Here is a 72,089-nt window from a genome sequence, read left to right as displayed (position 1 = left end):
CAAGTCCCTCTGTGTGCTGGCGAATTGGCCCTATCGCAGAAAGGTCAATTTGGGGTGCACGCGGCATCATCATTCCTGATACCAGTCGTGCAGAGGGAAGCAGGCGCGAAGTCGACCCTGCCCACCTTCCGAGGACATAGGGCGTGGTAAGGCCACCTGGAAAGCCGGCAATGCGCTGGCACGACACCATGGTGTTCTTCTAAAAAAGCGAGTCACGATGTTCGATGCTGCAAGGACACGCAGCTAACCTCGAGGGTGCGTTATGCACTGGCCCCCCTTTGAAGCATTACTTTCTGGTTGTACCGAAGGGACGATGGGCTTGGCGGCAATGGAAACGGTTTAGCTGGTCGGGGATGCAGTCCTGCCTCCCTCATTGGAGGTGGCCCCTAACCCAGCACTTCCTGGTCAACCCAGGATGTCTGTTCAGCAGATTCCCCCTCCATTGTTAAGGAAGAAAAAAAAAATGTGTCGCTCATGTAGTGCTAGTTTACTGCTAGAATAGAATAATATTTTAATTCGTGTGTGATCAACACAGGATTTTCAGACGTTTCAGTTTTTTTAGCTGTAACCATGGTAGCAAATGAAAATTTTCTAACAAATTTGAAAATTCAATTTCAGGTGCCAAATGGGCTGAGAAACAAAGGTTCTCCTACATTTGGTCTTTTGACGGACTAGGGTTACACATGGTCCCTCTTCGTCTCCCTCTTCACTTGCGGACTAGAATTTAGTATTCTCTGCGCAACGTTACCAGGTATACGGACTGGATTACTCCCTTCGTTTTCCTGGGTTTTCTGCGGACTGGAATTCTACATTCCCTTCGCCTAGCTACCAGTTTTACGGACCAGAATGCTCTCATTCTCTTCGTTTTACTGGGTTTGATCTGCGGACTGGAATTCAGCATTCCCTGCGCACAACTACCAGGTATACGGACTAGAAAACGTCTTCTCTTCGTTATCCTGGATTTTTTTTATAATTCCACAACATAATAATCACTATTCTCTATTCCATTATTTTTTTAGTGATTCAGAATACAGACATAATTTTTAATAATCAGCTTTACCTTATCCATCGTTTTTTTTTCAATATTTTCATATATGAAAGCCAACGTTTAGACTTCACTTTATACTGTTCTTCATTTTGACTTGAAAATTGACAAGAATGAAAATTGATTTATCCTCGTCGCCAATGTAGTGGTCCGTAAATGGAACACAACCGTTGTCTTCGTCAGTACACGTCAAGTGAGTGATGTATTCCAAGTAGCCTACTTTGGTGATCTAGTCTACTACACATATGTACAAAAAAACAATCTTCCAATCCTTGAAAAAGATAAAATAAATTGCCGAAACCGTCGGATGCAGAAGTAAACTTGTTTTTGCTGCGTTATTCTGTCCGCCTGTCCGTACTTCTTCCGTCAGGCCGTCCGTACTCCTTCCGTCCGTCTGTCCGTACTCCTTTCGTCCGTCCGTCCGAACTCCTTCCGTCCGCCTGTCCGTACTCCTTCCGTCCGCCTGTTCGTACTCCTTCCGTCCGGACTCCCGCACTATTTCCGTCCGTCTGTTCGTACTTCTTCTGTTTATACCCTTTCCGTCCGCCTGTCCATACTCATTCTGTTCGTCTGTCCTTACTCTTACCGTCCGTTTGTCCGTAATCCTTCCGTCCGTTTCTCCGTACTCCTTCCGTCCGTCCGAACTCCTTCCGTCCGTCTGTCCGTACTCATTCTGTCCGTCTGTCCTTACTCCTTCCGCCTGTCCGTCCGCCTGTCCGTACTCACTCTGTCCGTCTGTCCGAACTCCTTCCGTGTCGGACTCGACCATACCGGTAATACCGACTAACCTCCCTTGGGCTCCAGCATCGTTTCCCCCAGGAACAACCTCCCAGTACTACTTCTGGGGGATGGCAGTACTAAACGTACTCGCTCATTATCGCTCACACCCGTCCCATGCGAGACTGACTTGGGTGCTCGCACACCATTCACACCATTTGAGTCTTACTTGGATGCTCTCCCGGGCGCTCCGCTGCCATGCCTCGAGGTCTCAATAGCGGTAACTGCCTGGGCCTACAGATATTACGCTACGACACTCCTGCCTCAGCACGAGCAGATCAATCACACCACTGCCGAAGCAGACCACACGCTACCCTGCCGAAGCAGGGACACTCCCCATGCACCACATGTGCACAACTGTAGGTGTGTGGGTACAACCCACTGCTACCCTGCCGCCGAAGCAGCTTTTTCAAAGACCATTCGCTCCATGTGACCCTTATTCGGGTGCTCACTCTAACACTCCACTGCCATGCCTCGAGGTGTCGATAGCGGTATGTAGGGACAAATCAACGATACTACGCTACGACACTCCTACCTTAGCATGTGCAGTCCATACTCAGACTTCTGCTGCGCTTCGAGGTGACAATAGCGGTGACGCGCTATGACACTCCTGCCTCAGCACAAACAGATCACTCACTACCTGCCGAAGCAGCTCACGCGCTACCCTACCGAAGTAGGGACACTCCCCATGCCAATTGGCACTCCCTGGGCTTGTGCTTTTGAAGCGGCACACAGTCGCTTTGATAGAGTCTGATTACGGGCACTTGTGGTTTTTGGGAGGGATTTTAGCAGAGCCCACTGCTAAATCCCACCACGCCCTAGGCAGTTCTCCCTGGCTCACAGACAGCTGGGGAGGGGGCGTCAAGACCTTGGGCATGGGCCATGCTGTCCGTGCGGTCCCTGCTGGCCCCTGTCGTACTCCTTCCGCCCGTCTGTTCGTACTCCTTCCGTCCGGCCGTCCGCACTCTTTCCGTCCGTCTGTCCGAACTCCTTCTGTCCGTACTCATTCTGTCTCTGTACTCCTTCCGTCCATCTGTCCGCACTCTTTCCATCCAGCCGCCCGTCTTTCCATCCTAATGCCGTAATTTATCAAATTGGGCCCTGACCACAAGTTCGTTATGTGCCGACTGATTGCGCTGAAAAATTCCTCATGCGAATTTTTTCCTGTTTGCTAAATTCTTCCATCCGTGTCAAAAAGTTGCCAAACAATTCAAAATGAGCGGAATGGTGGTTTAAAAGCGATGAAGCCTGAAAGCATTAGAGCTGAAGCCCCAACATTCTCCCCCGAGCAATGATTTCATGCAGACGAGTTATACTGGATTTAAAGCGGCTCCAGTTTATGTGTTGGCCGCCATCGAGTTCCAGATCGTGTATGGCGATCTAGGAATAATTCAGACGATTTGCCGTACATTGATTTGAATCATGGTAATTGCAGCCCGGGTGAATCGTATGGTGATTGAGTCAGAAGAAAATATCGGCAGTACATTCTCATTTCTAGATTCGATCCTGCGTGCAGTCTGGGGGTGAGCGATTGGATCATGTTATGAAAAAGTGAGTCGACGTTCGCTTAAGTTGTTCGGCAAATGAAAAGGGGTAAACACAGTAATCCATCGGCTTGGCAGCATATGATGTGGATCAAGTGTACGTTGCTTAAACTGAATACGAAATAAGGAAATGCATGAAACTGGGGACGTTTATAGGTGCTTATTTAGCATTCATTTCACTTCACACTGATCAAATCCAATCATAGGTGTAAGTTCTTAGCACAGTTTGAACTTATCGCCACGCAATTGTGGAGATGCACGCGGCGTGATACTTTTCAAAGTCGTATGTTTTTAATCTTATATAGAATATTGATGTGAAAGTTTTTCAAATTGGTAGTTCCTAATTAAAACGATTCAGTGAAAAGAAATAAGCTGTGGCAGATAATGTCCGAACAGGGTTTTCTGGTGAAACTGATTAGACTGATACGTGCAAAGCTGAATAGCTCGTAACCAAGTATTCGGATAGTAGACGAAGTGTCAACCTCGTTTGTGACGCTAAACGGATTGAAGCAGGGTGATGCGCTTTCAACATTGAGTATTGTTCAACATTGCACTCGAAGGCGCTATTAGGAGATCTGGCGTGCAGAGGAACGGCACTATCATCACACGGTCGCATATGCTCCTGGGCTTTGCGGACGACATCGACCTTATTTAAATCGATCGCAGAGTAGTAGTGGAGGCTTTTGTCCCACTAAAGAGGGAGACGGCGAGGATAGGCTTAACCATTAACTCTACCAATACAAAGTACATGGTGGCAGGTAGAGATAGAGGAAGTGTTCGTGTTGGTGCTGAGGTAGTGCTTGATGCGGATGTGTTTGAAGTTGTTGAAGAATTTGTTTACCTTGTGACATGTGACAATGACCTCTCCCGTGAAGTGAAAAGACGTATGCTGCTGCGAATAGGACCTTTTACGGATTAAAGAACCATTTCAGGTCCCGCATCATGCAGACGGAGTGTGGCGCAGACGCATGAATCATGAGCTGTATCAAGTATACAAAGAAGGAAATATTGTGAATTATATAAAATACGGCATAATGCATAATGCAAAAAATTGTAACTTGGCTTAGCAACCTCGCAGTTAATAACTGTGGAAGTGCTTATAGAACACTAAGCTGTGAGGTGGCTATGTCCCAGTGGAATGCCAATAAGAAGAAGAAAAAGAAGATAGTTCAGTTTTAATGTATTAATCGAAATTATTTCAATACATTTCGGAAACCGAAACCAGGTTACTTACTGACCTTACTGATCTGATCGAAGCTTAAACCACTCGCCGCGCTTCGATATTAAAAAAAATGTTTGAGCGAGTCTTCATCAGTGTTTAAAAGAAAACCTCTGTGGATCGATGTGATTATTTTTCTAGATTCTAGATTCATAAATGAGACTTGTCTTCACATTAATAAATTAGTGCTTCTGGGATTTAGCTAAGATGCAGTTGTTTTCCTTCAACATTCATCAAATTCTAAATCGCAGTATCCAAACTGCGTGATTTATTATTCCACCCACCCCAGTCAAATTGTTCAACAATACAAACTATCATCAACTGCTTCTCAAATCACAATTAATTAAGCACTAAACCCTTCATAGCTAGCAGAGATTGTCGCCCAACCCCAAAACGTATGCAGCCACATAAACTTAAGAAAGACACTCTGGAAAGATCCTCACGGGCGCGGGTGGTGTGGCTTCGCTTGTCGCTGCTGATAGCGTTTGTGTTCCATTGAATGAAAAATTAATAACACTTTTGGCACAGCTCAGCAAAATCCCGATCGCTCATCTGCCAGAATTTATGCGCATCCTTCCGAAACCACTTCTCGGTGCCACCGGGCCGTCGTCCTTGGCGATGCTGCTTTTAGTCTAATGAGTGATAATGGATTATTTTCGGCAAACCCAAGACTCGCAGTCCTACACGTGCACCTTTACGATGTGTTATGATGATGCTGACGGCAAGTGAGGAGGGAGGCGTGCACCAGTCATCATCGTCCTCGGAAGTTACTTTCTCGGTGAGCATTTGTCAGCAGCGCTGCTCACCACCCCCGAGTACGGATCGGGGATAAATAATAGTTTTTCGGGTTGAACTTGATTAATGATTGCCCGTGAGTGGGTGTAGTTTACAGCAGCGTGAAAGTGGGGGAGGAAAACCAGCTATCTGCGCTCATCCCATATGTGCGTTCGATGCCCGGCGTAAGTGACAATGTGGTGCAGGGTGAGAGGTGCTGAATAAATTCATGTATTATGATTTTAAATGAAGATATTTATAATTTTTGTACGGTCTGACATGTGTGTGAGGGGGCGGGGGAACTTGTTAGCAGTTACGGATGGCACTTTTACTTACACCGTCGTCATCGCAGTCATTCATCGCTCGTCCACCCATCGGAACCAATTTGGCTAAGTAGTTTCGTTGATATACACATATTTTCGTTCGAGATTCGAGCTGAGAATTTTAGGTGGGAGACAAATCATTAATCTTGTTCCGGTTGTCCAGCACTGACTGGAATGGCAGTCAATTTCGGAGATTGGATGTCTCAGTTATCATTTTGACAAATGGTCGGAACATTTTTATCAATCTCATACGAGTGGCATTCGTTCTGTTTTGGAACTACATATTTGCAATGTTTGATAGATTTCTGCACTATTATTTTCGGGATGGCCGTCATTTCCTAATTATAGTCCACAAATTTTCTCCGTGTTCGATATACAAAAAATGAATATAGCTTCAGTTCCATTATCTTTTGAAACTAGATTCTAAAGTAAGTCATTTTGTGATTATATTCTCTGAAAAATTTTGCGCTAAGGAATACCTTCTTCCATAAATCAGCTCCACTATCAACGACAATAAATCTGTCATAATTCCGCCTGACGACGGCAAACACGGCGGTCTGTGGTCAAACGATTGCAAATCCTTCCCACCTACCTTCACTCGACTGCGGGAAATGGTTTATCAAAATCGCATAAAGCGATACCAAAATATACAAATGAATAAAACATATTTTCCATCGCTCGAATTTCTTTTCGCACATGCCTCGTTCGTTCGTCCGTTTGCTCCGGATAATTCCCACCGGGAAAATCTATCAACCCCGTGTGTCCGAAAGCGATAAATCCTCGCACTGAATAAAATGCGGAGAGGGACACCGAACCGAGGTGATCTATTTCGTTATTTTCGGCAATTGTCCACGGCCAGGCAAGTCCGCTTTACTAATAGATCTGTAATCGCTTTTGATCCACACTGCAGTGGCCAACGAGGCCCATTGTGAAGGATTATCTGGAAAATTTCAAATTGGACAGGTCGAAGATCTATTGCTTCTTCGGGATCCCTCCCAGGAGACTCAAATTGGTTGTTCTTTCAAATAAAAGAAAACATCCATAATTCATAGCTTCTTTTCACTTGCTCAAAACAAATATCAAATTTTCGAACATTTCATCTGTCGCAGCAATTGGACTTCAGGGATTTTGATATCTTAAAGGGTACATCACTTTAAGAAAGGCTTATATTCGAGGGCACCCCTTTCTTAGACTAGAGTAAACAAAACGTGACCGAGCTCATTAATCAGCAATTATTGGTCAGCCACGAAAAATAGACCTGTGCAGCTGGGATGTGACAACCGAGTAAACAATCTCTTCGATGATGATTGTTCATATATCACGATTCACAAAGGAGGATTATAAATGATTTTGAGGTAAACTCATCTCGATTATGATAGGAGTGAGAGTTGAATTATGTGGATTGGTAGCTTGTAGTGCTAGTTTCTAAAAAAAGGAATATACTTCCTACTTGCTCATCAAACAAACCACAAAACAGTGAAGTGGTTTCATAGAAGTGTAATTTTGTTTGCTCAATCGTACATTGTCAAATGAGATAAAGTATGATCCCTGGGGTTGATTTTAGTCTAATCTAGTTGAAAGCAACATTGCAACATTAGGCGAAGCGACATTAAAGCGGGTGAACGAGTGGCATGTAAAAATATGAGCATGACTAGTGCAGTGTTTCTGTGAAATGCGATGATTGTTTCGACAAGGTGATGGTTTGTCGTGCCTGCTATTTCGGGTCAATATTATCCGAACCAAAATTTCAAATCACAACCACCGCCGATAGTTTTTGGCATCACAGCACCGTCATTTTTTTTTGTTACTGTTCAAAGTTAGTAGCTCCGCTGATGTTCAGATTCTTATATTGGTACAAACTTGTAGTCTTGTTAAAATTGCACATATTTACAGTTTCATCTTAAGGATTGCGTGAAAAGAATGATTTGAGTTTTTTGAATTTATTTTTCTAACAGTTTAGTTCTTTTTTATAAATATTTGAACCACGAGAAGGCCATGTGATAAAGAACTTTAACAATAGTACACGATTGCTGATATTCGATTAATTATTTTCATTATTAAGTCTGTTTTGGAACGAGCCTTTTTTTCGGGAAAGCCGCCGTAAGCAGGCAAAAGCTAGTATGAAAACATTTTTCGATTGGATACTCCATTTAAAATTTTGAATTCCAGAGATTTAAAGGATCTTTTTGTGGAAAATTTGAAAAAAAAACAAGAGTAGTCCACGGTGATGGTGCCTTTCACGTGTATTATAAAACAAGAAAACACATAAGAGTAACAAGAAAAGAACATAAGAGAGGTAAAATTGCACTTCAGGAAGACAGATTTAGTTATTTCCATCAATTCACATTCATTTGCGGTCATTTGAATGCATTGCAGGAGTTTTTGAAAAAAGGATCACTTCGGAACCCAATTGGGGCCAATTTTCAAAATCGAAAAATAAGGGAGGATTCCGCATAAAATGCAACCTGTTGCAAGCAAATCTGATAAGGCAGTATAAAAAAGTGTGTTTCACATTTTATTGTACACACACATTCATACATACATACAGACATCACCTCAATCTGTCGAGCTAGGTCGACTGATATATAACACTATGGATCTCCGAGCCTTCTATCAAAATTTCGGTTTTTCTAAGTATTCGCAAAAGGCAAAAATCAAAAATGGTTTTTTTTAAGGGTTAACGGTTTAACGGCGAATCCTTCGGGATTCACTCGGGAATCCTTCGGGATTCACTCGGGAATCCTTCGGGATTCACTCGGGAATCCTTCGGGATTCACTCGGGAATCCTTCGGGATTCACCCGGGAATCCTTCGGGATTCACCCGGGAATCCTTCGGGATTCACCCGGGAATCCTTCGGGATTCACCCGGGAATCCTTCGGGATTCACCCGGGAATCCTTCGGGATTCACTCGGGAATCCTTCGGGATTCACTCGGGAATCCTTCGGGATTCACTCGGGAATCCTTCGGGATTCACTCGGGAATCCTTCGGGATTCACTCGGGAATCCTTCGGGATTCACTCGGGAATCCTTCGGGATTCACTCGGGAATCCTTCGGGATTCACTGGGGAATCCTTCGGGATTCACTCGGGAATCCTTCGGGATTCACTCGGGAATCCTTCGGGATTCACTCGGGAATCCTTCGGGATTCACTCGGGAATCCTTCGGGATTCACTCGGGAATCCTTCGGGATTCACTCAGGAATCCTTCGGGATTCACTCGGGAATCCTTCGGGATTCACTCGGGAATCCTTCGGGATTCACTCGGGAATCCTTCGGGATTCACTCGGGAATCCTTCAGGATTCACTCAGGAATCCTTCGGGATTCACTCAGGAATCCTTCGGGATTCACTCAGGAATCCTTCGGGATTCACTCAGGAATCCTTCGATTCACTCGGGAATCCTTCAGGATTCACTCAGGAATCCTTCGAGTTCACTCAGGAATCCTTCGGGATTCACTCAGGAATCCTTCGGGATTCACTCAGGAATCCTTCGGGATTCACTCAGGAATCCTTCCGGGATTCACTCAGGAATCCTTCGGGATTCACTCAGGAATCCTTCAGGGATTCACTGGAATCCTTCGATTCACTCAGGGAATCCTTCGGGATTCACTCAGGAATCCTTCAGGATTCACTCAGGAATCCTTCGGGATTCACTCAGGGAATCCTTCGGGATTCACTCAGGAATCCTTCGGGATTCACTCAGGAATCCTTCAGGATTCACTCAGGAATCCTTCAGGATTCACTCAGGAATCCTTCGGGATTCACTCAGGAATCCTTCGGGATTCACTCGGGAATCCTTCGGGATTCACTCAGGAATCCTTCAGGATTCACTCAGGAATCCTTCGGGATTCACTCAGGAATCCTTCGGGATTCACTCAGGAATCCTTCGGGATTCACTCAGGAATCCTTCAGGATTCACTCAGGAATCCTTCGGGATTCACTCAGGAATCCTTCGGGATTCACTCAGGAATCCTTCGGGATTCACTCAGGAATCCTTCAGGATTCACTCAGGAATCCTTCGGGATTCACTCGGGAATCCTTCGGGATTCACTCAGGAATCCTTCAGGATTCACTCAGGAATCCTTCGGGATTCACTCAGGAATCCTTCAGGATTCACTCAGGAATCCTTCGGGATTCACTCAGGAATCCTTCGGGATTCACTCAGGAATCCTTCGGGATTCACTCAGGAATCCTTCAGGATTCACTCAGGAATCCTTCGGGATTCACTCAGGAATCCTTCGGGATTCACTCAGGAATCCTTCGGGATTCACTCAGGAATCCTTCGGGATTCACTCAGGAATCCTTCGGGATTCACTCAGGAATCCTTCGGGATTCACTCAGGAATCCTTCGGGATTCACTCGGGAATCCTTCGGGTTTCACTCAGGAATCCTTCGATTCACTCAGGAATCCTTCGGGATTCACTCAGGAATCCTTCAGGATTCACTCAGGAATCCTTCGGGATTCACTCAGGAATCCTTCGGGATTCACTCAGGAATCCTTCGGGATTCACTCAGGAATCCTTCGATTCACCCGGGAATCCTTCGGGATTCACTCGGGAATCCTTCGGGATTCACTCGGGAATCCTTCGGGATTCACTCGGGAATCCTTCGGGATTCACTCGGGAATCCTTCGGGATTCACTCGGGAATCCTTCGGGATTCACTCGGGAATCCTTCGGGATTCACTCGGGAATCCTTCAAGATTCACTCGGGAATCCTTCAAGATTCACTCAAGAAACCTTCAGGATTCACTCGGGAATCTTTCGGGATTCACTCAGGAATCCTTCGGGATTCACTCAGGAATCCTTCAGGATTCACTCAGGAATCCTTCGGGATTCACTCAGGAATCCTTCGATTCACTCAGGAATCCTTCGGGATTCACTCAGGAATCCTTCGGGATTCACTCAGGAATCCTTCGGGATTCACTCAGGAATCCTTCGGGATTCACTCAGGAATCCTTCGGGATTCACTCAGGAATCCTTCGGGATTCACTCGGGAATCCTTCAGGATTCACTCAGGAATCCTTCAGGATTCACTCAGGAATCCTTCAGGATTCACTCAGGAATCCTTCAGGATTCACTCAGGAATCCTTCGGGATTCACTCAGGGAATCCTTCAGGATTCACTCAGGAATCCTTCGGGATTCACTGAATCCTTCGAGTTCACTCAGGAATCCTTCGGGATTCACTCAGGAATCCTTCAGGATTCACTCAGGAATCCTTCAGGATTCACTCAGGGAATCCTTGGGATTCACTCAGGAATCCTTCGGGATTCACTCAGGAATCCTTCAGGATTCACTCAGGAATCCTTCGGGATTCACTCAGGAATCCTTCGGGATTCACTCAGGAATCCTTCAGGGATTCACTCAGGAATCCTTCGATTCACTCGGGAATCCTTCAGGATTCACTCAGGAATCCTTCGGGATTCACTCAGGAATCCTTCGATTCACTCAGGAATCCTTCGGGATTCACTCAGGAATCCTTCGGGATTCACTCAGGAATCCTTCGGGATTCACTCAGGAATCCTTCGGGATTCACTCAGGAATCCTTCAGGATTCACTCAGGAATCCTTCGGGATTCACTCAGGAATCCTTCGAGTTCACTCAGGGAATCCTTCGGGATTCACTCAGGAATCCTTCAGGATTCACTCGAATCCTTCGGGATTCACTCAGGAATCCTTCGGGATTCACTCAGGAATCCTTCGGGATTCACTCAGGAATCCTTCAGGATTCACTCAGGAATCCTTCGATTCACTCAGGAATCCTTCAGGATTCACTCGGGAATCCTTCGGGATTCACTCAGGAATCCTTCGGGATTCACTCAGGGAATCCTTCGGGATTCACTCAGGAATCCTTCGGGATTCACTCAGGAATCCTTCCGGATTCACTCAGGAATCCTTCGATTCACTCAGGGAATCCTTCGGGATTCACTCAGGAATCCTTCGGGATTCACTCAGGAATCCTTCGGGATTCACTCAGGAATCCTTCGGGATTCACTCAGGAATCCTTCGAGTTCACTCAGGAATCCTTCGGGATTCACTCAGGAATCCTTCGGGATTCACTCAGGAATCCTTCGGGATTCACTCAGGAATCCTTCAGGATTCACTCAGGAATCCTTCGGGATTCACTCAGGAATCCTTCGGGATTCACTCAGGAATCCTTCAGGATTCACTCAGGAATCCTTCGATTCACTCAGGAATCCTTCAGGATTCACTCAGGAATCCTTCGGGATTCACTCAGGAATCCTTCGGGATTCACTCAGGAATCCTTCGAGTTCACTCGGGAATCCTTCGATTCACTCAGGAATCCTTCGGGATTCACTCAGGAATCCTTCGATTCACTCAGGAATCCTTCGGGATTCACTCAGGGGAATCCTTCGAGTTCACTCAGGAATCCTTCGGGATTCACTCAGGGAATCCTTCGGGATTCACTCAGGAATCCTTCGGGATTCACTCAGGAATCCTTCAGGATTCACTCAGGAATCCTTCGGGATTCACTCAGGAATCCTTCGGGATTCACTCAGGAATCCTTCAGGATTCACTCGGGAATCCTTCAGGGATTCACTCAGGAATCCTTCAGGATTCACTCAGGAATCCTTCAGGATTCACTCAGGAATCCTTCGGGATTCACTCAGGAATCCTTCGGGATTCACTCAGGAATCCTTCGGGATTCACTCGGGAATCCTTCAGGATTCACTCAGGAATCCTTCGGGATTCACTCAGGAATCCTTCAGGATTCACTCAGGAATCCTTCGATTCACTCAGGAATCCTTCGGGATTCACTCAGGAATCCTTCGGGATTCACTCAGGAATCCTTCGATTCACTCAGGGAATCCTTCGATTCACTCAGGAATCCTTCGGGATTCACTCAGGAATCCTTCAGGATTCACTCAGGGAATCCTTCGGGATTCACTCAGGAATCCTTCAGGATTCACTCAGGAATCCTTCGATTCACTCAGGAATCCTTCGGGATTCACTCAGGAATCCTTCGATTCACTCAGGAATCCTTCGGGATTCACTCGGGAATCCTTCGGGATTCACTCGGGAATCCTTCGGGATTCACTCGGGAATCCTTCGGGATTCACTCAGAAATCCTTCAGCAATCAATCAGGAATCCATCGGGATTCACTCAGGAATCCTTCGGAGTTCACTCAGGAATCCTTCGGGATTCACTCAGGAATCCTTCAGGATTCACTCAGGAATCCTTCGGGATTCACTCAGGAATCCTTCGAGTTCACTCGGAAATCCTTCGGGATTCACTCGGAAATCCTTCGGGATTCACTCGGAAATCCTTCGGGATTCACTCGGGAATCCTTCGGGATTCACTCGGGAATCCTTCGGGATTCACTCGGGAATCCTTCGGGATTCACTCGGGAATCCTTCGGGATTCACTCGGGAATCCTTCGGGATTCACTCGGGAATCCTTCGGGATTCACTCGGGAATCCTTCGGGATTCACTCGGGAATCCTTCGGGATTCACTCGGGAATCCTTCGGGATTCACTCGGGAATCCTTCGGGATTCACTCGGGAATCCTTCAGGATTCACACAGGAATCCTTCGGGATTCACTCAGGAATCCTTCGGGATTCACTCAGGAATCCTTCAGGGATTCACTCAGGAATCCTTCAGGATTCACTCAGGAATCCTTCGAGTTCACTCAGGAATCCTTCGGGATTCACTCAGGAATCCTTCGGGATTCACTCAGGAATCCTTCGGGATTCACTCAGGGAATCCTTCGGGATTCACTCAGGAATCCTTCGATTCACTCAGGAATCCTTCGGGATTCACTCAGGAATCCTTCGATTCACTCGGGAATCCTTCAGGATTCACTCAGGAATCCTTCGGGATTCACTCAGGAATCCTTCGGGATTCACTCAGGAATCCTTCGGGATTCACTCGGGAATCCTTCGGGATTCACTCAGGAATCCTTCGGGATTCACTCAGGAATCCTTCAGGATTCACTCGGGAATCCTTCGGGATTCACTCAGGAATCCTTCGGGATTCACTCAGGGAATCCTTCCGGGATTCACTCAGGAATCCTTCGGGATTCACTCAGGAATCCTTCGATTCACTCAGGAATCCTTCGGGATTCACTCAGGAATCCTTCGGGATTCACTCAGGAATCCTTCGATTCACTCAGGAATCCTTCGGGATTCACTCAGGAATCCTTCGGGATTCACTCAGGAATCCTTCAGGATTCACTCAGGAATCCTTCGATTCACTCAGGAATCCTTCGATTCACTCAGGAATCCTTCGGGATTCACTCAGGAATCCTTCAGGATTCACTCAGAATCCTTCGGGATTCACTCAGGAATCCTTCAGGATTCACTCAGGAATCCTTCGGGATTCACTCAGGAATCCTTCGGGATTCACTCAGGAATCCTTCGGGATTCACTCAGGAATCCTTCAGGATTCACTCAGGAATCCTTCAGGATTCACTCAGGAATCCTTCAGGATTCACTCAGGAATCCTTCGGGATTCACTCAGGAATCCTTCGGGATTCACTCAGGGAATCCTTCGGGATTCACTCAGGAATCCTTCGGGATTCACTCGGGAATCCTTCAGGATTCACTCAGGAATCCTTCGGGATTCACTCAGGAATCCTTCAGGATTCACTCAGGAATCCTTCAGGATTCACTCAGGAATCCTTCGGGATTCACTCAGGAATCCTTCAGGATTCACTCAGGAATCCTTCGGGATTCACTCAGGAATCCTTCAGGATTCACTCAGGAATCCTTCGGGATTCACTCAGGAATCCTTCGGGATTCACTCAGGAATCCTTCGGGATTCACTCAGGAATCCTTCAGGATTCACTCAGGAATCCTTCGGGATTCACTCAGGAATCCTTCGATTCACTCAGGAATCCTTCAGGATTCACTCAGGGAATCCTTCGGGATTCACTCGGGAATCTTTCGGGATTCACTCGGGAATCCTTCGAGATTCACTCGGGAATCCTTCAAGATTCACTCGGGAATCCTTCAAGATTCACTCGGGAATCCTTCGGGATTCACTCAGGAATCCTTCGGGATTCACTCAGGAATCCTTCAGGATTCACTCAGGGAATCCTTCAGGATTCACTCAGGAATCCTTCGATTCACTCAGGAATCCTTCGGGATTCACTCAGGAATCCTTCGGGATTCACTCAGGAATCCTTCGATTCACTCAGGGAATCCTTCGGGATTCACTCAGGAATCCTTCGGGATTCACTCGGGAATCCTTCGATTCACTCAGGAATCCTTCAGGATTCACTCAGGAATCCTTCGATTCACTCAGGAATCCTTCAGGATTCACTCAGGAATCCTTCGGGATTCACTCAGGAATCCTTCGGGATTCACTCAGGGAATCCTTCAGGATTCACTCAGGAATCCTTCGGGATTCACTCGGGAATCCTTCGGGATTCACTGGGAATCCTTCGGGATTCACTCAGGAATCCTTCGGGATTCACTCAGGAATCCTTCAGGATTCACTCAGGAATCCTTCGGGATTCACTCAGGAATCCTTCGGGATTCACTCAGGAATCCTTCGGGATTCACTCAGGAATCCTTCGGATTCACTCAGGAATCCTTCGGGATTCACTCAGGAATCCTTCGGGATTCACTCCAGGAATCCTTCCGGGATTCACTCAGGAATCCTTCGGGATTCACTCAGGGAATCCTTCGGGATTCACTCAGGAATCCTTCGGGATTCACTCAGGAATCCTTCAGGATTCACTCAGGAATCCTTCGGGATTCACTCAGGAATCCTTCGGGATTCACTCGGGAATCCTTCGAGTTCACTCAGGAATCCTTCGGGATTCACTCAGGAATCCTTCGATTCACTCAGGGAATCCTTCGGGATTCACTCAGGGAATCCTTCGGGATTCACTCAGGAATCCTTCGGGATTCACTCAGGAATCCTTCAGGATTCACTCAGGAATCCTTCAGGGATTCACTCAGGAATCCTTCGATTCACTCAGGAATCCTTCAGGATTCACTCGAATCCTTCGAGTTCACTCGGGAATCCTTCGAGTTCACTCAGGAATCCTTCGGGATTCACTCGGGAATCCTTCGGGATTCACTCGGGAATCCTTCAGGATTCACTCAGGAATCCTTCGGGATTCACTCAGGAATCCTTCAGGATTCACTCAGGAATCCTTCGGGATTCACTCAGGAATCCTTCAGGATTCACTCAGGAATCCTTCGGGATTCACTCAGGAATCCTTCAGGGATTCACTCAGGAATCCTTCGGGATTCACTCGGGAATCCTTCGGGATTCACTCGGGAATCCTTCGATTCACTCAGGAATCCTTCGGGATTCACTCAGGAATCCTTCAGGATTCACTCAGGAATCCTTCGGGATTCACTGGGAATCCTTCGGGATTCACTCGGGAATCCTTCGGGATTCACTCGGGAATCCTTCGGGATTCACTCGGGAATCCTTCGGGATTCACTCGGGAATCCTTCGGGATTCACTCGGGAATCCTTCGGGATTCACTCGGGAATCCTTCGGGATTCATATCTTAAAGTAGGCACTGGCGCAGGTTGTAACAATGATGGATGTGATCCCTTCTTTGAAATAAGGCGTTTTCCGGATTGTGATCCCTTCTTTAAAAGTAGACGTTTGCTCAGTATAAGGTTATGGTGGATTTGATCCTTTCGTTGAAGGTGAGCGTTTGCCCGGAATTAGGTAAAATAGGAAAGATCCCTTCTTTAAAGTTAGACACTTTCCTGGATTAAGATAATAGCAATTAAAGCAATAGTGATTTGTCGTTTTTAAAAGTAGGAGTTTTCCCAGATTAAAGTAATGGTGGATTCGTCTTTAGGAATTAGGCGTTTGTCCGAATTGAGGCAATGGTAGATTTGATCCCTTCTTCAAAAGAAGGTATTTTTCCGGCATCAAGCAATGGGATTTGAGATTCCTTCTTTAGAAGTGGCCGTTTGCCTAGTATTAGTCAAAAATAAATGTGATCTCTTCTTCGGAAGTAGTTCTTCCGTTTCGTTTGTCCGTCTTTCGCAAAATGTCTTCCATCAGTCTAAATTTATAAGAACGTACCCTTGATCCACTTTATCTATATGGAATACTATACCGAATAAGGGTGAAGCCAGAGTAAACGCGACGGTGCCATGCGACGTGACAGGGCAATTTGACAATCCGTTGATAATACACAGCTTCAAATTATGCCAAATTTCCGTTATGCCAAATAATCCACTCCTTTGTTGCAGTTCAAAATTATGCCAAATGTTTGTCATGCCAAATGATTTTTATGCCAAATGACTTTATGGCAAAAGACCAAGATCATCTGTATCCTAATATATATTTAAATTCCCATTATGTTCATGAGTAGTTTGGTCTAAACTTTACGCACACTGGAGCCTTTATCTATAACCAAAGTCTTTGCTAAACTTTGCTTGATGCATTGATTGTCAAAAACTTATCGCCTGGAATTGCTGTTTCCAAAACCATTTCAATCCTTCACTTAATGTTAATAAACGACAAATTCGATAGTGCCCCGAGCGATACCTCGAAAGAATCGTTTTGACGAATTCAAGTGCATCCTCACCAGCATGTAACCCGCCGCACTCAGAAGTCGCCGTGTCGGTTTTGAGGTGGTGTATGGAAATGCAAACAATTTCCTCCCTCCGTTATCGTCGCCACCATAAACGAAGTCGTAGTGGGAACAAAGAAGCTTTTCCTCTACGTTGCACCATTGGCTATGCAGCGCTCGGTTGCTTTCAAGGACTTTTTGGGTTTTTGTGACCAGACCGGCTGCTTCTTACCCTGACGACGCATATGCTGATAAGGGCGCTGTTGGATAGCTGGCTGGCTGGTTTCGACATCACAAATGCATAAAAGCTGCACAAAAAGTAAGTCAGAGTGAAGCTTTTATTAGCCTTGCTTCTTGGCGCGGTAGGTGATGCAACAGCTGGCGAGCGGGTAGGGAATGCTATGAATAATGAAAGCTATTTACATAATTTTCACTGACTGACGACGACGAGGATGGAAGCACCGGGATGCGAGTTTAAGCACTGGTTGTTGTGCATGCGATGTAAAATTGAGTTTGAAAGGAACGCAGTATGGGTTTGAGCTGAGGACCAGAACCTGCTGCCGGGGATGGTTTTGATTGATGAGAATTTCAAGGTAATCCAAAGAGATTCAGTTTCATCTAATTTTTTTTTTCAATTGAATGATTCTACAGGACCAGTGAAAATAATCATTCAGAAAGATCGCCGTTGCCCGAAAACACTCATGTTCATTATCACTAGAAAGCGGCTGGGCCTGTTTTCAACCTAAAGAATGTAAGAAAGCAATGTTGCATATCTAACACAATTATTTATTAGTGTGACAGCATCCGGTCGAACAGAAACCATTTCCGAAATGACAAGCCAACAGAAAGCAAACAACATTGCAGAAATCATTACATCCGGTCAAGCGACGAAACGATTCCGCCAGCCGAGCACTTATCGTTTTTTATTGAATTAACCATCCGTGGCATGCGTGGGTCCATCACCGTCCGGCGCGTCGCTATTCAGATCCAATAGCTGGCAATGTCCACCCTCAACCACCCGGAAGATGCTACTCCTCCCGGTAATTTATGACAGTTGGTTCACCAGGAAAAAAAAGCCATTCCGTTCGTTGGCTTTTTTATTGACCGAACCATGCGTTCCCACTTCATCGAAATTCAATTACCCATTTTCGGTGGATAGTTCTGTGTGATTGCACTGACTGTGCGCTGGTGGTCACTCTTTTCCACAGCATAATAAGGAAATGTTCGTCCCTTCTTTCGATAAAATTATGAGCGGTTTGTTTTCCGTTTCTGGTACTTGAGTCGATTTTTTCGATGAGTACTTCATTCATAGTCGAAATTAATTCACCATGTGCCGGAGGGATAAGTCGTCGCCAGCGACGACCCCAGCTTCAGAACAAAGAACCAAACTGACCGGGTACTCTGTTATTCTTTTTGCTCTGCTGATGCACAATATTTTCCGGTGCCATACCTATTATATTGTTTCCCATTTCCATCCCGATCGAAGAGGTGGCTTAAAGTGGAAGAAAATCGACAAATATTTGCAGGCGACACATGCTGAAATGGTGGGTGCTGTGCACAATCGACGACACAACCGGACAACCCCTCCAGGGATGTCGATAACTTTTAGATTATACAAAGGATGATCATCGGTTCGTGCGGAAAAGTTTGGCTGGACACTGGAAACTTGTGCTTCAGAGGACAATGATATACCTAGCCATTGATTTCAGATTATGACTAAATGGAGGGTCGTGTGGAAAGCAGCGCCGCGAAGTTTGATATTGAATTGATATGCATTTCTTTAACCGATTCAATACGGATGGGTTCTTCAGAGCTTAAAATATTCATCTTCATGAAGCAACTTCGGTCCGAATTTTGACAAACATCGCATGAATATTCAAAACATAGAATGACATAGGCAGACGACTACTCCACGAACTCATCCATTCGACTGTCACTGAGTGTGTTTACTATGTGCAGAAAAGAAACATAATTAGCATTGTTTATGTTGATGTTTACCGTTGAAAGTACCTCGCGGATGAAAATCGGATTCAGTCCTGTGTGATAAATCACTTTACTCATTTGAAACGTGTTCAGATTTCAGATAATTTATCAATTTGTAAAATGTGCATAAATATTCAATGACTAATATTCAACTGAATATTGACTGTCCAGAGCCGACTATGAATGTGTCGGAAGTGAAATGACAAGTGAAGAAAATGGCCCAATATGAAAATCAGCTGTCCAAAATCAGTTTTAAGAGATAGAGCTTTGCTTTCTTCAGCAAAAATGTTGAAAATTAACTGCGCCATCTAGGAAAAATATTACACAGGTCAGGTTACGGGCACTACGATGACCTAGAGCATCCAAACTGTTCTTGAGTTGTAATTTTGATGTTCTTAGGAATCAGCACCATACTCTACCATATTCTAGTTAAATAATTGAAATTGAAATGCTTAATTATAAAATCCAGTGCCTGCCCAGTGGTATAACAGATTTTTTTCAATATCTACGATACTCCAAACTGTCCTTCAATTCAGATCTTAACGTTCAAATCGATCAACAAGAAGATCTACGATGTCCTCACTATTTTTATGAGTTGGAATAGCTCTACAGTAGACCTCTTCACGTTTTTAAAAAGTATCAGTAATTGAACCGGTCAGCCCAGAATCACAATTCTTATGCCAAAGTAAGTCTTCAGTCAAATTTTCAGCTCATTTGGATGAAATTTCAAGGTGGCTCAAGTCGATTTACTGTTTTTGAGCTATTTTTAAGCTTTGAAAAAATATAACAACAGTTATAAATGACGAAAATCATCGCAACAACTTCTAAACGACGGATTTTGGTATGCTTTACATGTTTTGTGAACATTGTGATTCATTTCGCTTTGGTTTTGGTCATGTTTGAGCTACTTTTTAACTTTTAAGTGCTCAAAAATACTGTTACGTTTCAAAGTTGCTGTTCTACAAAACTCACGATTTCATTATAAATCATAATAAATTCATTCTATAATAATAACTTGTTTTTCCCTGGTCATTTCAGTTATATAATTCCTTAAGTGCGATTTACAGTTAAATTCTAAAAAAACGAATACTGAACATTTATCATTAAATTACACGTTAGGAATACGTGAAACAAATAGTTCCAACACAGGAACTTTGCCTTCTGATGATGACTGATGATTACTACGATCAACTTTCAAATTGTATCAATGCACAATATGTCTGAATACCTTTGTCATCGAATGCATCCTAGTAACAAGTGAAGAATGGCTCTGTTGGTATAACTCTAGGCTTCGAATCCGAAGAATCATAGTTCGATACAGGATGCGCGTTCCGAAAAGAATATATCATTAAACTTTTTTTTTCATGATTGAGTGGATTGGAAAATGGAAGAATCAAAGCCATTGATTATATCGTTGAAATTGATGTTTTAATGCGAGATTTAGGGAGAATACGGCTGCCAACGACCCACGAGAAAACCTAGAGCAAACGGGTGAGCTAATCTGTCTTAATTTGTATCATTTTTGTAGAGAAACTTATTCATTTCAAACTATCATTAAAACACAAATATCTTATTTAAATAGTTTATAATTCCTGTATTTAAACCAATAAATATTATTAGAAACGATGAAACATGAGGTTAAATAACAAATGGATGAAGAAAAACTAGATTTGAATTTTTAAAAGCGGTTGGAGTGGTGCTTTATAATTGCCCCTTTCGATAGCTTCGCAATTTTTTTCCGGTGGGAAAATACATTGGCCAACATTGCTCGCTTCTGGTTTTCATCTGTAGTAGCAAAATCATTATATTTGCTGCCGAGCGCTACGGCCCGTTCTGCAGAATCATTGACAACGGCTAAACTTGAACACACTTGTCGTGCTTGTTTGAAAAATTCATTTGTCTCCCACTGTGTCGGATCGCTGGTAATAAAGTTTTCCACTGGAATTTCCATAATTTCAAAAAATTTCTTCGATTTGGAAGTAACATAATCTGATAACTCAGCTCCCTCACATTTTCCGCTTTTGGGAGATCTTGCAAGATTCTGAACCATTTTTCTTTTAACTTCTACGGCAGTGTCTTTGTCAAAAAATGCTAAACAAATATTAATTTCGCTGAGATAATCCAAATGTGCGTTCATTTTTGCTTTCGTTGCTGTTCCAATTTCTTTGTCCAACTTTTTGAACGACTCAAGCGACTTCAGAAATTTCAAATCATTCCTAGGTGCTGCTACTGATAATGGCGCCGAGTACCATGCGGGCAGATAAACTTTCATTATGAAAATACATATCCTCTTGATAGCTGTCTTCTCCTGGTTATTCATAGAGAATTGTTTTCGAAAGAGGTATATTTTCAATGAATATATCGCACGGGCCATCCATCGCGCACGATGCATTGCGCCTATTGTACAATAAAGAATAATTGTTTGGGATTATTCAAGCAATATGAAATTGAAATAAGGGAATAAGATTCACTTTAATTCAATTTTTTAAACAAAGTTCACTTCCATTCATACATTCATTCCACGAAAAATAGAATAAATATATGTATTTAGTTGAACTCCGCTTCAAAAATTGTTTATGATATTTTTAAAGGATTTTTTCCTTACCAGGAGCTTTTACTTCGATTTGGCAATTGTTGTATTCATCTTCTCCTACGGCTAACAAGCACAGCTGTAGCAGCTCTTTGTAATCTGCCCTAACAAATGAGTTTTGTAGGAAGCTCTCTGCAGTAGTTTTAATTGCGGCTTTGTCGGCGATGGTAAATTGACGATTAGACTCGACGGGATCATACGACTTTGCATCAAAGGTTTTCCATTGTTTTTGAATTTTTTTGAAAATGGAGATGTCCGGTCCACACGACTTTTCTTTCAACGCAGAATTGAACGCTGCTTCAAGAACGAGCTCCATAATATGGTGCCGGCATGGCAGATGCAAAAGCTCTCTTCCAAGCTGATTTTCCAACAAAACCACTGCGCCATTGTGGACGCCTGAGTTGGAAGCTGTCGTATCGTAACAGATACCTTTAACGCTCTCAGCGATTTCCCACTTCTCTAACTCCTTGAACACGGCAGATGCAATGTCACGGCCGGCTCCACTTGGAATTACAGGCACGCCAATAAGCTGCTCATTCCCATTGCCAGACACTGTAACAGCAAGCCTTTCTTCCGCTTGCTGGCTGGGTCCTTTTGACATTTGTTTCGTGTCAATATGTAGAATTAGGGCGTCATCGCGTTTGAAATTATTGGCATTTTGTAGTTCGGTATTCATCCGTGCCTACAAAAATTGTACTGTTCAATAATTTAGTCAGATTGTGAACAAAACGAAAAATACCGTTCCGCGTCGTCTACGTATTGTAGATGCGCTTGTAGAGACCTCTTCACCGTTTATCCCCAAATCAACCATGCTGGCTGTTAACAACGCAGAAGCGGCAGTATCGGTGATCATACTTCGATCTAGCAATGTTAAGGTATGGGCACTCCACGGAAACACTTTTTGTTTAGTGCACGCCATATCCTCCTTTAAGCAAACTTCGGAATCGCTCTCACTAGATTTTAGTTCATCTTCAACTTCAGTTTTAATTATTTCATCTTTGACTGTTAAAGCAAAGTACTAATGTAGTTCGAAAAATTTAAAAAAAGTATTCCTATAGAGGCCTCGAATTTTTTTCTCCACAAGCCAAGTTCGTTGCAGTGGTACATTCTTCGCATTGTAGATTTCTATCAAGCTTTTGGCGACTAGAATGCTCGATTCGTGAATCTGTCTATTCTCCTTTCTATGAAAAAAGAATAATGACTGCAGCACCCGTTTGATCGTCGGCAATCGAGTTCTCCCTAAATCTCGCTTTACCACACCAATTCCAGCGATAATCAATGGCTTTAGTTCTTCCATTTTCCAATCATATCAATTATGAAATGGTTACAGTTGTCAAAATAATTTCATAGAATACTTTGATACGTTTGTCAAAAAATAGTTTAATTAAATAAATATTCTTTCGGAACGCGCATCCTGTATCGAACTATGATTCTTCGGATTCGAAGCCCAGAGTTATACCAACAGAGCCATTATTCACTTGTTACTAGGATGCATTCGATGACAAAGGTATTCAGACATATTGTGCATTGATACAATTTGAAAGTTGATCGTAGTAATCATCAGTCATCATCAGAAGGCAAAGCTCCTGTGTTGGAACAATTTGTTTCACGTATTCCTAACGTGTAATTTAATGATAAATGTTCAGTATTCGTTTTTTTAGAATTTAACTGTAAATCGCACTTAAGGAATTATATAACTGAAATGACCAGGGAAAAACAAGTTATTATTATAGAATGAATTTATTATGATTTATAATGAAATCGTGAGTTTTGTAGAACAGCAACTTTGAAACGTAACAGTATTTTTGAGCACTTAAAAGTTAAAAAGTAGCTCAAACATGACCAAAACCAAAGCGAAATGAATCACAATGTTCACAAAACATGTAAAGCATACCAAAATCCGTCGTTTAGAAGTTGTTGCGATGATTTTCGTCATTTATAACTGTTGTTATATTTTTTCAAAGCTTAAAAATAGCTCAAAAACAGTAAATCGACTTGAGCCACCTTGAAATTTCATCCAAATGAGCTGAAAATTTGACTGAAGACTTACTTTGGCATAAGAATTGTGATTCTGGGCTGACCGGTTCAATTACTGATACTTTTTAAAAACGTGAAGAGGTCTACTCTACAGTACCTCGTAACAGACACATTACAGACTTCACTCGACATCTACGACTCTCCAAACTATCCTTGAGTATAAATCTTAATATTCAAATCGATCAACATGAAGATCTTCGAAGTCCTCACTAGTATTATGAGTTGGAATAGCTCCAAGGTAACTCGCAACACCATTACAGACACACCACAGAATTCGATCAATATCTACGACACTCCAAACTATCCTTGAATACAGATCTTAACCCGTTCCGGTCTGACCTAGAAATGAAAATTGAAATAACCCGTGTAGACTCATTTTTCGTCCGATTGCCATGAAATTTTCAGGGAAGAAGCGTCATCATGTCTATTTTTTTGGTACATAACTTGATTTGACAAGGGTGCCAATCCGGCCGGATTTATTGGTGCAGTCAGTCAGGTGCAGTCAAAAACGGGTCATTTTTTTTTAAACCATTGAAAAATGAACGAAAGTGCCTAGAATGTTGATGCAAACGTGGTCAATCATCATTGACTAGCATCAGAAGTTAGTTTTGATACAAGTGAATTACCAGGACATGGTTCCGGATGTTCCGGGAACCTGGTTACCTGGGATAGTGGGCACTTTTCAAGTGGTGTAAAACCCAGTCTTGCGACATATCAAACTTCATGGTTTTAGAAGACAATCTCAATAGAGGAGTTTTTTTAGAGGTTTTGGACACACTGGCCACATCCGGAAGTGTTCCCGGGAACCTGGTTCCCTCAAGGAAGTGTGTGCTATACGCATTTTCCTTACATCCAAAACCATACACATAATTAATTAAAGAGCAAGCCAACGACAGTAGAACGATTGCGGTAGGTCGTGGAAAAGCAACATCAACATGTACGGTATGTTTGTATGCACGTCATGCGGCGGCGCAAGCAACTCGACATGCGTTGAGCAGTGACACGCTTTTTATCGTTAAACGTACAGTAGAATCAGCACGAGCGGAGCATAAGAAGTAGGCGGCCATAGAATAAGTGCCGAATAAGCAGATTTATATTTCGTTCGATATTTGTAAATACAGTCCTAGGCGTTTATAGTTTTTTCGGTTTAATATAATCAATCTATTGTTAAGTGAAATCTATATAAACGTACGATCAATAAAGAATGGTCAGAGTTCTGCTCTGACTGGTGTTCGATGCACTTCTAGACTTTTGTCTTTAATACTGCATACCGAAATTCCAAATCTAGTGATCTACGCAAGTAGACACCACTAGTAGTCAAGAACTGAACTAGTAAAAATGCTGTCAGGCAATCGAGCCTGTGACAGTTAGTCTGCCGCGTTTTTATCTCGTTGGAATTCTATGACCAAGCATAGAATAAGTGGACAAATTTCGATTAGCACCGAAACCCATCTTGCGACATATCAAACTCCATGATTTTGAAAAACAAACTCCATGATTTTGAAACACAAGCAAAATAATAAAGTTTGATATGTCGCAAGATGGGTTTCGGAGCCAATCGAAATTTGACCGCTTCCCTGAGAGAACCAGGTTCCCGGGAACACTCCCGAACGTGGCCAATGTGTCCAAAATCACTCAAAAATTCATATATTGTGCTTGTCTTTCAAAGTCATGGAGTTGGACATGTCGCAAGATGAGTTTCGATGCTAATCGATATTTGTCCGGTCTCCTGAGGGAATCAGGCTCCCGGCTACACTTCCGGACGAGGCCAATGTGTCCAAAACCTCTCAAAAACTTATCTGTTGAGCTTGTCTTTCAAAATCTTGGAGTTTGATATGTCGCAAGATGGGTTTCGGTGATAATCGAAATTTGTTCGCTACCCTGAGGGAACCAGGCTCCCGAGAACATTTTCGGACGTGGCCAATGTGTCCAAAACCTCTCAAAAACTCATCTATTGAGTGGTATTTTTATGAGTTGGCTCAACGGAACTTCATAACACCATTGAAGACAAACTACAGAATTCGTTCGACATCTACGACACTCCGAACTATCCTTGAGTACAGATATTAATATTCAAATCGATCAACATGGAGATCTTCGATGTCCTCACTAGTTTTATGAGTTGGGATAGCTCCAAGGGTATCGAAATACCATTACAGACGCACCACAGAATTCACAGATCTTAGAGTACAGATCTTAATATTCAATACGATATACAAGATCTTCGATGTTTCAACTATTTTTATAGATTGGAATAACTCCACGAAACATCGTTACACTATTATAGACAAATTAAAGACTCCGTGGAACTTCAACGACACAACAAACTGCCTTTGGGGACAGATCCTAATATTCAAATGGATCAACAAGAAGATCTTTGATGTCCCGCTATTTTTATGAATTGGAATAGCTCCATGGTATCCCGTAACACTACTACAGACACACTACATACTTCGGTCGACATCTACGTCTCTCCAAACTATCCTTGAGTACAGATCTCAATATTCAAATCGATCAACTTTGGGGGCAGCAGGGACTTTGTCCAAGGGCTTGACGACCTCTCCCCATGGCCACTGCGAGTTAGACCGGGAACATCGTCCCTAACCCCTAATCCCAAGGCGTCAAGCGACCTGTGCCGAGGGGATGCATGGCCAGGGGGTGAAATAATATGCTAGGCCTATAACGGAGCCTGTGGAGTACCTGGGCACCCTCCACAGTAATTGTCCCTTACCGCGTCATGCTGGGCTCTGGCGTGGTAGACCTCTTTTCCCGAACAACTCGTGGTACCAAAATGGAAAACCAAGTCAATTCTTCAATTAGTTGTAGTAGTTTAGGCGACAACCCCTTCGCAAGAAGTGGGTTGTTTAGGTCTCCGCCTAGGAGGCCAGAGGCAATAGTCGGCAGCTCAGTGCGTAGCGCCAGCGTGGGTCACTTAACCTTCATCTCGGCTAAAAAATGCCGGTAGAGGTTATTGACGGCTCATGGCTTGTGGAGGTAATGAACCGCAAACGCGATGGGCTTTCGGCCTTCGAGGTGGCGACGAAACAGCTGGACACCATCATCGACTTTGCGTCATCGAAGCATAATATCAGTAAGGACCTCAAGAGGAGCTTGCAGGAATTTCGAAAGTCGATGCTGGACACCAAGCTGGAGAGGTCGGTCGGGACAGCCAAGTGTAATCCCGTGAAATCCGTGGAGTCGAGGTCTACCCAGACTGAGGCCCAAGGATTCGCGGACTCGGGCAAGGTCGAATCGACCGAAGGCGTGCAGCGAAGACAGTGGTACCAAAGTCTACCCAGACTGAAGCTCAAGTATTTGCGGGTACGTCGGGGGTGACTGCTCCAACGGAGCAGACGCAAAAACGGGGGAGAAAGTCTCCAGGGGATGAGCTCCCTGGGGGCCGCTCCAAAACGCGGAGGGTTACTACCCCGAACAAGGGTAGTGAGGCTGGAAAGCTGAACCCCGGCCAGGTACTTTCAAAACCGGGGGAGGAAGGACCTGGAAAGGTCCGGCCACCCGGGAAAGACGTCAAGTGACGTCAAGCTCGGTGAACTCGGTCAGGGTGAGGGCACTCACGACGGAGGTGAATCTAAGGGTCAAAGACCTGGACGAGATCACCGAAGTCGAAGAGCTCGTCACGGCACTGCGGCGACAGTGTAAAGTGGAGACGCCCACCGCAGCCGTTCGACTACGGAAAGGTCCGGCAGGGACGCAGGTAGCATTGGTTCGGCTATCTGCAGCGGACGCCTCCAAGGTAGTCAAGTTAGGGAGCGTCAAGGTGGGATGGTCGGTATGCCCTGTGGGCATATACGAGCAACCCGAAGTTTGCTTTAAGTGCCTGGAACCGGGGCACAAGCAATGGGACTTCAAAGGCCCTGACAGAAGCAATCTCTGCCGACGCTGCGGATTGGAGGGACATAAGGCACAATGCTGCACGAACCCTCCCAATTGTTTGATTTGTTCCAGCAAAGCTGTGAACAGCAAGCACCCCATGGGGTGTTCGAAGTGCCCGGCGTTTAAGCGTGCTGCAAAATCACAGTGCAAGTAACGCAGCTGGCTTGCTCGGTTTCGCCCGAGTGTTTGGTGTGCGCAGGTTTAGAGGAAACGGCGGAACACGTGTTGTTTGTGTGCTCACGTTTTCGCGCAATGCGTGACCACATGTGGTCTGGACACTACCCCGGACAACTTAGTTCGGAGGATGTGTAAAGATGAAGTTGGCTGGAACGCCGTTTTATCGGCTATCGCCAAAATCGTCTCGAAGCTACACAGAAGGTGGCGCGTGGACTCAAGGATGGCTAGTTCAGGCGCAAATAAGAGGTGGTCCAAAGGATCGGAGTCGGCTTCATGGGTCATACCGGTGGTCATGCTCTGTGGTCGAACTCGATCCTTTTATCCCTATCCCTATCGCAGAAAGGTCAATTTGGGGTGCACGCGGCATCATCATTCTTGATACCAGTCGTGCAGAGGGAAGCAAGCGCGAAGTCGACCCTTCCCACCTTCCGAGGACATAGGGCGTGGTATGGCCATCTGGAAAGCCGGCAACGCGCTGGCACGATACTATGGTGTTCTTCTAAAAAAGCGTGTCACGATGTTCGGTGCTGCAAGGACACGCAGCTAACCTCGAGGGTGCTTTGTTAGACTGGCCCAGAATGCATGAAATCCTGAATTTCAAACCTTGCACCCTTAAATGACAGTTTGGGGGTCCCAGAAGCTCCCCTGAAAATTTCAGCTCATTCGGTCCAGTGGTTGGCGTGCGCAAATGCCTCAAAGTTTGTATGAGAAAAGTGATCCAAATGTATGGGGAAACGCAACCGTTTCAGTTTTTTGCTTCTAGGTGGCACTGTAGTCGACGGATTCCTGTTGTGGACAAAATATAGAACCATGTTTATATACGGAAGCGACTGGTGAAGACCGGATGTAAATCCCTTTGAAATTGGCCAAGTTATAAGCATCCCAAGTCGAGGGTTTCGAGCGTGTCCCCCAGGGGTGTTTAAAATGAGAGCAACGTACCACCAACCATTGCGGCGGCGATGCAGGCGTATTCGGTGCCGTGCGAAATTAAATGCAAATTATCCGATTGGTAAATACTTTCCGTACTCTGTACAGTAGTGTAGCTAGAGAGGGAAGGGGGAATAAGGGGGGATCCTTTTTTTTAGTAGAAAAACACATCCGGGATATTGTTCGATGTTTAATCTCGCAATTTTCTGGCATCGTTTTATCTTCGAGCTAAAACGCTAAAAAAAATTACTCAAAATTGACAAAAATTGTAGAACTCAAAATTTGGTCAAGTTTGGTTAATGCTATAGTTTATAGTTCAATTTTCGAAGCGTGAATGTAAATAAACGAAATAAATTAAGTACTTCTTCCATTTATTTTGTTAGCCTCAAATAAAAATATACAGAAAAATAAATAAAGCTCTTTTAGTGGAATGTATTCAACCCTCTAAGACGACACTTGACATAAGACGAGTTTATACAGTCCCATTGAATTCCACCACTTAATTGTATCTTGACAGATACGTATTTCGACCTCAAATGTAAGGCCGTCTTCAGTTTCTTGTACTTGACCCGACTTGAAGAAAATGATCGCAGCTTACACTATTTTTCTTCAAGTCGAGTCAAGTACAAGACACTGAAGACGGCCTTACATTTGAGGTCGAAATACGTATCTGTCAAGATACAATTAAGTGGTGGAATTCAATGGGACTGTATAAACTCGTCTTATGACAAGTGAAGACATTCCACTAAAAAGCTCAAAATAATTTTCTTACCTCTAAGACGAATTAAGTACTCTCCATTTACTTCCACCAATTAATTTTCCCCTTTATGGTGACCAATTTCAATATAGGGTATTCAGAAAAATCGATCATTTCTGGAATTTTTATTTTTCATAAAATTGTAACTCCCAAATCATTAGGCCTATTTGTTGTATTTACAAATCAAATAAAAGCTCTTTATTTCTACAGGTATATCTCGATATAACGTAACTAATTTTTCACTCTTCAAATCGTTGTATCTCCATAACCACTGGTCCTGCAAGAAAAATGTGCTTCTTGCTTTTGTGAAGTGATATTTGATCGTGCAAGTGGAATACATAAAATGGATTCAAAATCTTAAGTATTAAGAATTGAGTATGGAACTTGTTGTCCCAATTGAAAGTTTTAAAGGTGTAAAGTTGCCTTCAAACGGTGATGTGCTTGGTCGGATGCGTTTTATAATGAAAAATCAACACTTGAGTATAAAACCAGTTGCTAAAACTGTAGTAACTGAACTTAAATTTTTTTGGGAGAAATATAGAATTCCTCTAATGCAATGCTGTTGTTAAGCTCCTAAAATTATTTAACGAAATGCGAGCAATTATCAAAAAATCTTCTCACGCGGGAGATATTTCTATTTATCAAGAGTCTAGTTTTATTAATAATTTGGATCGATTTGTTTGATTGTTTGATTGTAAATTTCTGGAATATCTGCAAATTTTCTCAAAGAAGATCCTAGTATCCAATTCATCCCATAATTGGAAGAATTTGTTGAAAGTAGAAATAAAATTAGTTCATTTTTGGTAGTGAATGACAGTGCTGAAAGAGGAGTTTAACTAGTTCAAGATTTTTGTGGAAAACTGACAAAAAATGAAGAACAGCTTCAATATCTTCTCAAAGTTGTTCAACAGCATAGGCAACATTTTCCAGGTTGCACTCGCTCTGTTATAAAGGAAGGCCTAGCAGTTGAAATAAATAATTAATATAGGTATAAGTGTGTTTGTTGATAACTTTGTAGTTTTATACAGTTAATAAATCGGATAAAAATTCGCGAGATTGCGTGATAATCATGCATTTAATTTCGCACGGCACCGAATACGCCTGCATCGCCGCCAAACTGTCATTTATGGGTGCAAGGTTTGAAATTCCAGACTTTTCACTTTTTCCATATAAGCTTGGGCCACTTTAGTGCGTTGTGCACTGGCCCCCCTTTGAAGCATTACTTTATGGTTGTACCGAAGGGACTATGGGCTTGGCAGAAATGGAAACGGTTTAGCGGGTCGGGGATGTAGTCCTGCCTCCCTCGTTTGCTGGGAGGTGATCCCTAAGCCCGCACTTCCTGGAAAACCCAGGATGTCTGTTAAGCAGATTCCCCCTCCATTGCTTAGGAAAAAAATCGATCAACTTGAAGATCCTCGATGTCCCTACTAGTTTTATAAGTTCGAATAGCTCCACGGGACTTCATTACTCCATTACAGATACACTACAGAATTCGTTCAATATCTACGACACTCCAAACTGTCCTTGAGTACAGATCTTAATATTCAAAACGATCAACATGAAAATCTTTGATGACTCAACTATTTTTATGAGTTGGAATAGCTCATGTATGGTATCGTAGATATTATTTGTATATGCTGGTGTAATGATGTCCCATAGGGCTTCTAAAACTAACATACAAGCTCGAGAACCTATGGATTACTCTGTTGATCTTGTAAACCTCCAATATATGAACTCAAGAATGCTTTGGAGTACCGAAGATATTCTGGGAATGTTATAATTTTCATATACTGGTGTAATGATGTCTCATGAGGTTTTTGCAACTGATACATAAGCTAAATAGCCATTGAATCAATCTGATGGTCTTATAGACCCCTCGCATCTGAATTCAAGAATGATTGAAGAATCGTAAATTTTCTGGGAAAATAGTATACAAAATACTGGTGTACTGATGTCCCATGGGGCTTCACCAACTAAGACACAAGCTCGGAAACCTATGAATCACTTCTTTGGTCTTGTAGACCTCCAATATCTGAACTCAAGAAAGCTTTGGAATACCGTAGCTATTCTGGGAATGTTGAATTTCTTATATACTGATGTAATGATTGTATTATGTATATACTGGTGTAATGATGACAAATGGTACTTCACCAACTAACACACAAGCTCGGAAACCTAGGAATCGCTCTGTTGGTCTTGTAAACCTCCACTATCTGAACTCAAGAATGATTTGGAGTACCGCAGGAACTCTGAGAATGTTGTGATTTGTGTATACCGGTGTAATGATGTCCCATGGGGTTGCTTCAATTATCACATAATCTCAGGACCCTATGAATCACTCTGTTGGTGTTGTAGACCTCCAATATCTGAACTCAAGAATGATTTGGAGTACCGCAGGTACTCTTTCGCAAGGGGTTGCTTCAACTAAAACACAAACTCAGGGCCGTATGAATCACTCTATTGGTGTGGTAGACCTTCAATATCTGATCTCAATAATGGTTTGGAGTACCATAGCTATTCTGGGTATGTTGATTTTTTTTGAATACTGATGTAATGATGACTAATGGGATTTCAACAACTAACACACAAGCTCAGGAACCTATGAATTACTCTGTTGATCTTGTAGACCTCCAAGATCTGATCTCAAGAATAGTTTGGAGTACCGTTGATGTTCTGGTAACACTGCGATTTACTACAAATAGTTTAATTATGTCTCAAGTATCATTGCCAACTTCATATTAGGATTGAGGCCCCGTAGAACGCTTTGTTATTTATGTAGACCATCAAGATCTGAACTCAAGGAAGGTTTGGAAGCCCTAAATCATCTCAAAAAATATTTTCCCCCATATTTCTACTTTTTTATGGTTTGCATCCGTTTTGAAGCAGTATGTCCAAAATTTATGTTGAAATACGGCCGTGTAAAAAAAATCCGTGTTGAATCGGTTAAATGTAGTTCACCTTCTTGCCTTCGTTGCATTCGCGGTCTCTTTGTATTCGGTTCTGTTAGATTTATACGCTCATGTTGGTCAGTAGGAGGAGGAGTTTAGACCGACTATTTGTAAAGTTTAGCGCCCACCGACTGACGAACGAAAACGATCTACGGCCGCTCCATGAAAATGGCCATCCGTCCGTAGTATCTACTTTCAGCACGTCTTCAGCATCGGTACAAATAAAGATAACCACTGCAGACAGATTCAAAAATCGTTCTGATTGATGGACGGGACTTCCCCGAAATTATCGACGTCAGGACTCATCGTGGCCCTAACATTGACTCTAACCACTATCTGTTGATGGTTAAGCTGCGCTCAAAACTACCCTTCATTAACAATATTCGGTGCCGACGGCCGACTTGGTATGACCACGAAGGACTGAAGCAACCTAATGTCATCAATGAATACGCGCAACATCTCGAGGCAGCGTTGCTAGGAGAGGGTGAGCTTGATGGGGCCCTGCATCTGCAACCGTTGATTCAAATATATTCAACATTAGGAATACAATTGGCTATCACTTAAAGCTGCAACAAAGAAATTAAAGCTTTCGTTCGCAGGCGGCCCTGACGTTATTCCCTCATCAGTCCTGACCAAGATGAATACACCACTAGGTGTTCCAATCTGCCAAATTCACGATTCAGCCATCTTGGATTTTAGTATGGGAGAGCCAGCCGGTTTGTTTATGTTTTGCACCGAAAATGAATTTTTCACCCCCGCCTTCTTCTCGTCCATAAATTGGTCAGATTGAAACACCTAGCTGTGTATTCATCTTGGTCCTGACAGATTGCGCTGACTCGTTAAGTGTTCCGTTAGTTAAGCTGTTTAATCTATCGGTTCAGCAATTTGAATTTCCCGTCCGTTGAAAATTCTCTTATATGTTTCCAATCTACAAAAATGGAGACAAACGAGACATCCTGAATTATCGTGGAATCACCTCATTGTGCGCCTGTTCAAAGCTGTTCGAAATAATTGTGCAGAAGTCACTGTTTTCCTGCTCTAAAAACTACATCAATGCCGATCAATACGGATTTTACTTAAAGCGATCAGTTTCAACGAATCTGGTGCAGTTCACCTCCAGCTGTTTGCGCAGTATAGATTCGGGGTGGCAGACTGAAGCGGCGTATATGGACCTGAAAGCGGAATTTGATACAGTGGACCATGAAATCCTTCTCGCCAAATTAGAGAAGCTTGGCGTTTCATCAAGCTCTCTGCTTTGGTTCCGGTCCTACCTGATGAACCGCTCGCTACGGGTTAAGATAGGTTTGTCGGAGTTGGAAACATTCTGCAACAACTCGGGAGTTCGCATGGCAGTCATCTTGCTCCTTTGCTGTTCTCGATTTCCATTAACGATGTCTCGCTGTTGCTACCTGCCGGCTGTCGCTTATTTTACGCAGATGACACGAAAATTGACAAAATAATAAAATGTGACACGGACTGCTTGGAGCTACAACATATGGTGCGTACCTTCGCAGATTGGTGTTCGCGTAATTTGTTGTGTCAAGTATCGAAAAATGCAACATCATTTCGTACCATCGCAAGAACATGCCGATCATCTTTGACTACAAGCCTTTCTGGACTAAGTCTTACCCGAGTGCAGCTCCTGCAGGATCTCCGCGTTTTCTTGAACAGTGGGCTTACCTATCGAGTTCACTGCATAGACATAATCACCAGAGTTAACCGACAATTGGGCTTGTTACCGTTTAGGTATCTCCGCCCTAGGGAAGAAGTTGAAGCAGAGCGAGAGAAGCAACAAAAAAGAGCCAGAGACGAACAACATACTACTGTTCGTCATAAAGAGAATGAGTTATCTTTTGAAATGTGTCATTTTTAATTGTTTGATAATCAAACTATAACTATTAGATACTAATTAAGCCTAGAGGAGAATAATGAATATTTTATATTAAAGTCTTAAAACTATACAAGGATTAAACTATAAACAATTAGCTTAGGACATCAGACAAGTTATAAAACAGTACTCCAATGAGACGGTCATATTAAAATTAAGTTACATCTGACATACACTAAACAAATACAAGCATTATTTGGGATCTGGGATTTAAAAGGAAATTTAGACGACGGAGTATGTACAAGGAACGTTTGGAAAAGGGAGGGAAATTGAGGGTCAGCTACCGGTCCTAGACAAAAGGCGATTTCTTTCCCAAGTCAACCAGCACGCTAGATAGTTGCATCACCGACAAACCGACGTGCCTTCCCATATAAAGTTCTTTAAATTTCTTGGCTATTACTCTCCTTTCATAACCTAGCTCCATCTGTGCGATGGTTTACACAACAGCTCTCACAAATGTGCCGGCAAATTTGGTCATGCACTCTTTAATTTATTTCATCAGCTTCCACATAAAAATCAATATTCGATATTATTAAAATCAAGAATTTTATTATAGGATTCGTTAGCCAAATGAAAAACATTCGATTTTCAAAAATGTGTGTAATGATCGTAAAGACTTAAATGTCGATTTAAGCATCGAAAAAGATTTTCTATTACTTGGTTATTTTTATCTTCATCGCTGTGTAGATTGTTTGAAACGTGCATATGATGTTTACGTCGACCAGCTGGTGGATTGCGCGCATTTTGCTTTTATTTTTCTTGACTTTTTCTATCAAAAGAACGTTAATGTCAGTAATGACAGAACGAGTTACTACATTCGAAGTAAAACGATTGTAAATTTTTTTGCCAATTTTGGAATCAGAGAGGCCCGTCGGTTTGTCGGTGGTTGCATCTTTGGAAGTTTATTAACCTAAAACAATAATTTGAGTGAAGCCGTGTTATAGTGCTCCAAATCAGTGATGGGAAATGTCAAAAAAAATGTCATGGCATTGCTATTACTAATTTCTTAATAACTTTTTTCAAAAGTCATTTCCAGTCCGGACTTTTTGATTAACATGTAGTACTTAAAGGGTCCTAGAACTTTGTCGAACAGATCATTGTTCTAAATACAAAGTGAGAGCCATGAGAGCGAAATTAAAAAAATGTCACGGAATGTCATGACATTAATGTCATTCGACACTAATTCGGCTCTCACGCCTCCAATATCATATTTAGAGAAATTACCTGTTAGAAAAAGTTTTCGGGTCTACATGTTTATAAGGAAAACATAATTGTAAATGACTTGTGAGAAAAGTTATTAGCAAGTTAGTCCCATGACATCGATATGACATTTCCCGTCACTGCTCCAAATAGGCTAGTGGTGAAAGTCTGCTTGCATAGAGACCAAGCAAGAATCAGGTATAAGAATATGTGAGTGGACCGGTTAGCTCGAACATTATCCTCTTTTCCAATTCCCCTAATTAGGACCCATAGGTATTTATTACCTAAGCCCTCGTGGTCAGCCCCGGGCATCCGAGGGTTTCGGAAGATTCGACCAGAAGAGCTGAACACCTACGAATCGTTTGCATAGGTGTGGACGAACCGTCGGATAAGTCCTTAATAGCGACGCATCCCCTTCCCATCCACATCGGCTCAGCAAACTGAGTTTGTGCTCCGAGAGAGAACCAATGAGGACCAGCTTTCGTTCGATTCCTCCGTCCAAGAACCGCTGCGGAACTCAAGAGAGGCGAGGTTTTATCGTCGTTGCATCGGCCGATCATCCGCGTGGAAACGTACACCAGCGCATGGTACCCCCCATAATCGGTGACCCCACCGCTGCCACCAACGTTCTATCGTCGTCTTCATCAGCCGATCGCCGCATGGTAACGTACACCAGCGCATGGTCCCCTTCCTCATCAGCAGTGATCCCCAAGCCGGCCGGCCGCCACTCTTACACTACACACTCACACTACCATTGTAAGTACACAATAAAAGTTTAAAAAGCATAGACCGTGTTTGTATTTCCGATCAGTGTTCCGAGCCGACCCTGAAGTTAGAGAGGCCTCAGCTGGTAGCGGAGCTCAAAGGGAGTCCCAGCGGATAATAGGCTTTATGTTCAAAATTGCAGACGAGACGAGTTCCGTAATCCATTCTGTCTCAAAGCCCTCTGCTGTTCGCTGGTACGATCAATTTTGGAGTCGAATGCTGTCATATGAAGCCCATTCCACGTCAGCTAGATCGCGCGAATAGAAACGATATTCAAAAACAAAATGTTAGATATTGTAACCGTTCGGGGAATGTTTCTGTGGATTTGCTAAAATGGTGGCTTAAGCGCCACTCTCAAAGAGAGACCTACCGGTCGTATTCGATTTGCCCGACTTTTGGAGACCTTTTTGCTCAGGGAAACTTCTCGAACGGTTCGAGGAATAATAATCAATTTCGTAACGCATTAGTTTCTGACTCTCTCTTAACGAAACGAAACTTAGGGAACGCATCGTAGAAGGAATGTTCACTCATTCGAGTAAGGAAATGAAACTAGAATTTAATTGTATTAGTGAGTATGTTTTATTTGCCAACTGGCGTTAAACGTAACGTAATTCAATCAATTCAAGAATTCAATCCAAATACAGTCCCTTCCCGATTTTGGCAACACGACCGGATTTTAATGATGCCAAAATGGGGATGTTGCCAAAAACGGGAAAAAAATTTCATTTTTTTTTTGTTTGCCTGATTGAAGCTAAATACTTAGAAAATATACAACAAAGTATGTGGAGTGTGTTTAAGTGATGCACATGCATCAGAATTGACATTTATTTGCGATATTATTCATAACTCGGAGATTGTAGTTCAAACAAAATTGAAACAAACTCAAGAATGGTAATCAAACGATAATGTAACTAATTAGCCAATTTCATAATACAAATTGAATAATAAATAATATTTGAAATTAACAATAGCGTCGCCAACGTCCTTACAAAAATTGTGGTGATAAAAAAAACGTTTCTATTGTATGCGAATTTTCTTGTGGTCGGTGTGATTAAGAGTAAAGTTCTGTGCACAATTTTCTATGACTTTATGGAAAAAATGAACGCAAGGCATAAGACATGCCATTGTTTAAAAAAATTGTAAGGGGTCGTACACTAATTACGTAAGCAATTTTTATGAGATTTTCGACCCCCCTCCCCCATGTCCTCCTTAGACACGATATCCGGACAATGCTTGTGGAGGACCAACGCGCACTTGGAGTAAAAATGGTTCTCTACAACGATCCGACAGCGATCAAGGTGAATCGATCAGGTGGAAGACGATTTACGAACCCTCCGTAGACTGCGTGACTGGTAACGTACAGCAGTAGACTGAGACGCAGACGACTGTTATGTGCCGCAGAGGCCACTCCGGCCTTAGCCTGAATACATAATAATAAAACCACATGTGACGCATCACTCGCCTATCGAAGCAGCTAGAATTACACCAGCGATCTCATGGAAACTTCACAGGAGGTACTCCACTTCTGATACATCGCCATCACAAACAGAACACTCGAAAGCAGGCATTGGAAGTGTGAGTGAGCATTGATCTATTGCAATCGTAGCATCTATAACCAATGAGTGAACTGTCTCGCTCAAATGGATGCCAAACAACGAGTAGGAGCAATTGTTGCTGTGATAAACAATGAGCAACACCGTCTAACAAGCCAAGCCATGGTGAGGTATCCATGTAAGCAACGATTTTTGCATTAGTACCCCGCTTTCTTAAATGGCTTCTTCTAATAGCGCACCGTAACGACGCTCATTGTTGTGTTACCAAGCTTCACTTAATAGACTTCCATTGGTGAGCGTTGCAGCAGATGCAGCAGAAAGACGGATAAAATGACAGTTTCTCGGCTGATATCAGAAAAGAGGCGCGTCATGAGCAAAACGGCTTGATGGCTATATAGCGCATTTAGATAATCGAATGTGCTAATCACTACCTTAAACCTACTGGGTAGGGTGGCTCAAATTAGTATGGGAAAAACTTTTTCAAATTTCTTGATGGGCCGCCCTCTTATTCGGTTCTATTTGATGCTCTGATGCTCTGGACAAAATTTCATCCAAATCGGTCAACGTTTGGGCGGTGCTAAACTCGTTGGAAGTATATATGCAAAAATGTATGCAGAAACAACCAAAAACAGTAAATTACAGCTGGACTACACAACTTACGATGAAGAACTGTGATACGCATTCAGATCTTGGAGAATTTAATACAGAATGTTATGCAGAAAACCGCGAGAAGATTAGAGTTTGGCCGGCTGAGTTATTAGCATTTCTCTGAAGTGGGGTTTGAGCAAATTTCGTTTCTTTTACCTTTGAAAAGAAATAAATTCACCCCTACAACACTCCAGTAAAATGCTAATATCTTTGCCAAATAAACTCTAATCTTCTCGCGGTTTTCAGCATAACATTCTGTATATAATTCTACAAAAACTAAATGAGTATCATGGTTCTTGATCGTAAATTGTGCCGTCCAACTGCAATTCACTGTTTTTGGATGTTTCTGCATACATTTTACCATATAAACTTCTAACGAGTTTAGCACCGCCCAAACGTTGACCGATTTGGCTGAAATTTGGTCCAGAGCATCAGGGCATCAAATAGAATCGAATAAGAGGGCGGCCCATCAAGAAATTTGAAAAAGTGTTTTTTGTGCCACCCTACTACTGGGGTTTGCTTGCTCCTGGATCACTCATGCAGTATCGGTTGCATTGTGATGTAAATAGCGGACCTCGCCTAATAGATGTTGTACTATGTACAACGGTGTGAGTCAGCTTGTCGACGACACAATCAGTGATAATGCAAAAAAATCGACATTCTACGGTGGGCTGGTTATATTAGGGTAGTGTTTATAGGGACATGGAAAACGTGGATAAAAATATCAGAAAAGTTTCAATAGAAATTGTTTGCAATGAGCGGTGATACGAGTGGTGATTCATTATTTCAGTGAAAGTGCCCACTATTCGTACAGAGCACAGAATACGCATATAAACCTTAATGATATTCACTTTTGGTTTTGTTTATCCTACTACATATTTATTAAAAGGTTTTAGCTCTAAAAAGTAATAAAAAAAATATTTTCGAGATTGTTGCCAAAATCGGGAAGAAAATGTTGCCAAAAACGGGTGTTGCCAAAATCGGGGGTAGACAAAAACGGGTGTTGCCAAAATCGGGATGGGACTGTACTGTATTTCAGAGCATTCATTCGTACTGGACGCGATTAAATCGTACGGAATGGGAAAGAGCAAAACATGGCCATGTAATAAAAAGCTCTTGACGTACCTGCGCAGGATTTTTGTTGACCCGATGCTGGCGGGATCGATGAGGCTTTCGTTGTCTCGACGATGGCGACGATAACTTCGATGGCGGTCACCGGCGTGTCCGTACTGCGATTTGGCGCGCAGCGATGGAGATGACCCGTGTGCGATATGGCTGATCTAAAGGTGCGGAGTGAGTGGCGGCTGGAACGGAAGCTTCCAATTTCGATCGGAGAGAGTGTTGTGGCGCTTGGCCTGGATTTCTCCGGGACGATCGGTTCCGCCAAATAGAGGCACGTACCCAAGCGACCCGGCTTCGCGTACCTATCCGGTTCACCGAGCGGGGAGTGGTGCGTCGCCTATCCTTTGGTTAGGATCGAGGTTCGTGGCGTGCAATTGACGACACGCAGAAAGACTAAGCTACATTCTCTTGTCTGCAGCTTTCGACAAAATAAACCGCGATATTGCGCTTGCTAAATTAAAAACTCAAAGTTGCAGCCCAATCAGGTTGTACGCAAAGGAGACGTAGGACTACGTAGCTATTCAAAATTGATGGTATTTGCCATAATATTTTGTGTCGTTTTATTAACATTGAGCAAACTGCTCGAAGGCCAACTGAATCAAGAAGTCGAATAGTTGCTCCCAGTTGGATGGACTTTGAATCTCTAACCGTGGAATTAACATGACTCATCGGCCGCTGAAGCCACTCGACTGGCTTTCAGTCGGGGACATCACAATCCTTACTTTGCCACGTACGCTTACATCGCGGGCGAAAACCAAACGTTGCAAATAAATATATTTGCGTTTGGTTTCACGCCACTTCTGATTCTGCATAGGGGAACTGTACCGGTTTTGGCCATGTTCCTAATTTGGCCAATTTCGCTCCAAAAACTCCAAAAATAAAGCAATTCTAAAGGGTTTTATTAGTTCCAACAAGAGATATATCCCTCACGATTCAACGCTGCTTTTAACTGATCGATTATTTGGAAAAATATGTATTTTTCAGGGTTGGCCAAAATAGGCACTAAGTTGGCCAAAACCGGTGCACTTCCCCTATTTCTTTTTTATTTCGGCCATTTTTGAGGATGGTGTCCTCGGTTGATCCGACAATCCGATTTGAACTTTCTGCAAAGTGCAAAGCTCAATCGTAACTAGCAAATTTGATAGCGCGGCGGAGGGAGATGATGCAATTAATTTGAACGGATGTAATTATTAACAGCAACCAAGCTACGGACAACGGACCGTTTGGAGAATGACAAATTCTAAGAATCCTATGAAATTTTCTCGCAAGATTCTGAATTTGGTTATGATATGTTGGTTATCTAAGATGCGTATTGTTGCGAGGAATAACAACAGAAATTTGACTCAAGACGAAGTTTCTAAAGTTACAAAACATTATCTCTTGGCATCTGTCTGTCCGAGTGACGTTCACCGATGGGTGGTTGCTGTAGAAAGTTTCCACTGAGGTGGCGTCTTCATTGATTTTATACAAAAGAAGGTTGATCCGACTATCCGAAATAAACTTTCTTCAATGTGCAAAACTCAATCGTAAATAGCGAATTTGATAGTGCGTCGGAGGGAGATGATGTAGTAAATTTTAATGGAAGGGATCACTAACAGCAACCAAGCTACCACGCCAAACCCGATGCCACCGAAACAGTTCATTTTCGCAATTATCTCTTTTTTTTCCATAAAATGTTGGTCCTGAGAAGAACCAATTTTCTTTTCCCAATGCTCCTTTCCAACTAACTGACACCACAATTTGTAATAAATTTTTAGCATCGGCACTAGGGATGAAACGATACCACTGAGGTATCGATACTTTTACTTTAAAGTAGTATCGTATAAAAGTATCGATACTTCAAAATATCGAATTGAAAGTATCGATACCTATTCGTATCATATGAGTACTCATATATTTGAAGTAAAATTCAAAAACGATTATGTTGTCACTGTCAAGTAGTTATTCATTATTTATGTTGAATGGAACAATAAGGAATAAAGCACATTTCATTACTATTAGTTCCAAGATTTTTTTTATGTACAGGTTATCCGACTTCGTCAGTAGATGGGAATAAACAGCGCGGGGGGGAAACATACATTTTCAGTGCAAAACGTAAACAAACGAGCATAAATTCCATACAAAAATCCAAGATGGCTGAGATGGGGATATTGACAAGTCGGATAACCTGTATATAAAAAAATCTTGATTAGTTCTTCGATACTTTAATTCGTTTATCTTGACAAAAATGGCGGTTAAACTTTATTTCACGTGAATCATTTAATATGTAAGCCAATTAGATCTTTTGATCATGCATCTAATGATCATAACCTAATGATGCGAATCTCTCTGATGTGATGGAACACTATGCAACACTATGAGCCATTTACTATCGAGTTTAAGGAAATTTTAAACCGATATGGGATTGAGTAGAACGACCAGTTTTTTCTTGGATCAATCCGGGACACTTTATGCATTATTTATTATGAAAGCTTTATTTATTGAGTTATATGTTATGAGTAAATATTTTAGTATTAATAATAATCAAAATTCATCAAAATTTGAATAAAAACGTTTCAAAAGATGTTTGTGTTCTATCAACCTTCAACACCCAGTATGATGCCAACTACCCGATTTCTAAGGATTTTCTTAATATTTTTGAAAGAAATGTTTTGAAGACTTGAACTCGTGGTGCGGTTTACGGCGCCGGTCGTCTGAACGTATGGTATAGTATGTGTATGTATATTGTGTATTATGAGCTGAGGGTTTGATTCCCGTTTCAATCGAGAAATTCTTCGATAAGCTAAACATTGGTCTGGTCACACTGGTCTATTGGGTATTGATCCATTGAATAAAAACGGTAAAGCTGTTTTTTTCAATCCTCAAGTGGTTCAGGCATTTTTCTGATTGGTTTTACAGATCAGACGTTGATTTTACAGATTTTTTCGACCTTTACAGATCTATGGATGCTTCATATTATACACATTTTCTGATATACTTATGCTCAGATCCTGGAATAGTCATGTTTAGTCATATATTGACATATCCTTAATTCTGTATATCAAACTCATTTTCAGTTTCCCACATTCTCCAGACCCTTAAGGATTTAAATGCTTTTAGGATTCTGGGATTTTCTGCGGATTCCAAAGCTTCTCGTGAACGCCTGGGACTGTCCCGCATAATACGAGATGTCTGGTCACTTTAGGATTGAGGATAGGCCGCATTTACGATCCGAATTTTACTAATAATATACCGCAATAAGCACAAAAAAGTGTTGAGCGGCAGAAAATGAATAATTGATATTTTTTATTCGAATTAAATACTTAGAAGATTATTACGAAGAAAATACGAATGTTTCTATTAAGGGTTATTAAATTTAAAAGACTTTGAATCGGGTACTCGATTGTTTCAAGTACTTCCATTCGATACTTACTTGGTATCGGGAATCGAAGTATCGATTCCAAAAGTACTTGGTATCGAATCAAAAGTATCGAGTATTTATCGTATTTACTAGTATCGATTCATCCCTAATCGGCACTGGCGGTGCGGGATCGCCACAGTGCTATTTTTAAGGTCAACCCTTTCTTTATATGATATGCTGGTTCGTTGAGGTTGAATGATCTGCAGCAACACATCGAGCACCACCACCAATGCGATGGATTTCCGTTGAAAATGTTACCAGCGCCTCCGTGATGCTGTGTCCGCTTCGACCACTTTGATGCGTTCGCTCTGCGTGAAATCTTGTTCAAACTGAGGATTAGATCCAAACCCGCAAGTGATTGATTTTTTATGTCTGTGCTAGTGATGCATGTACGTGATTGGCTAGTTTACCTAAACTTTTAATCAATTATCGATAACAAATAATTAAAAAATAGTATTTTCATATGAATACAACTAAGCGTTGACTCATCCTTGATCGAATGGTCCAAAAAAATTGAAAATCCATCGTTAACGTCTGAGTTTAAAGTCTATCATATTTTCGTGACGGTCCCCGATTTTCGCAATCGAAAAGTGTACCCCAATATAGAAAAGACATGCGTAGTCCTACGTCAAAACGAGCAATGGGTAATTTTTTAAACATAACCACGAGTAGACGTTACATTTATTACCACACTAAGGCTGAAGTGGCCTGTGCAATACATAAAAGTCTTCTCCATTCAGCTCGGTCCATGGTTGCACTTCACCAACTACGCAGTCTGCAGAGGGTCCGCAAATCGTCCTCCACCTGATCGATCCACCTTGCCCGCTGTGCACCTCGCCTTCTTGTTCCCGTCGGATCGTTGTCGAGAACCATTTTCACCGGATTACTGTCCGACATTTTGGCTACGTTCCCGGTCCACCGCAGTCTTCCAATTTTCGCGGTGTGAACGATGGATGGTTCTCCCAACAGCTGATGCAACTCGTGGTTCATTCGCCTCCTCCACGTACCGTCCGCCATCTACACCAAAAATGGTACCATCATAGATGGTACGCAACACTTTACTTTCAAAAACTCCCAGTGCGCGTTGGTCCTCCACGAGCATCGTCCAAGTTTCGTGTCCGTAGAGAACTACCGGTCTAATAAACGTTTTGTAGATAATCAGTTTGGTACGGCGGCGAACTTTATTCGATCGGAGCGTTTTGCGGAGTCCAAAGTACGTACGATTTCCTGCCATGATGCGTCTCCGAATTTCTCTTCTGGTATCGTTATCGGCGGTCACCAGTGGGCCCAAGTTCACGAATTCTTCAACCACCTCGATCTCGACACCACTGATAGAAACTAGTGGTGGGTGGCTTACATTGACCTCTCTTGAGCCTTTTCCTATCATGTACTTCGTCTTTGACGTGTTGATGACTAGTCCAATCCGTTTAGCTTCGCTTTTCAGTCTGATGTAGGCTTTGAGTCAACTCCAGGGGCTTTGTTGTTTTTCAGCCGGCTGATCTCCTCCTAGATTTCCTGGAGATTCGGAGCCGAAAGTCGCATGTCCTGCGCGCGTGCTTCTAGGTTCATTACCATACCGGGGAGTGCCACTTCCAGCTGCTGCGCGTATTCTTGGGCTAGTCTACCGTCTTGTAGCCGCGGCGTCCGACTTCGACGCGTGTTGTACACCGTCGAGAGTTTTGAGCGTAGGCATACTGCAACGAGGTAGTGGTCGGATTCAATATTCGCACTGCGGTAAGTGCGGACGTTCGTGATGTCGGAGAAGAATTTACCGTCGATTAGAACGTGGTCGATTTGGTTTTCCGTTTCTTGGTTAGGTGATCTCCATGTGGCCTTGTGGATATTTTTGCGGGGAAAGAAGGTGCTTCGGACTACCATTCCACGGGAGGCTGCGAAGTTTATGCATCGTTGGCCGTTGTCATTCGATACGGGTGTGCAGACTATCCGGTCCGATGACCGGTCTATACATTTCCTCCCTTCCTACCTGTGCGTTCATGTCACCGATGACGATTTTGACGTCCCGCAGTGGGCATCCATCGTATGTCTGCTCCAGCTGCGCATAGAACGCTTCTTTATCGTCGTCGGATCTCCCTTCGTGTGGGCAGTGCACGTTGATGAAGCTATAGTTGAAGAAACGGCCTTTAATCCTCAGCTTGCACATCCTTGCGTTGATTGGCTGCCACCCAATCACGCGTTGGCGCATCTTACCCAGCACTATGAAGCCGGTTCCCAGCTCGTTGGTGGTGCCACAGCTTTGGTAGAAGGTAGCCGCTCGATGCCCGCTTTTCCACACTTTCTGTCCTGTCCAGCAAATCTTCGCAGCGCCACGACGTCGAAGTTGCGGGGATGTAATTCATCGTAGATCATCCTGTCGCAACCTGCGAAACCTAGCGACTTGCAATTTCATGTTCCAAGCTTCCAATCGTGATCCTTTATTCGTCGCCTAGGTCTTTGCCGATTGTATCGTGTCGCATTATCTCTTATATTGTTCGTAATGTATGGTTTTCCAGGCGGCTTATTGGACCTGCGCAAACCTCCTGTCTCGTCGGAGGGCCGTCGTGTCAGGGCTGTTTGTCGTCCCATCTAACACCAGGACTTGGGCTTGTGCGCTTTGAGCGGCACACGGTCGCTTTGGTGGGGCCTACTTGCGGATACATGCAGCTTTTTATAGAGATTTAACAGGGCCCACTGTCAAACCCCACCACATCCTAGACAAGCGCCACAACTCGCAGATGGCCTGGGGAGGGATCGTCAAGCCCTTGGACATAGTCCCTGCTGCCCCTTCCCTTCCCTCTACAAACCATTCTAATTTTTCATTACTTCACTTCATCCATGGAGACTGGTGAGTGGTGAGTCCTTAGAAAGCTATAATCCGTTTGTCAACAGTTCCAGATTGGGCAGATTGTTCAAGAACCCGTTGATATTCCAATGCAGACAAAGTTTGATCTCTAGTGGAAGTGTATGGGTAGGAAAGATGACGGTAGTATGGCCTAGATCTGTATCCGGCGCAGCTAGGGATGGTGATGACGATGCATCAGCTGGTCAAAAGGGAAGAGAGCACTTTAGGTGTGGGAGTGGATACCTTCGGATCTATTATGACGAGTGCTGTTGAAGGCGTTAAGTGGCGAGTGGTCAAGATTTAGGCCCATAGACAGGGCCGTCAAAAATATCTGGATTAGATTTGAGAAATGTAGGTAGTGCACAGTGAGTGGTAGGACTTATGACACTTGTTGGAGTTGGGATCTGTAACCCGAGCTGTTGCCCCAGGAGGCCCGGAAAGCGACCGATGGATCTTACTGACCGGAGTAAAGAGCCCGGAGTGATCAAGCAAATTCATTATACTCGCAGTTGATCAGCTTGTTGCTACTCGGTGGCTTGCGTACCCCGTCGTCCTTCGGGGAAGAACGAAGCGTTCAAATAACGATAGTCATCACTTGTTTCGCACGAAGTCCTTCAAAGAAACAGCGGCTTCGAATATTGCGCTTTCTATTTAGACCAACATTTGAAAAGGGCGTAACAGCCAAAATTTATTCCTGCTGATTCCTTGTCTACATATACAGCTATATACGTAGACGAAGAACCAGAAGGAATAAATTTTGGCTGTTACGCCCTTTTCAAATGTTGGTCTAGCTATATTACTTGCAGGGGAATAAAGCGCCCCTCTTTCGTATATCTCCTGGCATCGTGTGAGCTCTTCCGGCAGTTCCGGTATGGGAAAGATGTCCGCGCTGGGAGACAACTACCGGGAAATATGGATAGGTTCTCGGCGTTTGGCGTATCTTCGTCCACTGAGTGCCGGTTGTCAATATGTTGATGACCATACGATACCATACGAATTTTTTGGACATTACTGGAGTCTTGTACGTCAGGTGGGGTATTTGTAAGACTCCGGTTGGGAGTGTTAGAAACTCTGAAGTCGGAAGGCTGTGGTTAGGTCTTTATTCGATGTCTTCGATTGCAGAGAATAGAAAACGTCCTGCCCTCTGGATAATAGGACTTGTTGGCGTTTTCATTTGTACTGCCGCCAAGGGATTATGTTTCGCACTTTGGAGAAAATTCGTATCGGCTAACCCTTCTTTTGAATAAAATGGTGGTCCTGAAAAGAAACGTTTTATTTTCAACAATGATTCCAGTAAATGGTGCAAGAAAACCATCATCAAAATCTGGCGTGAAAATTTCACTTCACTGTACCATTGTCTTTTGAGAAATGCACACTCAATTTTTACTTTCTTTTTCGTCTTCAGTTCCGCTACGCAGACTGCTGTCACTCAAAATAACTCCAATTTTTACTTACAAACAATCAATTCAATATCAGTAATTTAATGTAATAAAAGATGACCCAAAAGCTGCCGTTGACGGAAGGGGTGAGTAGCGACGAATATACTAAGACGCTGCAAAAGCTCGGGGCGAACCGCACAATACTACATTGAGTACGTTCGAAACTAGACTATTGAACCTCGTGGTCGTTCTCGGTCCTTGAAGTTAGCACGTTGAACCGGAAAGACTCCAGCGGGTTTCGGTGTGGCCAGAGGACCAACAGCCAAAGCACTGCATCGGTGAGGCATAGTAGGATCGGTCTTTTTGTCTTATCGTCTTCTTGTCTTCTTGTCTTCTTGTCTGCTTGTCTTCTTGTCTTCTTGTCGTCTTGTCTTTTTGTCTTCTTGTCTTCTTGTGTTCTTGTCTTCTTGTCTTTTTGTCTTCTTGTCTTCTTGTCTTCTTGTCTTCTTGTCTTCTTGTCTTCTTGTGTTCTTGTCTTCTTGTCTTCTTGTCTTTTTGTCATCTTGTCTTCTTATTTTCTTGTCTTCTTGTCTTCTTGTCTTCTTGTCTTCTTGTCTTCTTGTCTTCTTGTCTTCTTGTGTTCTTGTCTTCTTGTCTCCTTGTCTTCTTGTCTCCTTGTCTTCTTGTCTTCTTGTCTTCTTGTATTCTTGTCTTCTTGTGTTCTTGTCTTCTTGTCTCCTTGTCTTCTTGTCTCCTTGTCTTCTTGTCTTCTTGTCTTCTTGTCTTCTTGTGTTCTTGTCTTCTTGTCTTCTTGTGTTCTTGTGTTATTGTCTTCTTGTCTTATCGTCTTCTTCTCTTCTTGTCTTCTTGTCTTCTTGTATTCTTGTCTTCTTGTATTCTTGTCTTCTTGTCTTCTTGTCTTCTTGTCTTCTTGTCTTCTTTTCTTCTTGTCTTCTTGTCTTCTTTTCTTCTTTTCTTCTTGTCTTCTTGTCTTCTTATCTTCTTATCCTCGTGTATCGTTACTTCTATTATTTTGGTATACATTCTGTATTTTTCATGTCGCTTTTGAAATGCTGGCGAACTTCTCAGTTTTCATGCAATAAACAAATTATTCTTATCCTGTTCCTATTCTGAATCATATCTGGTCAAATCCAATAAATCAATTTCCCTCAAAACAAAATGCAGAGTGCTCAGCTCATATATTGTCCTATCAGTTTTCCGACCACTCTGATTTAAATTTGTCTCGATTATAAATGGATTATGCTTCGGCTGACCATCTGAACCGCTTCCGTGCCAATGTTTTCACCCAATCCAGCTCTAATGTATGATTTATTCGAAAAACGCACCCTCGTTCACACAATAAAAGCGAGTGTATTTTTGCTTCAGCCGAAATGTGGCAGCTCAACCTGATCATGAATAATCATCTGCGCGCTTTGCTGGATTTCGGGAGGGTGATTTATGCCCAAATAGTGGAATATCTGCTACATCACCTTTGCCGAAGAAAACATCAAAATAAGTCAATGCGCAAAGCCCTCTCACAGGGGAGGTAAATTCCATGTCCTTTATCCTCACAACTGACTCCGGAGGACACTCATCCGTTTACACACTTGCCCTTCGGATTAGTTTGCCCACGATGAACTCGCCAAGTCATGTCGCAATTATTTACGATGACACTCGAGCCGCGCGATGCTGCCCAACTAGAACACATGTGGCTCTTCAGCCGCAATGGAATGAAATGCATCGATGACGTACGCGGAAATGCAAAACATTCGAACAAACGGATCGAACATCTGTTCGCCCAATTTGTTCCGATGGTTGAATCGCCAGTGCCACCTGATCGGGAAAGGGAGCGTGAAGTTTTATTGGGAAATTAACATGTCAAAAAATCAATCGCAGAAGAAGGACGGCGTTAACGCGAAGTCAGATGTCAATCACCGACGCGTCATTTTCATTGCCCGTAATGGGATCCGAGTCCCGCGGGCAAGCCGATAAATTACAATTTGCCGATTAGTCGCAGAAGATAAAACAAAATTTATCTTTATTAATCTACATATCATTATCACACTTCGATTACGATGCCCGGCAGCGTTGAAAGCGAAACCGATACAGCAGGAAGGGGAATCGATCGAGGGACGATGCAATATGCTGGTGAATGCGTCGAAAGGGGGAATAAGGTCCGATTTTGATGAATTTGGGTTCAACACTTGGATGGTATTTGCCACTCGGTACAGAAAATGATGAACCAGGGTTCAGTTTTAAATCTTATGTCTATTTGTGATAATATGTTTATTTGAGTATTTAATTATTTCTATTTGTAATTCTTGAAGGGCTATGTCAACGCTTCCTCGGCAAAGTTGATAGAAACATTATAATTTATTATAACAATTCTGCAAATTATTCGTCAAACAACAGGAACCAGCTGAATTTGTTCTAAGCATATATTATAAATTATGACCATCGCGACATTCGATTCTTCGTCTTCCATTGCTGTCATGTTGGTTATTCCGGGGGCTCTTCAGCTGTTGTCATATTTATTCACTGTCCTTACAACTATTGTCATGTAAATCGAAACTAATCTAAACAAACTCACTTGCTTTGCGTTCATACCTCGTTATCATCAGCGGTTTCTTCCATTCAAATGCATATTTTCGTAGTCGTTGACTTTTTTCCAGAAGCACTCGTAGTCTTCATGGATGTCGTTGCTTGATCCCAACCGTCAGTCTCACGACCCTTGCCAAACCAGGTGTTCAGGTGCAGTCAGCCAAATCTTCAATTCGTGTCCGACCAGCAACGATCCGCCAAGATTTCTCAACGCTCCAAGGTGCTACTGCAGAGGACCCTTCCTTTTCCAAGATTCGGAATGCAGATTTTCCTGCAACCCTTTCACCGTTTGTCCGAATCACTCAGAGCGAAGAGTAAATAAATGTCACTTGCAGAAACCAATATCTGGTGACGTGAATCCTTTCGGCGAGGCGGAATTTCACCCCAGATCCGCTCGCTCTCGAAGGATTTATGGACGGGGACGCCATAATATGCAAAACGGCAAGCACGATGACAAAAGGGACTGCATTTGTGCAACATTCAATTAAATCACGACGGCACTTTTCGCAAACCGATGCACAAAGAGGGGTCCTTGCCGGTGCATGCCGGTACGGAAAAAGGGTTCCACCGCACGCATCAGGTTATTGCCCCCGGATTTTGATCGGTTTACATAAGACGAAGAACAGCTAGAGGTAGGTGGAGGCCGGACCGAGAGTGGAGTTGCACCCATTTGCATAAATTGTGCGTGCAGCTCGGAAAATGTGCGTCGGGAACAATCGAATAGGGATCTCTTTGTTTCCCGTGGATTTCCAATCGCAAAAGTTTTACGCTAGGGGAAAAGTGTGCTCAGATGCATCTGTGCGTTCGCCGTCCTCAAGACGGAGAAAAGAAGTTCCACAAGTCGCGGACAGTGCGCGGTGACTCCTTTTGCAGCTAGTCTTCGCCCCTGCAGTACTGCCGGTTGCAGTGTCACTATGGTTTGTTGGGATATGCAAATCACCTTAACACCTCGTAAGTTTCTTATTGTGTCTGGAAAGGGGTGCTTCTTGGAGTATGTGCGGTGACATCGTTGGGAGGAGTAGCAGTGTGCTTGTTCTGCGTGTTTGAAATAGGTAAATAGGGCATTAATTGTTTCCCTCCTGTAACGGATCTGCTTGCTCTCTACAACGTCTTTTCCTCCACTTCTCATAATGTTCCGTGAGTTTATGAGGACATCTGCTGTGCCGATTGTTCAGGCATGTGTAAAAAAAAGTCATACGCATCGTTTGCTTCACGAAGCATGGTGGTTCTTTATCTTGACAAATGTGCAGAAGGGTTTCCGAAAATCTAAAGAAATCTTTGCATTTGATTCTACAACATACAGTGATTTTAATTTCATAAACGGAGCTCCATTGTTAGCAAAGAAAAAAATCTAAATTTTGGAAATTTTATTTTTTTAAATTGTCAACTTTCGTAGATCAATAATAATTGCATAAAATTTAAATTTTGTTTTTGCCTTTCTCATACAATAAAGTTGTATGGTCTTGCTTTGAAGCTGCGCGTTTTACCGCACGGCTAAGGAGAGCACTTCAATTTTTTTATAGCAGGCTTAAAGAACCATAATCAGCTCGATAAAATGGACAAATGTTAAAATTCTGATTTCGAAATTTACATTTCTTTAATTTTTCAATTTTTCAATTTTTCAATTTTTCAATTTTTCAATTTTTTTCAATTTTTCAATTTTTCAATTTTTCAATTTTTCAATTTTTCAATTTTTCAATTTTTCAATTTTTCAATTTTTCAATTTTTCAATTTTTCAATTTTTCAATTTTTCAATTTTTCAATTTTTCAATTTTCAATTTTTCAATTTTTCAATTTTCAATTTTCAATTTTTCAATTTTTCAATTTTCAATTTTCAATTTTTCAATTTTTCAATTTTTCAATTTTCAATTTTCAATTTTTCAATTTTTCAATTTTTCAATTTTTCAATTTATCTCAATTTTTCAATTTTTCAATTTTTCAATTTTTCAATTTTTCAATTTTTCAATTTTTCAATTTTCAATTTTTCAATTTTTCAATTTTTCAATTTTTCAATTTTCAATTTTTCAATTTTTCAATTTTTCAATTTTCAATTTTCAATTTTCAATTTTTCAATTTTTCAATTTTCAATTTTTCAATTTTTCAATTTTTCAATTTTCAATTTTTCAATTTTCAATTTTTCAATTTTTCAATTTTTCAATTTTTCAATTTTTCAATTTTCAATTTTCAATTTTTCAATTTTCAATTTTTCAATTTTTCAATTTTTCAATTTTCAATTTTCAATTTTTCAATTTTCAATTTTCAATTTTCAATTTTTCAATTTTCAATTTTCAATTTTTCAATTTTTAATTTTTCAATTTTTCAATTTTCAATTTTCAATTTTTCAATTTTTCAATTTTCAATTTTTCAATTTTTCAATTTTTCAATTTTCAATTTTCAATTTTTCAATTTTTCAATTTTTCAATTTTTCAATTTTTCAATTTTTCAATTTTCAATTTTCAATTTTTCAATTTTCAATTTTTCAATTTTTCAATTTTCAATTTTTCAATTTTTCAATTTTCAATTTTTCAATTTTCAATTTTTCAATTTTTCAATTTTTCAATTTTCAATTTTCAATTTTTCAATTTTCAATTTTTCAATTTTCAATTTTTCAATTTTTCAATTTTCAATTTTCAATTTTTCAATTTTCAATTTTTCAATTTTCAATTTTTCAATTTTCAATTTTTCAATTTTTCAATTTTCAATTTTTCAATTTTTCAATTTTTCAATTTTTCAATTTTCAATTTTTCAATTTTCAATTTTTCAATTTTCAATTTTCAATTTTCAATTTTCAATTTTTCAATTTTCAATTTTTCAATTTTTCAATTTTCAATTTTCAATTTTTCAATTTTTCAATTTTCAATTTTCAATTTTTCAATTTTCAATTTTTCAATTTTTCAATTTTTCAATTTTCAATTTATCAATTTATCAATTTTAAATTTTCAAATTTTCAAATTTTTCAATTTTCAATTTTTCAATTTTCAATTTTCAATTTTTCAATTTTTCAATTTTTCAATTTTTTAATTTTTAATTTTTCAATTTTTCACAATTTTTCAATTTTCAAATTTTCAATTTTCAATTTTTCAATTTTTCAACTTTTCAATTTTTTAATTCATCAATTTTTCCATTTTCAATTTTTCAATTTTCCAATTTTTTAATTGTTCAATTTTTCAATTTTTCCATTTTTAAATTTTTTAATTTTTCAATTTTTTAATTTTTTAATTTTTAAATATGTTTTAATTTTTCATTTTTTTTCAATTTTTCAATTTTTCAATTTTTCAATTTTTCAATTTTTCAATTTTTCAATTTTTCAATTTTTCAATTTTTCAATTTTTCAATTTTTCAATTTTTCAATTTTTCAATTTTTCAATTTTTCAATTTTTCAATTTTTCAATTTTTCAATTTTTCAATTTTTCAATTTTTCAATTTTTCAATTTTTCAATTTTTTAATTTTTCAATTTTTTAATTTTTTAATTTTTTAATTTTTTTATTTTTCAATTTTTCAATTTTTCAATTTTTCAATTTTTCAATTTTTCAATTTTTCAATTTTTCAATTTTTCAATTTTTCAATTTTTCAATTTTTCAATTTTTCAATTTTTCAATTTTTCAATTTTTCAATTTTTCAATTTTGGGAAGATCCATAAAGTACGTCACGCAAAAATTGGCAATTTTCAATCCCCCCTCCCCCCTTCGTCACACTGTTTGTATTAAAACTCCAAAATTTTTGTATGAGTCGTCACGCTGCTCGGAACCCCCCTCCCCCCTAGGAGCGTGACGTACTTTGTGGATGGCCCCTTTTCAGTTTTTCAATTTTTCAATTTTTCAATTCTTCAATTTTTCAATTTTTCAATTTTTCAAGTTTTCAATTTTTCAATTTTTCAATTTTTCAATTTTTCATTTTTTTCAATTTTTCATTTTCTTAATTTTTCAATTTTTGAATTTTTCAATTTTTCGAAAATTTAAAAATTCAAAAATTCAAAAATTTAACAATTAAAAAATTCAAAAAAGCAAAAATTCAAAAATTCAAAAATTTAAAAATTCAAAAATTCAAAAATTCAAAAATTCAAAAATTCAAAAATTCAAAAATTCAAAAATTCAAAAATTCAAAAATTCAAAAATTCAAAAATTCAAAAATTCAAAAATTCAAAAATTCAAAAACTTTAAAATTCAAAAACTCTAAAATTCAAAAATTCAAAAATTCAAAAATTTTAAAAATTTAAAAATTCAAAAATTCAAAAATTCAAAAATTCAAAAATTCAAAAATTCAAAAATTCAAAAGTTCAAAAATTCAAAAATTCAAAAATTCAAAAATTCAAAAATTCAAAAATTCAAAAATTCAAAAATTCAAAAATTCAAAAATTTAAAAATTCAAAAATTCAAAAATCAAAAATTCAATTAAAAAATTCTAAAATTCTAAAATTCTAAAATTCTAAAATTCAAAAATTCAAAAATTCTAAAATTTAAAAATTTAAAAATTCAAAAATTCAAAAATTCAAAAATTCAAAAATTTAAAAATTCAAAAATTCAAAAATTCAAAAATTTAACAATTAAAAAATTCAAAAAAGCAAAAATTCAAAAATTCAAAAATTCAAAAATTCAAAAATTCTAAAATTCTAAAATTTAAAAATTCAAAAATTCAAAAATTTAAAAATTCAAAAATTCAAAAATTTAACAATTAAAAAATTCACAAATGCAAAAATTCAAAAATTCAAAAATTCAAAAATTCAAAAATTCAAAAATTCAAAATTCAAAATTCAAAAATTCAAAAATTCAAAAATTCAAAAATTCAAAAATTCAAAAATTCAAAAATTCAAAAATTCAAAAATTCAAAAATTCAAAAATTCAAAAATTCAAAAATTCAAAAATTCAAAAATTCAAAAAAATCAAAAATTCAAAAATTCAAAAATTCAAAAATTTAAAAATTTAAAAATTCAAAAATTCAAATTTCAAAAATTCAAAAACTTTAAAATTCAAAAACTCTAAAATTCAAAAATTCAAAAATTTAAAAATTCAAAAATTCAAAAATTCAAAAATTCAAAAATTCAAAAATTCAAAAATTCAAAAATTCAAAAATTCAAAAATTCAAAAATTCAAAAATTCAAAAATTCAAAAATTCAAAAATTTAAAAATATTGAAAATTCAAAAAATTCAAAAAATTCAAAAATTCAAAAATTCAACAATTCAAAAATTCAAAAATTCAAAAATTCAAAAATTCAAAATTCAAAAATTCAAAAATTCAAAAATTCAAAAATTCAAAAATTCAAAAATTCAAAAATTCAAAAATTCAAAAATTCAAAAATTCAAAAATTCAAAAATTTAAAAATTCAAAAATTCAAAAATTCAAAAATTCAAAAATTCAAAAATTCAAAAATTCAAAATTCAAAATTCAAAAATTCAAAAATTCAAAAATTCAAAAATTCAAAAATTCAAAAATTCAAAAATTCAAAAATTCAAAAATTCAAAAATTCAAAAATTCAAAGATTCAAAAATTCAAAAATTCAAAAATTCGAAAAATTCAAAAATTCAAAAATTCACAAACTTTAAATTTCATAAATTTAAAATTTAAAAATTCAAAAATTCAAAAATTCAAAGATTCAAAAATCCAAAAATTCTAAAATTCAAAAATTTAAAAATTTAAAAATTCATAAGTTCAAAAATTCAAAGATTCAAATATCCAAAAATTCAAAAATCAAAAATTCAAAAATTCAAAATTTTAAAAATTCAAAATTTCAAAGATTCAAAAATTCAAAAATTCAAAAATCAAAAATTCTAAAATTCAAAAACTTAAAAATTCAAAAATTCAAAAATTCAAAATTTCAAAAATTAAAAAATTCAAAAATTCAAAAATTCAAAAATTTAAAAATTCAAAAATTCAAAAATTCAAAAATTCAAAAATTCAAAAATTCAAAAATTCAAAAATTTTAAAATTCAAAAATTTAAAAATTCAAAAATTTCAAAATTCTAAAATTCAAAAATTCAAAAATTCAAATATTCAGAAATTCAAAAATTCAGAAATTCAAGAATTCAAAAACTCAAAAATTCAAAATTCAAAAATTCAAAAATTTAAAAATTTAAAAATTCAAAAATTCAAAAATTCAAAAATTTAAAAATTCAAAAATTCTAAAATTCAAAAATTTAAAAATTCAAAAATTTAAAAATTCAAAAATTCAAAAATTTAAAAATTTAAAAATTTAAAAATTCAAAAATTCAAAAATTCAAAAATTCAAAAATTCAAAAATTCAAAAAATCAAAAATTCAAAAATTCAAAAATTCAAAAATTCTAAAATTTAAAAATTCAAAAATTTCAAAAAAATCAAAAAAAATTATCTAAAAAATAAATCTAAAAAATTAAACAGATTACAAATTATAAAATTCGATACCACTTTCAAAAAAATTACCTTTCGTTTTTAATAGAGTTCATTTAGATTTTTTCATCAATACCTCATCGTACCATCACGAGTCGATTAAATTATCTAGTTTATGTGTATGACATTCTAAAGTACCAGCAATCCACACGCTATTCAGCGGTAGCCCAACCAACCGTGAAGCGCTTCCCTTATTGCAGTTTAGTTTTTGTCAAAGGTGTCTTCATGTCAACAAACAACAAACGGCTCTATTAGAACAGAGAACAGCCCAAAAGTTAACCTAATTGGACCCCCTATCGAGCCGGCATAGTGTGCAGTAAGCACCAACGAAGTTAGGTGTATTTCTAAACAGTCTGGAACCATGTTATACAGTTTTCACGCAGGATGACCGCAAATATAATCCAATGCATCGACCAAGAGGACACCACCCTTCAAATAATGCACTACGCACTATTTTTATTTCATTGGGTCGGGAAAGTCATAATTGAGATGCAAACGCCAACATATGGCCCAAATTGTCCCGTCCAAAATAACACGTTTTGAAGTCAGTACGACGTACGGGTGAAAGATAATTTTATTCAATCGAATTATTTCGGGATGGCGGCAACAATAATGTAATAGATTTTATTACATGAACTAACATGGGCTTTTCATTCGAATGTCCCTGCCACTGACCAGGGCTTGGTCAAGCGTGAAGACTAGAAGCATCCACCTCACCGCAATGCAGATGACAGTTGTCTCACGAGCCCTACTTCATGCAGCGCACACCACGGCGTGTGCGGTATTAATTTCTGTTACGGGAGTGGTATTCATTCGATTTTTATATCACGAAAAAAGCGAGATATTTTGGAAGAGTGCGAAGATATTTCATGTCAAATAGCAGGGCTGGTATTGACAGCGCGTTATTTTTTTTTGACTTATAAATCCAATACCAAACAATCATATTCCAATTGTAATTCGTATCCCAATCTTAATTTATTCTTATTCAAATCCCAATCCAATCTCAGTCGTCTCCTATTCCATTTTAATCCCGGTCGAATCCCATTTCAAGCTCAACCTAATTTCAATCCAAATCCATATAAATCCCAATTTGATCTCAACTTAATGCCATTGCAATCCAACTCCAATCCAATTCAATTCTAATCCAATCCCAATCCAATCCAAATTAAATCTCAATTCCAATAAAATCACAATCCAATCCCAATCGAAACTTAATCTATCCTAATCTAATCTTAATACAGCCGCATTTCACTTCACTTCACATCACGGTCGTCACGGTCGCGATCTAAAATCAAAATTCGGATTTATTCAAATTCAAATCGTATTGACGTTTCAATTGTAGTGAAAATCCACTATACGTAAACCGCCACTAGCCCTCCTTTGGTCAACTTTAATGATGTTTACACTAGAACGCGGACTTCGTATTTGCATACTGACCGTTGGCCATTTTTCGCGACCATGTCCGCACCGAAATCCCGTGGGATCGCCAAAAGGGAATGAAAAATCAACAATTTGACGCGCACTAGTTGGGGGAGCTTTAATTGAATCACGTGACTGTCGTCCATAGGTGACAAAGAGTTTACCCCATTTGGGCCTGAATGGGCACGTGTGTTTGATATTAGATCGTTTCGAAAGATGGCAGCAATTAGCATAAATCAGAGTTGGGATGCGTTGGAGATGACGAGAAGCCACTGCTGGTACGGCCAGCAACTTCTCCAGGAGCAGCAGATGCAGGAATTCGGATAATTGATATTTATCATTATGGGCACAGGGAAGCGTTGCATTGCAAACTGTTCAGTGACAACAAGAGCTCATCGTCATGTTGTTTGCCATACGTATTAAATTTAATGTTTAATTGTAACTGTCGTCCCGTTTCATCAGTGGAAAGTGCACATGTTGACGCCCTTAGCACATTCACTTCCACTAATAGCGTGATTAGGAACATGTTTCTGTGGTTCTACGGCAGGCAGGAACAGTCAATTAATTTCCAGTAATTACCGACAAATAGCTGAGCTGGTAATTTGTTGGGCAATTTAAAATCATTATTATGATCAGTCGGTGGTGTTGGTGGCGTACCGATAGAAGCAACCCAATCCGGGCGTACAGTCCCGCCAAAAACTGCGTGACAACTACCAACCGCATAACTCAGTCCTCAACATCTTATTTATTGTCCCGGGTCAGTTGCGAGTTACGAGGCATTGTGATTCACCCATATTTCTTACTCCCCTTGCGGACGACGTCGAAAGAAAGAAATCTGCAAGATTGCCATAAAACACTCACCCAATCCGGAATGCATTCATTAATGTTCGCATTGCCTCATACCAATGGTCCGGATTAAATGCATATCTACAACCCCCTTGATAGCAGAAGAAAGTTAAATATTTGCATACCTACACATCAACGCGAAAGGAAAAACAGGAAATGTGCGTAAGCCATCCTTCGCTCACAATTCAAACAAATCTACCGAGATGAACGTTCCTCCCCTTCTGTTCCAGAGTTGTGCCCCATTTCTGCATTCGAGATTGTATGCAATCTTTTGTTCTTACTAGAAGTAAATATGGGTGAAAGGGGTGCTTTTGAACAATATCGATGATTGTTCACTGCAATCCACTTGAAAACTAAGTTAAATGAAAACTGTGGGACGGGTACTGCTAAGACGTTTTGATTGAAACAGTTCGAAGCAATAATCAAATCGAAGCAAACGAAGATTGGGAATTACCGTGCGGGACCGAAATCCGTACAGCACCGAAGTCCGTCCACCTCATGAGATATCAATAAATTAAAGAGGCTGTAAGGTAATTAATGTAGAAATAGTTAATCTTATCCTGTTCAGATTCTTGGCAGTAAGCTTTTAGGGCATAGAATTGGAAAAAAGGCTTTGAAATTAAAACAACAAAAATCAAAAACGAATCTCCACCAACCAAACGCGGAGTTTGTGCCGCCATTTTGTTCTCGGGTAGAGCATAATTGCACCAAAAGTAACTGTGTTTTAATTGCTAATTGCAAAGCATTATATAAGATAAGCGGAATTCAAATCGAAGGGATCGCTTATCAAGGTGCGTATCGAACTATTTGCAGTGGTAGTTTAGTCATCCAGACTGTTTCAATTTAAATATTTAGTTGAAAAATAGCTGTACGGATTTTGATCCTTTGATTCGAAATCCGTCCACGGTGGACGGATTTCTAGTCAAGAGTAGTTGATTTAATTAATTAATTTATCATGTTTTTCGTAGTTTTTAATGAGTATATGTGAAACACTTCAAAAGTAGAGGCCTTCATGCTCCTGTGTCGATGACAAACGTTTTATTTACATTCGATTCCTATTTTCTAATGACTTTTTCATATACCAAGGTGCTTGAGTGTACGGATTTCGATGCCCCACGGTATACTATATCGAAACTAACAGTATTGTATTACAGTTAAGGGTATGCGATAACACACTTTTTCCTAACGATACGAAACGAAACGAAATTTAAAATATCTATGCTGATTCGGATCGAAACGAAACGAAATATAGATTTACTTTCGAGACTTCGAAACGATACGAAATCAAGGTTCATTTAATTCGAAACTTTTCGAAACGAAACGAAATTTTAATTTTTTCCGCGGAATTTTTATTAAATTGGTTTTACATTATGTACGCAATTCTGATTTCACTTTTTCGAAGTCAAATAACTGTTCTGCGACCAATAGAGCTATAATAACAGAAGAGGCAGTCTGTGATAAATCACCGCATTTTCGCCGCATATACCATTGACGATGAGGCAATACCACAGAATTTGTGCCGCTTTCAAAGGAATTTATCGTGGAGCGTGTGCTCCCGAATATGATCAATTTTATATCAATAAGTATAAAAAAATTAAGAACTTAAGAACAATGTAATTATGCTGAAGCAAACTTCATATTGTCTTGTCAGCGTAATTTTGTAGTATTGAGCTAAGTCAAAATTAGAAAATGAATACTTAGAAGAATCCTGTGCACCTTTCTAAAATGCACAAAGATATGTACTTCAAATTTAATTAAACAGACCCATAGTCTTATATACAATCATCTCAACGAACTGAGCTATTGTCTGTGTGCCATTGACATATGAGAACAGCTGTTATGGTCGGTATGAGCTGAAAACAATCATAAGTAAAGCTTTCAGCAATTTTAATGATCTTTCAATCCGTTCTGGATTTTTTTTTTCAAATTCCATGCGAAATGCCAGAAATGCCCACAAATATTCAATGTTTCTAACTTATTGTGCAAATAGTCAAAGAAGAGCTTAGCTTGATTAACTGTACACATCGCAGTTGCTAATTGTTGAGTTGATTGGCCGAGAAACAGCAAATATGCACAGCTCACCAATTAAATAATTTCCTTGGGCTACAAAAACAGTTATTCTTTTTGTATACTTGCTTCGGAGTTTCCAATTCATGACCAATAACGATGCTGGTCACGTCCTGACAATCAATTAAGGATTAGAAGAGGATAATTAGTTTAACACTCATTGTTATAAAAGACCGAGAAATGCTCTGCATCTCCATAAGCGCTAGGGTATTGTTGGTTAGGAGAGATGGTAATTCATGTGAAGCCCCTTGGTAAACGACTAAATATTTATTGTAAACGAAGTTATTTTGAAAACAAGAAGAGGAAAATTGTGTTTTAAATCAATCCAACGCAAGATCAATGTGCTTCGTTTAATAAGCTTCTACAATATGATCGATTCCGCACTAAATAATTTTGTGCTCTTCGATGGAGAGATAAGTTTTATCACTTCACGTTCTCCCACACTAGCTGGCGTGGTCAACATCAACAAGGTCGATTGTACACTGGTCAAACAAATTTCTGCTTCGCGAGGTAGATTTTTTCACTTCGCATTCTCCCGGACTAATTGCCGTCCCATGACCAGCAGCAACACGATCGATTCCGCATTCATATTGTACAAATACTATAGATGTCCCGGGACGAAAAATCCCGGGATTTTGGAAAATTCGGGATTTCCCGATTCCCGGGATATTATTTTTGAAATCCCGAAAATCGAAAAATTTTACTTCAGGCTTACTAATAGTGTGTATGCTCACAATTTTTATTTGCATTGAACGCCCAACGCCAATGGGGAACTCCCTCACAAAGAAAACACAAGACTAGAGTTTTCTTTACCCTATGGCGGTCTGTTGACTGATGCTTCTGCTAGCAACTGCAGCTCTCTTATATTTAAACAGCAAGTATCTAAAACATATCGCTAGCTAATAATATTCTTTGATATCACAAAAGAGCAGATACATCTAACTGGTGTATAGTTCCTGCTTATCTTCCGTCTACAACGATGAGTCGCACACTATCCGATACACATTTCAGAATTTCTCTACGCAGCATGAAATATTTTGTAAATTTACATTCATTTTGATGTACATATTTAGAGCATAAAAATGGACACAAAAATAGTTTTAATTTTAAATCTACATTGATTTAATTAATTGATTTATGTGAGAATAGTTTTAATAAATCAAATAAAGTTTATATTTGCCTTCTATTTTATTTTATTTTGCGATTCTAGTTACGCGTAATTTAATTATCATTTGTGCACGCCTAGTTAATCTTCTCGGCCCTCCTAACACCGAGTTAGTCATCCTGAGCTCTTCGTCCCCTATGTTTATATTTTGCTCCGAGTTCCTTCAGGACTTCTGCTGACAAGGTGCTGAATGTTTTGGATTAAAGCTCTTCTTAGACTTTTGCTGACCTGTCCCGATAAATTCGGCACGACGCTACCCATATTAAAGCAGCCAATTCATGATCCCACGGCGCCACGCGACTTACACAACCGATTCATGGATCCCGTACATACTGCGATTACGTCAAAGATTAGTTACTTAATTAGTTGGTCTTTGATAAAGTCTTTAGGACTAGTTTATCGACACTAAGTTGTAGATCTGGAACCATTCCTGGGCCTATAACCTGTTAATGAATAGGGGAGCTGTAACTGCTGGTAGAAGTATCAGTCATTAACCTGCAATGGAGTATAGGCAACTCTACTATTGTGTTTTCGTTGTGACGCGTGAGTTTATGGTCCCAGTGTGTCTGACACTACCTAGTATTGCCACAGAAAATACGCTGCTTGAATGAAAACTTAGAAATGGTCTTAATCCAATATAATACAAACAATCAAGCCTACTTCGACGGACAGCGAACGCGTCTTTTAGAACTCGGCGAACATTTGTTCTAGAAAACCTGCTTTCCGATACAAGCGTAAATACTATTTGCTTTTTGAAGTCAAACCAAGGATCGATTTACATTGAAATTTAATTTAGTTTTAAGTTGAATTCAATATCATCTGGCCTTTCTAAAATATGAATTTTACCTTAATTCCAGGGATCCCGGGATTTCCCGGGATATTCAAGAATTTTCATCCCGGATCCCGAGACAGCAAAAGTGGCCGGGAAATGAAAACTCTAACAAATAGTAAAAAATATCACAAAATATAAATTTGAATCTTGGAAACACTGAAGACGTGTTATAAAAGAAAACTGCAAACGTATTTGTCGACTAAGAATGGGGTTATGTAGTTAATAGATTAAAATAATAGTTGATAGAAAAAATTGTACAACCTAAAGTTTTGAAAACAACTTAACGATTTTGTTCAGCGGCGCAGCCAAAATTTTTGATAATATAAAGTATGGTTTAAGTTTAAATTTGTTTCGAAATTCCGCGGAATTCCGTTAAATTTCGTTAGAAGCTAGTTTTTTCTATCGAAATTTTTGTATTTTTACGAAACGAAACGAAATCAAGAAATCAGATTTCGCCATGCTCAAATTCCGCGAAATTCCGCGGAATTTCGTTTCGAACCACCTGAAACGAAATGTTTCGAAATACCGCATATGCTTAATTACAGTATTGTTGGCGTCACTAAGCTGCGCTTCTTACTTTTTGTGCTGCATAGCAAAACACATTTCGTCATGTAAAAAACAGCAATATCGTCAGCGGCGGCGTTTTCGGTGTCACGCCGAAAGCCATTTAGTCCTTTCAGGACGACTTTTTTTTTACGCAGATTTGACGTCCAAATTTGAGTTTTTTCCACTGGATTCGGCCAAAACTAGTATATAAAGAACTAAAAAGGCATTGAAATGTTTTTTTTTATATCCCAGGCCGTCCAAACTGTTCTGGAGTACATATCCTCGAGTGCATCAGAAAATATGTCTAGAAACAAAACCGAGATGCATGGCCAAAAATATCCATGTGGTCATAATACATGAATTAATCGAGTTTTGAATAAACGTAAAATTAAGTAAATTATTACAGGTTCTCCAAAAATGTCCTGGAGTTTAGAACATGTGATCTACCCAATCGACCAAGTCATGAGAGATGTATCCGCTCAGAACTAAACATCCCAGCAGGACCATTAAGCCGATAGGATTTCACTCATTTGATTCACAAGCTTCAGTGGTTGAGTTGAGTCGATGATCTAAGACTCAATGTCAACTCGTGGGAGTATACATTTTCATTGGTTACTCTGCCTTCCTTAGTTGTGTGGTAAGATGCGCGGCTACAATACAAAACCATGCTGAAGGTGACTGGGTCCTAATTCCGGTCGCAGTCTTTTCACATTTCTGAACTTCTAAACGCAATGGTTGTACGCTCCAACAAAAAAAAGTCCATGTCTGCATTCGAATAAACATTGCTTGTTATTGCAACCAAATCAACTTGAATTGTGTTGCTAGGGGCTCAACCCGCTGAAATAAGAACGCTAAGCAACCTTCGAAGTCAACTTTTGAACTGTATCCACAGAAAACGCAATGGGAGTGAATCTTTCCAGACCCGTGAGACGCAATACAACTAAAAACTCAAACTAACTTCTTCAAACCACTTAACGACATTTATTCTCTCATTCGGGTTGGACTATATAATCGGTACGAAATTGAAAATAGAACTAAATCATGGCCATGAAACAATAAGCTCAGGTTTTTCACGTTACTTAAGATTGCGTTGGAATTCCTTCGAGAAGATGGCGACGATTAACTACCAGGTTGTTGCGATGGCGGTCGATTGGCTTTGCCGCAGATGCTGCAGTTTGACGGGTAGCGATGGAAGTCGAGCTCGATCGATATGGCCGAAACTAAAAATGCGGAAGGAGTGGCAGCTGGACGGAAGGCTTCCGATTTCGGGATCGAGAGTGGTCCGGAATAACCGTTCCCTCAAGCTAGTAGCTTCCTTTCCCTAACGACCTGGCTTCGCGTACCTTTCCGGTTCACCGGTTCAACTACTAACCGTCGGTTCGGGTTCAGTCCTGTGTATGATTTTTGACGAAGTACGGGGACCACACTGTCGGAAATGATCCACGAAAATTGGCTTAGGGATCTTACCTTCGACGGTAGATTGACGACCGCGGAGATTCGCTTTTTGACGAGCGACTTCACTCCTCCTTCGTTTGACTGCTTTTACAGGCGGGCCTTGACGCACGCTCGAGCTCTTGTTGTCCGTTGGACGAAACGGCGGGCCTTGTAGACGGCACACGTATTCCCGTACCTAACTCCGGTCGAATACACAAACTCTAACCCGTACCAAAAAGCGCAATACGCTGGAAAAGTCCAACGCAAATTCGTTTCATTAGAACAACTCTACATTTAACACAATAATTCGTTTTACCTTTTTCACTAAATAACTCGGTGTTCGCTGAATTCGAAAAAAATACGTCTTAATGACGTCTGCTACCTTAACTGTTAATTTAGAAATTTGATTAAAATAGACACAGAACAATTCATTCCAATCACACTTTACCTATTATTCAAAATAAGCCAAACTTAACTTAAAATACTGAAAAATTTCGTAGCCTACTCGCAAACACTTTTAGTCACCAGCCGTTCACTTACCGAAATGATCAAGTTCTTGTCTGATTTTTATAAAGAAACTTATCCTTTGAAAAGTCGTAAAAGTGGGTTTACATTATGCGGATATCAGGGTCTTCAGGGTATAGTTACACTTGACCTCCGATATTTTCCTGTAAACAACTTTGCTGAAGAGGACCTTGCTTTGTGATTTTACACAGCCTACCTAAAACGCTGGGCATATATGGCCCATCCATCCCGAAAGGGTTAGAATGATAGAAAATTTGTGAATAAACGTTGGAAGTGACGTTGGACGATTTTCTGCGGATGAGGCGAAGGTATTAGCATATCTTATGAGCCTAGGATTAAGCGCCTTTCCTCGCTCTCTGGAACGAAAAAGAGCAAAAATAAATTAGTAACCCCGCCCCCTTCTATCGTATGTATATTAGAGTAGTGTACACAAAACGCGGGAAAAGACTATGAGGCTTATTGTTTTAGTCGCTGACAAGGACAAAGTTAACCTTCCTACAGTGCTCAAAAAAACTAGCACTTACGGTGTTCGGGTCATATTGACCTGGATTTGACTTGGCAATATCTCGGGCATTTCAAAGCCAAATTTACATGTTTATATACCAAAATAATTGTCTGCTCATAAATTTTCCGAAACATATTGTTGATCGGCCACACCTACATCCTGTAATCGTCGGAAGAAGGATCGTCAGTTGGCTACTTTTATATGGACGAAAATTGCACACAAATATCGCGAATGAACGGTTTTTTTGCTGTTTTTTCTCAGAAATGTACATAATACTATTTCAGTAATGATGAATCGTGAATGCTAACAATATTTCTACAGATGTTCTAGGTTCTCCAAACCATTCTGGATTAAAGAGCTCTGGTCTACCAAGTCAATTACGTTTGGTACGAAAGCAAAAGCAATCCATGTTGCCCATACATGCCCTTAGAGGCCATGCGCATAATTTATGATCTAGATATATCCAAACCGTAAGTTCTAAGTTCTCCAAATCATTCTGGAGTTCAGACGAAATGATCTACTAAGATTACTGGGCTCAATATCAAGCCAATAACAACCCATACAGGCCCTTAGAGGCCTTGTGCATGATTCACGATCTAGACATGTCCAAACCGGATGTTCTAAGTTCTCCAAATCATTCTGGAGTTCAGACGAAATGATCTACCAAGATTACTGGGCCTGATATCAAGCAAATAACAACCCATACAGGCCCTTAGAGGCCTTGTGCATGATTCACGATCTAGATATGTCCAATTCGGATGGTCTAAGTTCTCCAACGCATTCTGGAGTTCAGACGAATTGATCTACCACGATTACTGGGCTCGATATGAAGCCAATAACAACCCATATAGCTCCTTAGAGGCCATGCGCATGATTTGCGATCTAGACATGTCCAATTCGGATGTTCTAAGTTCTCCAAATCATTCTGGAGTTCAGACGAAATGATCTACCAAGATTACTGGGCTCAATATCAAACAAATAACAACCCATACATGCCCTTAGAGGCCTTGTGCATGATTCACGATCTAGACATGTCCAAACCGGATGTTCTAAGTTCTCCAAATCATTCTGGAAATCAGACGAATTGATCTACTACGATTACTGGGCTCGATATGAAGCCGATAATAACCCATACAGCTCCTTAGAGGCCATGCTCATCATTTGCGATATAGACATGTCCAAACCGGATGTTCTAAGTTCTCCAAATCATTCTGGAGTTCAGACGAATTGATCTACCAAGATTACTGGGTTCGATATGAAGCCAATAACAATCCATATAGGTCCTTAGAGGCCATGTGCATGATTTGCGATCTAGATATGTTCAATTCGGATGTTCTAAGTTCTCCAAATCATTCTGGAGTTCAGACGAATTGATCTACCAAGATTACTGTGCTCGATTTCCGGCGTCATCAAGCGGCAACGGCGAGAGCACGTCGCTCTGCAAAAGCTGTTACCCGCGACTCCAAGAACAGTGCGCTTAGGAACTTTTCCAGCGACCGAATCGGCCACCGAGTGTCCCATGACGGATCCGGGAGAAAATAACGCCAACGCGACGAAGCGAAAACGTAAACAGCGAACGAACGAAAAAACAACACTTGGAAAAAATGCGTGAGCAAAAAAACACGTCCGTACGTGCTGCTGTCTCGCACTGAGCTGGCTCGCGTGCGCCGGAAAGCAATTTTCGTGTATCTAATGAAGTAATTCCATTAGCCCCGCCCTTTCGTTAATCGTTCTGAGTGCACATCATATTCACACCCATGTCAAATAAAAAAATCATAAGGGTTGTGTACAAGACACGACCGCCCGACGTAAACTACGTAAAACAGTTTGGTGAAATGAAAAATTTAGTGCCAGTGCATGAATACATATTTTTCTTTCAATTTCTTATAATCAATAACGATGGCTCATTAGTCCCGCCTCTTTGTTGTCCGGTATGACCAGGGTTGCCATTATGCCAGACATATCTGACACTGCCAGACTTTTTGGCATCAAAAAGAGAAAAAGAGAAACCATCCACAATGCCAGACTTTTCAAATATCAGACAGATTTTTGGTGACCAGAATCGGTAGTATAAGAGTTACAGAAAATCGTCTCATAAAAGTGTGCTGCTCGGGATGCGAGTGCATTAGCAATTCAAAAATGACCGCCACTTCAAGTAGCTTCAATAAACTAAAGTTTGAATCATTTTCAATATTTTGTAATCAAAGTGAAGGTGTGGTTTCTGTGAATGTTGGTCCGGACTGCAGTTTAGCCATGCAGGTTCCCCGAAATCGGTTTTAAAGGAACAAAGATGTCAAGACCATTTATTGGGGTAATTTTTTGCGTAGCCTTGCGAGCAAAGGCGTAGTATTGCTAATCCGAAGATGGCGAGTACGTACGGTCTAGGATGCTTTCGGGTTGGAAACATTCTCGACTCCCTGGGCATAGTGAACCAATTGTACTTGCCACATCTGATACATACTCATCCAAAAGCGGGCATAGGAGAGCTTTCAATCAATATCTGAGGAAATGTTAATTGAATAACAAGTTGAAAAGCAGGCCATTTCCCGTTGGAATGTAGAGCCATTGAAGAAGAAGTCCTTGCGTTTCGAGTTTTGGAAATGCTTACAACGTTATGTAATAAGAATCCCTATAATGTAATCACATTGTCTATTTTCATGGTTTATCACATTTCCTGGTTATTAAACAATCCTATGTCGTTCTGGAAGATCCGAAACATTATGAAACTGATTTTTATGGACCTGAGTGGCCAGAGATCCTTCGGAAGATTCGAGGCATCCGAAAAAGGAGACAGTTCATAAAACTCATCCGTCTCTGAATAACGAATTATTGATGTGCCCCATTCTCATAAACATTAGATGCCTTCGGAGGTTCTCGGGAAGATTCGGAATCTCCGCAAAAATGGTAAATTCATGATACTCATCTTATAGGAGCGCAATTTTGTTCAAAGCTTATCATATACGTACTCTACATAATGGTGGTTCTGAAAAGAACCGATTCATTCCCACTTATGTGCCTCACCAACAACAACTACTGGACTGCACGACAGCCATCTGATGATTCGGCTCTACGCACGCCGTTAATTGCCAGATCCAAAAATGCTGCTTGTAACACGGATGTAAAGATGTACTGCTGTTGCCACGACCGCCACCACCATCGAACGAAAAACTTTCATCCGCACCACCACAGCCGTTGTCGCTGGGACCGCTTCTGGACGCCTTGATCCGCTTTCCATGAAATCCAGAATGAATATGACGCACGCACGCGAAACACGGGGCTTTTTATACACAAGGAAAATTAAGCAGTGATGTCCGTGTTGGAGATTTATGAACGGGATTGATTATATCTGAATTTTTCACCCGGTTTGGAAAGAAATAACATTTTCAATAGTTTGCCTTTGATAATGAATAGTTTTAATACAATTAGCAAATTGGTGGAAAGTTTCCGAATCTATTAATGACAAAATCTCGAAAATCCGTCGAAAGATAAAGTCGCTATTACCGTTTGAAATCTTACATGATTTCGTGACGGTTCCCAATTTGGAAATTTTCATTTTGCACCCTGTATCCGAGGCTTCCCCTTAGACGTAGTTTACGTCAAAAAACTACGGGGAGATTCTATCAGCACCAAGTGGTATGCATTGACAATCAACGATGAAAAAATATGATGCTTTGATTTATATTTTATTTTTTTTTTTCAGATATCATGCCCCGTAAAAAATTTAAAGGGTTATGTACAAGACACGACCGCCCAACGTAAACTACGTAGAACAGTTTGGTGCATTGAGGAATGTAGTCATATTTTAAGATAATTCATTTGATTACTTATGTCACTGGTTTAGAACAAAATTACCATAACTTAAAATATAAAAAAATGTTGAATACCGTAGTTGAATACCGTAAAATTGTTGAATACCGTAGTGACGTCCGAGCCCACACCGACAGTCTGGAAGTCGGATAACAAAATCGTTCAAAAAGGTCACTTATAATCCAGTTTTATTGTTCTCAGATACATTAAATCTATTCTACAAGCATTCTATGTAGTTGAAACAGTGACTCATTCTCACCCCCATTTGACCCGTTGTCTCCCCGACGACGGTACGATAACTTAAAATTTTAAGTTTAAAACCCCAAGTGATAATAATGCTTTTCGCAATTCCAACTGTTGCATTCGACTTAGAGCAAAATTAGTAGGGATTCAGTTTCATTCCAAATTTTCGACCACTATTCTAGTTTATTTGTAGTAATATATATGTGGAAATAGTGGAGTATGATTATTGAATAATACTATTCTGAAATAAAAATAACTCACTAGCGTTACATGGTTATGATATCCCAAGCAGCACACGTTGAGCCAATCTTGTTGCAGTAACCATAATTTGAGAGAATTCGGGCACATATAAGTTACTGTGATCGATGTGTAATATGTTTGTTGCTGGGGGTGAATACTGGTGAGTGCGTGTACCACGATTTAGCGATTTTACGACAGATGCGAGACGATACGCATCGGCCCTGGACCTTGCAAAGAATCACTGCTCTGGCTACGGACAAACAGGTGCCTCTGTCCAATGATAGTCAGAGCGTCGAGTCATCACTGGTGGAAGAATACGAGCCTTGGACCTTTGGCAGAATCTCCACCTTCTGTTATTTGGTGTGACGAGGAATAGTTGGCAGAGAAGAGATAGTCGTATTGTTGAGTCCGACAAAGAAGCGCGAGTCGATAAAACCCGGTTGCGCCAACTAGAAATCAACAAATACTAGCTATGTAGCGTTTTGACTCAAATTCCGAACATGACTCATATTCCGAACTTTAGCTTTTAAATGCCCATTTTGACTTTATTTGTGTAATTTTCTCCACAGGAGTTTGAATTCGTTTGTTATCTTGATCCTCAGTGCGGAAAACCAATGACAGTTTTAGTTTTAGGGCGCTAAAACGCCAGTGTTCGGAATATGAGTCATATTCGGGATTTGAGTCAGAACGGTACCAAAAACCAAGCCATTCGGTTGAGATGCGCCAGAGTATTAAACGCTGCGGACGGGAATACGGTATTTGTGCTATTTTATTACAATCTAACTCCCACTATCTGGCAGTGGCATTATGGATAACATATTCGTGCAACCATATTATTAATATAATTGCAAGAATCTTAGATCCGGGAGCTAGAAAGTAATAATTCTATTGTAACCTATAGCCCGTTTCAATGAAGTATGCGTTCCGAAGCTATAGCCGTTTACAATAAGCCCCGCATGATTGTACCCACAGAGTATCTGAAGTGCATTCAAACTTTCTGAATTAAAATTGAATTCTTTTGATTTTATCACATATTTATAATAGAAATAAAATTAACAATCTGCAGTTTATCATAAAATGGCTTACCATTTACCTAAGTTATCTTTGAATCGAGCATGTTTGTTCATTTGCATTGCGATTATCGCATTATGACATTGCATTGCCGTTGCTAACAATCGATCATCCTATCCTTGCACAAACATGCGCTTGTATGTATATCGCCGACTGCGGTCACTGCTCTGGCCCTACTTTTTGTGGCAAACTGGTGCGAAGCACCGCACAAAAAGAAGAGCCCAAAAACCAACTACACTGAACGACGGCCGAATGAGACTCACGTTGCGAACGGGAAAAAGAGGTGCTGCCAAAATGCCAATACCCTACTTTAACGTTGATAATCAAATGTTTAATATAACTGGAAAATTGGTGGAGAGTTTCCGAGTCGATTGATATATAAATCTCAAAAATCCATCGAAAGATGAATGCGCTATTAACGTTCAAAATCTTACATGATTTCGTGACGGTCTCGGATTTGGAAATTTTCATTTGTCACCCTGTATCCGAGTCTTCCCCTTAGACGTAGTTTACGTCAAAATCTCCAAAAAGCGCTCCGCAGCTGCCTTGCTTGAAGCACTGACGCAGGAGAACTTGGACAAAGTCACAGGGGTTTCTTTTTCAAAGGAATTGAAAGATTCAAGCACTAAAACGGATCAAGTTGCTCCTACTTACTTACTTACTTATGGATCCTGTACACCTCCGGTGGTGCAAAGGGCCGACTTGAAAGATCTCCATCCTGAGCGTTGCCCGGCTATCGCTTTAACCTGTTGCCAGGTTAGATTTCGGTCGACTTCTTTTATTTCTTTATTGAGGCTTCGCCGCCATGAGCCTCTGGGTCTGCCTCTGCTGCGATGTCCCGCTGGGTTCCAGTCTAATGCTTGTTTACAGATTTCGTTTCCGCCCCTACGTAGAGTGTGGCCGACCCAGTCCCACTTCCGATCCCGAATTTCTGTTGCTATCGGCCTCTGGTGACAACGACGATGGAGCTCGTTGTTTGAGATCCAGTTGTGAGGCCACCAGGCCGAAATATATACCGCAGGCATCTGTTAATGAACACCTGCAGCCGTTGAGTGTTCTCCACTGATACACACCATGTTTCGCTAGCGTATAACAGCACAGATTTCACGTTAGAGTTGAA

The sequence above is a fragment of the Armigeres subalbatus genome, chromosome 1 (assembly GCF_024139115.2).
Source record: "Armigeres subalbatus isolate Guangzhou_Male chromosome 1, GZ_Asu_2, whole genome shotgun sequence".
Taxonomy (NCBI): domain Eukaryota; kingdom Metazoa; phylum Arthropoda; class Insecta; order Diptera; family Culicidae; genus Armigeres; species Armigeres subalbatus.
The sequence above is the reverse complement of the archived record's forward strand: the minus strand, read 5'-3'. Positions refer to the sequence as shown.